The 72,089-nt window shown below is 37.9% G+C and overlaps 1 long non-coding RNA gene across 1 annotated transcript; it reads left to right on the forward strand.

The window, feature by feature from the left end:
* Positions 1-13,715: 13,715 nt before the first annotated feature.
* Positions 13,716-32,413, forward strand: LOC138990521 (uncharacterized). The gene is made up of 3 exons (XR_011466661.1): positions 13,716-14,094; positions 30,444-30,541; positions 30,968-32,413. It is a non-coding gene; the product is annotated as an uncharacterized lncRNA (long non-coding RNA).
* Positions 32,414-72,089: the final 39,676 nt, after the last annotated feature.

Genomic DNA, 72,089 nt, shown 5'->3' on the forward strand with positions numbered 1-72,089 from the left:
TTCCCCTGTAATTTCAAAGTCTCACAACCTGCTGTGTCACTTTTAGTCCTTCTCTCTAGTTGTCTTAACCATCAGAGGTTATTCTTCAATGAAAAACAATCACTTGATAGCAATTTCTGTGAACTGTTTTTCAGTATACTATAAATAGTCACAACTGACTCTGATTCTTTTGTTTTCCTACATTTTTTTATGGAGCTGTAAAAAAAACCTAGCACACCTAGAGATGTTACTGCTTACATTAAAAGGATATAAAATGTCTTTATGGAATCCCAGGAAATCCTGAAACTAAAATTATACTATTGTATTCATTCATTGACTCAACAAATGTTTACTGTATCTCTGACATGAGTCATGCACTGTGGTAAGTGATGATGCTTAAAGGTAGATGAGATGCAATCCACTCTATTACAAAGCAAACCATTGTCTTAATGTGGGTGGTGCTCTGTCCTAATTTTCCTTTTTTCCTGTAATGATGCAGTCAGAACAGGTTCAGAGACACAAGCCGACATTAAGTCTGCCCTTTCCTCTTTTTGAGAGCCCCTCAACAAAGAGCTTACATCTCTCATGTGGCCTTGCTGTAACTTTGGATTTTTTTCTTTTTTTTCCCCTGCCCATTACTCATATACACATTTTCAAAGCCCCCCAAGCCCTCATTTCAGCCATGTGTACTGAGTTGCACAAAGAAATCCAGTAACTCTTTCATGAGGTCTTGGCCAAAAATGATTGTGTTGGATGGCTTTGACCATTAGGACAGACTTGCTACAGTACCATGCTGAGCCCCACGTGGTCCATTTTCATACTGGAAAATTGGAGGCTTCTGGAAGACTATCAAATAAAATAATTTCATATGAGTAGAGCAAGCCCCATCTTAAACACAGTTTATTCCTCAGCTCCATAGTTGTAATCTTCCTTTATGAACCAAAGAATTATATTCTCATTGAAAACCTGAGATAAATGGAAGGTATTGTGTTCCCAATAGTTATTCTTAAAGATACTGTCTAACAACCAATGCCCACCCCCCAACCCTGTATCATATCCACAATAATGTCTTATCCTCTCTTCAAGTGAAAGTGAAGTCACTCAGTCGTGTCTGACTCTTTGCGACCCCATGAACTGTAGCCTACCAGGCTCCTCCGTCCATGGGATTTTCCAGGCAAGAATACTGGAGTGGGTTGCCATTTCCTTCTCCAGGAGATCTTCCTGACCCAGGGATTGAACCCGGGTGTTCCCTGGTGGCTCAGATGGCAAAGAGTCTGCCTGCAATGGAGAAGACTCAGGTTTGATCCCTGGATCGGGAAGATCTCCTGGAGAAGAAAATGGCAACCCACTCCAGTATTCTTTTTTTTTTTTTAATTGAAGCAGAAAAAGACTTTATTAAAATTGTTCAGAATGTGAAAGTAATGGGGGTTCTTCCTATTTCTATTCCCTTAGGGATGGAAGCTGTGTCCCCTGTGCTGTAAGCTCTGAGTCTTAACCACTTGGAAAAACCCATGGATGGAGGAGCCTGATAGGCTACAGTCCATGGGGTCGTAAAGAGTTGGACACAACTGAGCAACTTCACTAATGTCTTATCCTCTCTTCAAAGCATCATATAAAGTCTCTCTTCAGTTTCCAAAAGGGAGAAAGGTTATGAAACTGAAGTGCAATAATAATAATAAGCAAAAACACAAAAGTACATAAGCAGTTTCCCATGCTAAGGCCAAATCCACATGGGGTAAATAAGAGATTAGAGCTTTCGGAAAGAATATTCATGGTTTCTTATTTTCAAAAGAAAGGCTGAATAGAAAGCTTAGTCTACAGGCGAGTGTATAGCTAGACTCTTAGAATAAGTGGGATGATCAGTCAAGGGCTGGGGTGGGTGGGGACACTAGAAAGCCCCACTGTGTTTCATCTTTACCATGTCCTCTGGTTGAGACCAAAATGCTTTTCTATGCCCCAGGAAGGCACGATGATGTAAGTACCCTTCATGCTTCAGTGTGAATTAAAGAACTGATTAAAATTTTAACAAAAGGGAGATTAGGTATAAGGACACAGGTTATTGTAGTCTAGCAAATTCCTCATAAGAAAGGATTAAGACTATAATGATAAAGAAGGTTCAAGAAAAAACACTCTGGAAAGTTGCTTCAGATTCCTCTAGCATGTTTGAACAACAACTCAGTGAATATATTAAAACGGTGCATGATGCAATTCTAATGCCTTACTCAAATGGAAGCTAAGATGACCCACATTTATATTCTCATACTGCATTATCAAAGTCAAAAAAATATTCTCCTTGTGTTGTCAAGATTTTAGTTCTTAAACTCAAAATGGGCTAATGCACAATGATTACTACCTTAACATAGATGATATACATTTTAGCATACATTATTCAGCTACAATGATTTTTAATCCTCAGGCACTCTGATGATTATCTGATAAAAGTTTAATGGTACGTTAGAGTAGATAGGTTAGATTTATTCCTACAAATATCAAAGCAAGCCTTGGTTGAACCTGTCTGTCCATTATCTTTAGGGGACTTATAAAGTTTTCTATTACTTATGTTATTATTTTTGTGTTTTTGTGGTAATCAGAGAAAAACAGTTTCTACTGGAATTTATTATTTTTGTTGTTGGCTTAAAAATGTTTTATTTATGCAATAGGGTGTTGATGTTTAGTTGCTAAGTCTTGTCCAACGCTTCGTGCCCCCATGGTCTGTAGCCTGCCCAGCTCCTCTGTCCCTGGAGTTCTCCAGACAAGCATATTGGAGTGCATTGCTATTTCCTTCTCCAGGGGATCTTCCTGACCCAGGGATTGAACCCCTGTCTCCTGCATTGCGCTCAGATTATTTACCGCTGAGCCACCAGGGAAGCCTTCACGTAGGGGACAGACAGATAAATATTCGGCTGTTGAATAGTAATTGCTCACCAATTGTTCTAATGAAGGTTGACTGAAATGAAATGACATATAAAATGAAATATATGAAATGACATATAAAAATGTCATTTCACTCACCATTGTTTAAACGAACGTAAAACAAATAATACTGTATACTCAGACATTTTCTTTCAGAAATCAGTCCAAAGCTGTATCTTTCTCAATACCTCCTTATCCCCTTGACTGTTTTTACATCTTTCCTTTCCTAAAACAAATAATTTTAAATGTTTCCTAAAACAAATATTCTCAAATATTCATTACAACGATGATCTAAATAACTAAAATAATGAAATTATCCCCTAAACACTGTCTGACATTGAACAAGTCTAACTCACAGCAGCTATTACTTTATGACCTGCCCTGTGCTGACATGGGAATTCCAACAATGTCAACATGGCCTGGCAGTAGGAGAAATTGCAGTTCATCTGGCAATTATGTTGGTTTTTTTAGTTGGGTTGGTTTCTGTGGATACACATGACAACAGATTTTTCGAATCTTGAGTTTTTAAAAACATTAATTCAAATAACCTATAAACCTTTCAACAGAGAGAATTAAATTTCTAAAGGAAAACCATACAAAAACCTAAGAGTTTTGAAATAGCAGCATATATTCACTTCACTTTAAAAAATCCAACTTGAAGACAAAATAAGGAACTCCTAAATGTTTTAGATGGACATTTTAGGGGAGAGATAGTTTCATAAATTAAGTGAAAATTCACATAGTATTTTTGATGCCTTCATGTCCTCATAAAAAACACTCGGGAGAACCAATGTAGCTTAAGATATTTCTTCTTTTTCAAAGGTACAGTCTTTTTTACAGGTAAATGTAAAGCCCTTGAATCTGATTTTTACTTATACCTCTAGCATGTCCTTGAGACACAATGAGCAATACGCTTTGACCTAAGAAGCAGTGGTAGTAATGGAGTGGGTGTGGGAATAAGGGGTATTAGGAAGGAGGAGAGGGTGGGGGTATGTAATACTTAATGAGGGCATGTTTTCTCACAGTCCTTGTCATAGGTGCCAAGGATGTACTAGCTAATTTAATCCTCTCTACAGTTGTGGGAGACAGGTATTTTTATTCCCAGTTTACAGATGAGGACACAATTTCATCAGATCTTCTGCCTCATTCACTGTGGCCCAACCTGAACTCCAGTCTCCTAAAGGCTTTGTTTTCTTCTCTCTCTTTCTTAGCTGGTTGTTATATTGAAAAGATAAGGCAAATAATTTACCCTGAGGTAAACAACTGGTGGTGCTAGTGGTAAAGAATCCACCTGCCAATGCAGGAGACATCAGACATGTGGGTTTGATCCCTGGGTCAGGAAGATCCCCTGGAGGAGGAAATGGCAACCCACTCCAGATTCTTGCCTGGAGTATCCCATGGACAGAGGAGCCAAGCGGGCTCTAGTCCATGGGATTGCAGAGTCAGACACATCTGAGTGGCTAAGCACACACAAACTATCTAAATCAGGTATGAGTTAAATTTGCTATGCCTCATTCTGGGTCAAAATTTCTTTTCATCCAAAAAAGCTGTGAAACTAGAAAACAAATTATCTGTTTCCACAATACAATAATGGAACAGGCACAAGATCAACATTCCTATTTCTAAAGGGATAAAATAGAGTTAATAAAGGGGTCAGGTCATCAGTACAAGTTCCATTAGGTTATAAGACAATTCCCTGTGGCTTGGTGCTCAGTCCTCTGAGTTCTCCAGGATAGTAGCTCTGCCTTCTCTGGACTTTGGGTCCACAGTTCTGCCTTTGGAGTGGTTTCATCCTTCCTTTCATCTCATTTCTGTTCCTCTCAGTCCAGGCTGGCTGTGTTTCTGCTCTTATAAAGTTCTCAAAAACATTGTGAGTTTCCCATGGAAGGCAAAGGGATCTACAATGATAAACAAGGGCATTCTACACCAATTGTCCCTGGATCACCCATCTCTATTCCTGATGTCTGCTGAGAAGGTTGTTTGAATCCATGAGTCATGCATCTAGTCTCTTTAGCAAATGGTTTTCCAGTCACACCCTTGGCCCTAGTTCCAGAGCACATTATCTGCAAAGACCGAGAATTTTCCAGATCATCAAATGCTGGTTCCTTTTTGCCTAACAGTTCATTGCTCAGTTGATGTCATTCTTCTAGCATTTTACTACAAGCAGCAAGGAGAAACAAGTTCACATCTTCCAGCCTCACTTGGAAATCTCAGCTAAATATCCAAGTGTATTAATTACAAGTTCTTCTTTTTCACTCATTGGTAGAAAACAGTATGGCCAAGTTTTCTGCCACTTTTAAACAAGGTAGCCTTTCTTCCAGGGTCCAGTAATATATTCTCCATTTCCTCTGGAGACCTTTGTTTGTGTCTCTTGTTTCTATTTCCTCTTCCTTAGGGTGATTTGTTCCTATGTTGTAATTTTTTAAAATTCATCTTCAGTTGCTTTTGTTGTTCAATACATCCTGTGTTGTGGAATATCCAAACAATTTGATTTTTTAATTCTCATATGTGTTTAGTGCTTTATTTTATTATATTCCTCATTTTGCTTTTTTGCTCATTGTATACAATAGTACAATTGATGTGGTATCTTTTTAAATTAAATTTTGAGTTTTGAGATTAGTAGATTCCCTAGAATACTTTGTGTAAACATTCATGTCATTTTCCCACTGTCTTTCATTGCTCCCTGATGATTTAAATACTTCCCTTTTGTATCATTTTTCTTCAACCTGAGGAATTTACTTTAGCATTTTGTAAGTGCAAGTCACTAATGAATATTGTCCTTGTTTTCTTTTATCTGAGATTGTCTTTATTTCAGCTTCATTTTTGACAAATATGTTTGTTGGATTGTGGTTTGACAGTTTTTTTCTTTATCAGTTTGTTATGTTGTTCTATTTTCTTCTGACTTTCAAATTTTCTGATAAAAAATCAGAAGATATTTGAATCACTTTTGGCATATAGATAATGTGTCATATTCTCTGGCTTTAAAAAGATTTTTTCCCTTTGATTTTTAGCAGTTTGACTATGGCATGCTTACTCATTTTATGCACACCCACACTTGGGATTCACTGAGTCTTTTGATTCTGTAATTTATATCTTTCAGCAAATTGAGAATTTATTATTAATTCTTTCATGTCTAGTTTTCTCTTTTCTCTGCTTCTGGGACCCCAGCTATATATATGCTGAAAATTTAGATACTTTTTCACAAGTCCATAAGGCTTTGTTCACTTTAGTTTTTAAGTTTTTGTTGTTCTTCAGATTGAAAAAGTTCTATTGATCTGTCTCCTTATTTAATGATTCCTTCCTTTGTCAATTCCATTCCGCTGTTAAGTGCATATGTGTTTCATATACTGAATTTTTCCTTCTTGAGTTACCATTTGAGACTTTTCATAGTTTCTATTTTTTGATGAAACTTTTTATATTTTTATTTATTGAGAGCCTATTTTTCTTTATGGCATTGAAAATAGTAAATATAGTGAAAATAAAATCATGTCTGTTTATTCCTATATACGTTCATTTAGGAATTGGTTTCCATTGATTGATTTTTTCTTAAGAATGTATTAAATTATCATCTTTTTACCTGTTGGGTGACTTTGTATTGTTTCCTGAATATTCTGAAGGTACAGACTCTAAATTCTATTGTATTCCTAAATAAAATGGTGATTTTCTAAATTTTGGCAAGCATTATCTTGGACTCATAAAGACTGTCTCTTTGGCACAATTCAAAGTTTGCTTTAGTTTGCCCTGTTTGTGCATGGCTCAAAATCAGCCAGTAAGTTGGCAACTTCTTTACACAGGGATTCAAATCTGTACCTCTCTATCACTCTTTCTGAAATATATATGTATACATACACATATATATTTCATGCACAAGTCTTGATTTAGTGTGTAAAAACATTAAATTACACACACAATGATTTTTTTCTGTAAAGCTTAAATAGAATCTTAAAAAAAAAATCACTATTCAAGGGACTGGAAAACAAGCTTTTAATAAAATATGGTGGCAATATTTACTCCATACTATGTCCTCTGGTTTTTTAGGTCAGAGAAATAATGAATTTTCCACCAATGTTTTTACTTACAGTGCTGATTTCAGCCTGTTCTCAGGCTTAAGTCATTAAAAAATAGGAAAATCACCATCCACCATTTTGACTTCCAAATAGATTCTCTGCTATAATCTTCCTTTTTTTTGTCTTCTCTGTTCTAATTCCAGGCAGTTAAAGAAAATCATTCAAGTTTATGACTTTTTTTGTGTGTGTGGGAAAATTGGTTTAGCAGGAACTTCCCTGGCCACACCTAAAGTGGAACACACGCAAAGTGATTTTGCATTTTTCTTTTTTTGCTGGAGCCACCAATAATTCATCTTTCCCAAATATATTTTCTCTTAATTTATCAGCGTGGAATTTCCACAATGCTTTGATAATGTTAGTTTGATCTCTATAGTTGTGAAATTCAAACTAGGATTTAATTTCTCACAAAAAGTATTTTTACTTTAAGTAAATGAGAGTACCAAGCAGATGGCTTAGTTCCCTTGTAGTATTTCTGGTCATTTGGGGGCATGTTTCTAGCACTCTTATTATGAATAGTATTCTTTAAAGAGTCCCAACATTTGCAAGTATCTATTTGAAGTTTGCATAAAATAAGACATTGACTATACTATCCTCTCCTCATATGGATGCTAAAATACCAACCACAATATACACTTTTGTTTTCATATCAAAGAAACTATCTTACACACACTAGACATTCACAATCTTTAGAAACTGGAAGTACTAGAAAACTGTTAATATAGGTATCCAGTTACCTTACACAAGAGACATCTTGATAACAAACAGAAAAAGATAGCCCCTGCCTGATGAAACCACTTAGAAAGTGATACAATGACCTATTTTCTGAGTATATCAGAGCATACACGTTTCTGGATCCACTACAAAGACAAGCCTCAGTCACACAGAGTTTATGGATCTTACAAAAATAGCAGGTCACGTACACTGCCAGAGTCACGACCCTGTGTACAAGTCACTCTCTGAGATAAGAGAAAGGGCCAGCCGGAATCATGGGAAAGTGATAATGTTACTTGTTACCTATTTTGATGTTGTTTAAAAAGAACTTCAATATAATTTTTGTGTAAGAATGTAAAACATCAGTTGATATGAATTTGTTTGAAAAGTCAAAATCCCTATAAGAAAGTACTGCAACATTAAGAAGAAAGTTATCCTAGGACAATGACTCATTTGAGTGCCATGTGCTTAAATGCTGAGAGCATTCCAAGGAAATCTTAGTGGTTTGGAACATTAGTTTTATTACAGGTTTAGCGATATTTTTGAAAATCCAAATATGTAATTAAAATGGCTAAAAGAAATATATTAAAATAAGCAGTTTGGGCACTTGTTGTGAACAGGGTATATTTTGATAACAATGCCTAACAGTCTATTATCTGCCTACAAACTCTAGGCAATATTAACATTCATTTGTGATTCATGTTTTCCTGATAATAATGCATTCTTTATTGAGCTATACTCTGTGACCTGCAGAACAAAGATTTTACTCCTGGTTGTTATCTAAAAAAATCAAGTAGGAAAATAAAATCTGTATACTCTAACTTGGAAAAATCCCTTAAACTATTTTTTTAAAATTTTTTTTAAATTTTATTTTATTTTTAAACTTTACAATATTGTATTAGTTTTGCCAAATATCGAAATGAATCTCCCACAGGTATACCCACGTTCCCCATCCTGAACCCTCCTCCCTCCTCCCTCTCCTACCCTCCCTCTGGGTCGTCCCAGTGCACCAGCCCCAAGCATCCAGTACCGTGCATCGAACCTGGACTGGTGACTCATTTCATACATGATATTATACATGTTTCAATGCTATTCTCCCAAATCTCCCCACCCTCTCCCTCTCCCACAGAGTCCATAAGACTGATCTGTACATCCGTGTCTCTTTTGCTGTCTCGTATACAGGGTTATTGTTACCATCTTTCTAAATTCCATATATATGCGTTAGTATACTGTATTGGTGTTTTTCTTTCTCACTTACTTCACTCTGTATAATAGGTTCCAGATGATTTTAAATTTCATGGAAGTTCAAGAAATCAGAAGATGTATTTATCATTAAAGTTATTTTCAAAACCAAAGCCTAATAAAATGAAAAATGAACTTTTTTTTTTTTTTGACTGCACCGAGAGGCTTGTGGAGTTTTAGTTCCCCAACCAAGAACTGAACCCATGCCCTTGTTAGTGAAAGCATGGAGTCTTAACTACCTGGACCACCAGGGAATTCCCAACAGATTGATTTTTGAAGCCTGATTCTATTATTTGCTAGTTGTGTAACATTGGACATCTTATTTAAAGTCTTCATTTTGTAATTTGTAAAACAGGAATTTTTTCTATTCTTTGAAAGATTGTTGGAAGTAACAAATTTACATGACATGTGAAAATTAATCCTAGGCACAGTATCTAGAACATGGTAGTAGATGCTCTAGAGATGCTGCTGCTGCTGCTAAGTCACTTCAGTTGTGTCTGACTCTGTGCAACCCCATAGACGGCAGCCCACCAGGCTCCCCCGTCCCTGGGATTCTCCAGGCAAGAACACTGGAGTGGGTTGCCATTTCCTTCTCCAATGCATGAAAGTGAAAAGTGAAAGTGAAGTCGCTCAGTTGTGTCTGACTCTTCGAGTCCCCGTGGACTGTAGCCCACCAGGCTCCTCTGTCCTTTGGATTTTCCAGACAAGAGTACTGGATTGGGGTGCCATTGCCTTCTCCTCTAGAGATGCTAGCTTTTTTTTTTTTTTACCCTTTTCTTTTATATTCATAGTTTACAAATTTAAATTGCATTGTGCTTTCCAAAGTAGACCATGGAATTTTGTAATACATCTGATTCTGCTTTAAATGGATTTTAACCACAAGGTTGTTTGAACTATGTAGCTTCTTCAGATCAATAATCATAATGAAGGATAACAAAATATGAGTTTGAAATATCATAGTAAAAGGCACTAGCTAGGAATTCAAAGATACAAGGAGAATTCTATTGTGAGAAGTAACAAATTCGGCTCATTTGGTTTAAGCGATATCTGGAAGAGGAAGAGAATAGACTACACTTAGTTGCCCAGATTTATTCTGGAGGATAAATTATATGCTTACATTGAAACCAGGAGTGGTTTGCTCTGCCTGTAATCAATATAGAGATGACTTCCAAAAATGTAGCTTTCCCAAGGTTAAGAATGGAGCTTCTTATTTTATTTCTAGAATAATGCATATGCTACTTAGTCAAATTAAGAACTTAGCATTTTAAGGCTATTTTCTCTAGGTTCTGATGAACTCAAGTAAGGGAATTATTTATTAATTTGAAAAGATATGGCTGCACGATGTCAGGAGGAATGACAGAGTAAGAACTTCTGAAAATTTTCTATGTTATAAAATCAATGAGAATGTTGGCAGAAACGATCAGAATAGACTTTCTCAGATCTCAGGAAATTAATCAAAGACAACAATCCAGGGTGTGTTAATTCAAGAAAAGCTACCTAATCTTGGGAAGAAAAGCAAGTCTGTGGAGTCTTACTAGAACTTCTCTCATCTCTCTTCCTCCCCTCCCAGCTCCATGGTAACCTTGGAAACAACATACATTTTGGGGAAAACCAGCAGCCTGGCAGCCACTGATGGTCCAAGCCCAATTCCCAGGGAACTGTCATTATTTTAATTGTCTATGGTCCCCCTTCTCAGCCTTGTCTTTATTAGACTTGACTCAGAGTCCCTCAGAACAGCAGCCTTTTGGCAGGGTATTTGCTGAAAACAAATATTGCTGTAGCAATATTTTAATAATTCAGTGATGAGGAACAGGAGGGAAAACAACAGGCAAATCAAAAATGTGAAAAGGAAAAGTTGGGGCAAAAGATGCTTTGAGGGAGATTTATAAAGCTATGACATATCTGAGAGTCATGGAGCCGTGCACATGCCCAGGGCTGTGCTCATGCACAGAGGTAAGCCCTAAGCTGTAAGCCATAAGCTCTCTCTTCTGGCTGACCTTGAAACTCTGCTCAAATAAAAGTAAGGGATAAGGCAGAATTTCCAAATGCCAGCTGAGTCTTGAAGGGACACCTGCATACCAACACAAAACCCAACAATCAAGATGGGAACTCACTGCTTCTAGGCATTTAAGGAAATTTCTTTTGAATCACTAACTAACCAGTGAGCTAACAAAGAAGAGTCTTAAAGACATCTAGTCTCATGGACTGGAAGACTCAATATTAATAACAAGATGCTTGGCTACCCAAATTGTTCTACATATTCAATACAATCTCTATCAATATTCCTCTTGGCTTTCATTGCAAAAACTGACATGCCGATACCAAAGTTCCCACGGACATGTAAGAAATGAAGATAGCCAAAACAATCTTGAAAGGGAGAGCAAACTGCTTATCCTCAGTTTTAAAACTTTCCAAGCTATAGTAATCAAGAATGTGTGGTACAGGCATAAGAGTAGACATAGAGATTAATAACAGAATTGGGGCTTTAGAAATAAACCTTGACAAACACACACACACACACACACACACATATATATAATGCCTAATACCTAGACAGCGTATTAAAAAGCAGAGACACCGCTTCGCTGAAAAAGGTCTGTACAATCATATATGTATATATGAAGTGACAGTGAAAGCCACTCAGTTGTCCCCCTCTCTGTGACCCCATGGACTATACAGTCCACGGAATTCTCTGGGCCAGAATACTGGAGTGAGTAGCCTTTCCCTTCTCCAGGGGATCTTCCCAACCCAGGGATTGAACCAAGGTGTCCCGCTTTGCAGGCCGATTCTTTACCAGCTGAGCCACCAAAAGCATGAGTAGTAAAAGAAAAATTAGATAAATTGGAATTTATCACAATCCAAAATGATTGTGCACCAAAAGATACTATCAAGAGAGTGAAAGGACAGTCTACAGAATATGAGAAAATATTTGGAATATCCTAAAACATGGATGCACCTTGAAAACATTATGCTAAGAAAAAGAAGCCAGGAATGTTAATACGAAATATTCAGAAAAGGAAAATCCACAGAGATAAAAACTATCTTAGTGTTTGCCAGGGACTGAGGGGAAGGGGGAAGGAAAGTTAGGGCTAATGGGTGTGTGATTTTTTTTTCTTTTTTTGGTTTGAAAATATTTGGGAAATGCATAGTGGTGACTGTGTATATGCTGAAAACTCCTAGAGTATACACTTTAAAAATGTGAATTTCATGATATGTTTTAATCTCACTTTTTAAAATGTATAAGAGAAAACATAGCCATGACAGGGCATCTGGTCCCATCACTTCATGGAAAATAGATGGAGAAAAAGTGGAAAAACAGTGACAGATTTTATTTTCTTGGGCTCCAAAATCACTGCTGACATTGACCGAAGCCATGAAATTAAAAGACACTTGCTCCTTGGAAGGAAAGCTATGACAAACCTAGACAGCATATTAAAAAGCAGAGATATCACTTTGCCAACAGAGGTCTGTTGGCAGTCAAAGCTATAATTTTCCTGGTAGTTGTGTGTGGATGTGAGAGTTGGACCATAAGGAAGGCTGAGCACTGCAGAATCAACACTTTCAAACTGTGGTGGTAGAGAAGACTCTTAGTCCTTTGGACTGCAAAGAGATCGAACTAATCAATCCTAAAGGAAATCAACCCTGAATATTCATTATAAGGACTGATGCTGAAGCTCCAATATTTTGGCCACCTGATGCAAAGAGCCCACTCACTGGAAAAGACCCTGGTGCTGGGAAAGATTGAAGGCAAGAGGAGAAGAGGGCAGCAGAGGACAGATGGTTAGAGAGCATCACTGACTCCATGGACACGAGTTTGAGCAAACTCCAGGAGATAGTGAAGGACAGGGAAACCTGGCAGGCTGCTGTCCATGGGGTTACATAGAGTCGGACACAACTTAGTGACTGAAGAAGAGCAACAATACAAACTGTTTATGGCTGGAAATGAACATATCTGGACATAGACTTTTTTTTTTAATATACAGAAACACTACGAATACTCATTTTCTATATTCCAAGAAACCTTAATTTTGTTACAAAACTCACAGCGACATTTATTAAATAACCATTTAAAAGATACTGATTTAAATGAAGTCACTGTATCTTTAACACCCGTTTATTTATGTGTTAGTCATGAAATCTCACCACAAAACTCTAAGCCTTAATCATAACAGGATTTGACATATTTGGGCAGTTGTTGATATATGTTTCATATCACTTCATTTCAAACTTTTGGCAACCTTTTCACATGGGTTCAGGCTCTTTTGTTCTCCTCTTACATATAAGGAACTCAAAAGAACAGAGCAGTTAAGGGGCGTATTCAAGAATAAATAAATCATGGAGGCAGCACCAGTCTTCTGATTCCGATTCTTAAATTATTTCCAAAACACGTGGAAAGGAGAACTCACCCACAGAAAAGTCTCCACTAATTTAAACATTTGGTGAGAGCATTTTTCCTACAGACTTAAAAAACAAAACAAAACTAAACAAGCCACTATATAGTTTCCTCATTGTGAATGAGATATTCCTGCAGCTTTATTTTTAAAGCCATTCTTTTTTGAATGGCTTGAAGAACCTTTAGTAGTTATCAGTTCTACACCATGAAACAGAGTGTTCATAGCATCCTGTTACTCTTTAAAAAGACATTTCGAGTCTGGGAGGGTTCACAGATTGGAATACGTTAACATGCAGGACATGAATCTGTGTACACAAAATACCAGGGCAGATGGTGAAGTCATTGTGAATAAAAATAGGTCTATTTCTCACACAAATTCCTTCACAGAGGCATTCAGAAATCAACAAGGAAACTGAAAACACCCGGTGAAACCTGGCCGGGCGCAGTGACACCCTGCCCTTTGGGGACACACAGGATAGTGACAGGCAAATCTGTTTCAGCCTGCAGCTCTATCTGCCGAGGACTCTCAATAATTTCTATTATCGGTCGTTTTTGTGCCACCTAGCTTCCTTGGCTGTGTTGTTGGAATCTCTGAGTGGAGACTGAATGAAAGCAGCGTTTGTTTGCTGTGATTGGATCAGCTGTGATTGGATCAGTTACTCAGGGAGCCGAGCTGTGCGAAGGGCCCGAAACCCACTCCACCCTGAGTCAGAGGTGGAGCATCCCTGGAGACCTGTTCTCATGACTCACCAGCTGCTATCTGCAAACAGCCTCTGGGGGAAATGCCAAGTAAGTGTTTACTCTCCACGGTTACTTCACCCTGCCACTCTTGCCTTGTTTTGGTTTGAACTGAAGAAACAACAACTAAAGTGAGAACAAAATGTGACCAAGAATGTGTGCTTTCTCCCGATTATGAGGCTCTTTGGAGAGTCGCATGTGACTTCCCTGGGCTGGTATGGGGATTTGCTTTTAGAGGGAATATGACAATCCAGGAAACAAAGATAGAGGTCATCAATGTGAGGGAAGAGCTGGTTGGGATGGTGTGTGGGGTGGTTGATATACTTGTAGTATAAATCATGTTTATTGGTGCCATTCTTAAATAGAAGGCATTATAAATGAAGTCACATGATTTTATCTTTTTTTTTTTTTTAATACTGCTTTTAGGTTAACTGTTTTTTTAAGATTTTTTTTTTTTTCAGAGTAGTTTTAGATTTGCAGAAAAATTGAGAGGAAGGTATAGAGATTTCCCATATTCCCTCTGTACTCCCCAAAGCCTCCCCATCAATATCCCTACCAGATGGTCCCTGTGTTACAGCTAATGAACCTACATGGACACGTCATCATCACCCGGAGCCTATAGCTGACATGGGTCACTCTCGATGTTGTACGTTCCGTGGGTTTGGATAAACATATAATGACATGTATCCACCATTACAGTGTTAAAAAGTAGTTTCACTTCCCTAAGTATACTATGTCTTCTTCCTTGTCCCCCCCTTCCCCACTGTCTAAGCAATCCCTGATACTTTATATTCTCTACATAGTTCTGCCTTTTCCAGAATATCATAGGGTTGGAATCAAATGTTTGTATAGTTTCACTCTACACACTCTTAGAGGGATGGACAGGTTAAATACCAGGCAAGTGTTAAATGAAAAACAAAAATGCTTATGCTTGGAAATGACAAGTTCTTATTTATAAGTGTCACAAAACTTCATCCTATGTATTTCTGAATCATATGTTCTACATATATATGGATTCATTTTAAAGCAATTATCCCAGGTTTTAAAAGCAGATTTAAGAATATGATATGGTATAAAAAAGTCTAGACTAAGTTTTATTTTATTTTTTTTTTTATAACAGTAAAAGACATAATAGATACCTGCTCCAAAGCTTTGAGAGTTGGATCTCACTCTGGGAAGGTTGACTAATATTTGTCAAGAAAAAGTTCCTAATAGAAAAAGTTCATTAATGAACCTTAATCAAATCTAGAAAAAATTATGGTACCAAAATTCAGTTTGATTAGGGATAAAACCCAAAATGTAGCATTTAACTTTTTCTCTTTCATCTATTTTTATCCAAAAAATACATTCAAGGCAAATCACCATAAAATATAACTTCACTGGTAAATTCCAGATGTGAAGGATCAGTCTTAGTACGAGTACTAGCAACCATGGTGTAGCAACTGAAAGATGTCAGTATAGACTCACAGAATTATGTGCAGTCCTTGTTGGATCTTACAGGTTTTTGCCTTTCTTAACACCATTGGTTAGACTGACTCATAACTGGTTAAACAAAGGAACTCTGAGGCTCATTAGCCTATTAGAAAGATAGGAATACAGCAAGAATGCAGCATCCTTTTCGTTGGCGTTCTACTGAAAACCTTTCCTAGAATTCCTCTTCTGTATTATTTACTTTTTGTCTTTGGACCCCTTCAGGGCCATATCCTTTTCAGTCATTGTTCTGTCTGTTTGAATGATCAAGGACTCATATACTTGGTCTTGTGTCCATGAGAGTGTTCTATTTCTTAGTAAATTACCTCTTTTTGAGTGTACATAGCAGATTTATGGTCACGAATCTTTTTGCTAACCCATATCAGTGGGTCCTATTTTTTTTTTTTTTAAATATTTGATGATGAAATCTCGTAAAATAACACAACAACTGTTGAGGTTATTAATGCTTGGTTTTCATGCCTCACGGTTCAGAATCTGCCATCAGGAAATACTGTGTAAGCCTGTTTGCTTTCAAATTTAAATTTTTTCCCTGTTTTCTTTTCAGTCTATTTGGTTCCCTAACTACCACTGTTGAGGCAGATATTTTAATTTGGTTATGGCCAAGGCAAGGCTGTGTTTATCACATTGCCCACATTTTTCCTTCAGACCAGCACATGTAACTGCATTCTATGGGTGCTATTGAAAGCACGTCTAAGAAAGGCATTGGGCTTCAATGTCTTTTACTGACTGTAAATAGATTGGTTGTGAGACTGGAGATCTGAAGGCTTTATTATATCAAAGCTGGCTCTGAGGAAATGCTGAATTTCATAAATAATAACAGCCAAAAGAAACTCAGATGTGTCAACTTCTAAAGCAAATTGGGACTTCGAATAACTTCCCAAGGAAGAAATGCTTTTACCAGCTGTAGAATTAAAATGCAGATGTTAGTCACACTTTGGGCTCTTCATTAAAATAAAACACTGACAAATGCAAAATCGTTTGTAAAAGTATGTGTGTGTGTGAATGCTGTGTATATTCTACATAAGTGTTAGTCACTCAGCCGTGTCCAACTCTTTGTGACTGAATGGACTGTAGCCCGCCAGGCTCCTCTGTCCATGGGGCTCTCCAGGCAAGAACAGTGAAGTGGGTAGCCATTCCCTTCTCCAGGGGATTTTCCCAACCCAGGGCTTGAACCCCCTCCATCTCCTGCAGCTCCTGTATTGGCAGGTGGATTCTTTACAGTCTGAGCCACCACATACATACATACATACATACATATATATATATATATCATATATAGTATATATACATCATATATAGTATATATACATACTGTGTACTCTTCATATAGAAAACTACATCTATATAAATATATACACAAACATAGACATGCATTTAAAAAGCATAGTACTAGGAAAAGTACATATGTACAAAGCTTATGAAGTATATAAGATATATACAAGTACAGTAAAGTATATATGCAATATAAAAGTACACATGTAACATTAATATTATTAATACATATAGTGTTTTAACACATACAATGTAACATTGTTAATATTAATAGTGTATACTCAGTATATAGACTAATATATTTTAAAATATATTCTATATTAATGTATAATCTTCCAATGCACATCGTACTATATACTAGTATGTTTTTAAAAAATGGAAAGAAACTTAGGTTCTCTGCGTGTCCCTATGTGTGACATCCATATTTTGCCTGGTTTATCTATCTGTGGTCACGATATTCTTTATCTGAGAACACATTTCTCAGTGCAGTCCGAAGGTCCCCAGGCTGGGGATCACTGAGGAGAGGAGGAACCACAGGATTTTGTGATTTTGTAAACAACAATCTCCTTGGAGATTCCTACTAAGAACGGATGAAAGATCACCAGGTACTTACTGAAGGTGAACAGTAGGGGGCAGAGGTGTCCACAATTCTGTTTTGCCCGCTCTGCTTCTCTGAGGCCAGGAACTCTGACTTCAGACTACTTACCACACAAGAGTTTTCAGGTGAAGATTTCTTGTCTGTTCTCTTTCCAGCCTTGAAACAAATAACTTTTTATCTTGGTGAAGGTAAAACAAGTTCACCGAACAAAATTTGAAAAATATCTAAGGTACAAAAATAGAAACAAAACCAAAAATGACCACTGAAATTTCCATCGTCAAAGAATAAATATTTTGATAATATTGTTTTAGTTGGCCATATACTTGTGTGTGTATATGTACACATATGCAAAATTATAGTATGTACATAATGAAGTGAAAGAAAGTGAAATGAAAGTGTTAGTTGCTCAGTTGTGTCCAACTCTTTGCAACCCCGTGGACTGTATACCACCAGGCTCCTCTGTCCATGGAATTCTCCAGGCAAGAATGCTGGAGTGGGTTGCCATTTCCTTCTCCAGGGAATCTTCCTGACCCAGTGATTGAACCTGGGTCTCCTTCATTGCAGGCAGATTCTTTACCATCTAAGTCACCAGGGAAGCTTATGTACATAATACATACAATAACATATCAAATTACATTTTATATATCCTATTTATATCATATTATATATATCATATTCATTCACACACATACAGTTTTCAAAAATGCAGGTTGCTTTGAAATATTCAATTACATTTTGTTTCCTTTCTCACCTAAATTATACTTTTTCTGTGTCTGGGTGACCAACAGATAAGGTTCCTTACAAAATATACCAGGCTAAGCACTCAACAAAAGGAGTTCAATACTGTGGTGACCTCAGGTCACATGAAGGGAAAAGAAGATGTATTTCCCTTTTCTTTTTTTCAGAATGTGTGGGTCACCGAGACCCAGGCACCAGTTCATTATAAAGTCACATTCTATTATATTTGTTCCAGAAAGCCTCAAGTTGCTTGAGAATGTCAAAATCTTAGCACATCCTATTGTCTACGAGCTCTGGTGTGATGTTCACTACTCTTGTATGAATTTTGTGCCTTAGAAATGTCTGTCTTGGATATTTTACCCTCCTGAAGAGATGTTTCCTTCAGCTTTTACTTAAAATATTTTTTAATCTTTTTTGTTCCCTATTGAGTAACTAGGAAAGCTTGACTAATATAATTGTTTAGACTGCCAAGAGTCAACAGTCAGAAATTAGATCAGCTAAACTTACTCTTTCTCTTAATAAATATTTTGTGAAATCCTACTACCATCTGATTTGTGGACAAATATTAAACAAGGTGGACTCTGCCAATGTTCTAGCCTGTACCCGAAATGTCAGTCATGGCAACAAAGTGGTGTTTTCCCCATAACTTTTATGTACGCTTAGAAAAACTTTATTCTGAGTGTTACTGACTCAGGGACACAAGCCTTTGAGAATTTGTAGGCCTACAGGGAGGCTGGATATGTAGTTAGTCCCAGGGTTACACCTCAGAGCACCTGCCTTGTACTCTTGGGGCCCAGTGAAGAGTTGTAAGCCTTTCCCATAAACACCAAGCCAATTAATTTAATCAAAATTAACTTAATTCAGTTAACATCAGATTCTGTGAGAGAATTTATTAGATATTCTTGTGGATTAAAAAAAGATCTTCTTCTCATTCAAGAAATGTTACTGGAAATCAGATACCCATGTGCAAAAAGTAAATGATATTAGGAAATAAATCATACTTTATGTGAAACTGGATGTAAAAAAGCAAAACTTTAAAAATGTAGAAGAAAAATATAAAAGTCTCTTTATGTCCAGAAGGGAAAATACAATTACTTAAACCAACTGTAAAGGAAAAAAAAAAAAAGAATGCAGTCAATTTATCAATAAACAAAAGTTAATATATTAAATGGGCTTCCCTGGTGGCTCAGATGGTAAAGAACCCACCTGCCAATGCAGGAGATGGAAGAGATGCGGGTTCAATCCCTGGGTCAGGAAGATACCCTGGAGAAGGAAATGTCAACCCACTCCAGTATTCTTGCCTGGGAAGTCCCATATGGATAGAGGAGCCTGGCAGGCTATAGTCCACAAAGAGTCAGACACGACCGAGTGACTGAACAACAACAGCAATATATTAAATATTTGATTAAATGTCCCCAAATAACAAGCCACAAATGGGAAGAATCAATAGATTGACAGTGCATGTAATCTCTAAATAAAACTAGCAGTCAAACTATTTGAAGTTCTCTAACACAGTTCTTAGAAAAAGAACAGGAAAGAGGGGAAAAAGTGAAGAATAAGAAGAGCAATTCACAGAGGAAGAATTTTTATCAGTCAATAAAGTGATTCAGAAGTGTTAAAATAGTGAAAAAAAAAAGGAAATAAACTGAGTGTTGACTAGCAGAATATATGAGTATAGTTTTGTATTTGTAAACTATGTTATTCCCTGAATTTTTGTGTTCCTGAAATTGTTTATTAAAATAGTCTTGGTCGCCATAAAATTTTTTCATCTTGTTTTATGTCCCTGGATATGTTCTAGTGTTTCTGAGTTTATAGTCTATGGAAACTTGAATATAATTTGTATTCTACTGTGTTTAAAAATTGTATAAATCTTGATTATGTTGAATAGGTTCATAGTGCTTTTCAGGTCTACTATATCCTTCTCCTTTTCTGTATATTCATTCTAATAATTTTTGAGAGTTTGATATAGAAACTTCAACTAAAAATCTTAATTTATCTATTTAAAAAATAATTGTAGTAGAATTAAGTGGAACTATTTGTAACCTTGTTCTATATTTTCCAAGTCTCCTGTAAATGTGTTATCATACTTTCATAGTTTAAAAAATAAAAAAAAAAATATAAAAAATTAGTCTTGGTCCTTCTTCCAACAATTTATAAACAGAGCCGCTAAAAGGTTCTGGCGCTAGCCACTTAGGTTAAAATGTATGTGCCAATGGGGAGAAGTGGATTTAGTATAACTTTGTTTACAATTTCTCAGGGAATATGATTTTAAGAACAAAAGAATTGAACTAAATTTATACAAAAGAAAATGTGTGCTTTTGATCAACAGCCTGATGGCCCTGAAATCTTAGGTATCTTCTGCCCAAGGAGGAGAGATCTAAATGGAAAGTTGCTTTCTAATCATGCATTTGTGTTTGAGTGAACTCTAATCTCAGCGAAGAGTGGAGAGTTCATGGAATATTAAGATCTGAAGAAAGGTAATTCCCAGGAAAAAAAATATGAACCAGAAAGAAGGGACAAGATGATATTAATGTACTTGTTTGGAAGATAGGCAAGGTGGCAAGCCCTTTAGTTTAAGGGCTGTGAGGAAGGTGATTAGGGAAAAAAGTCCAGACCACTGAGTGCAGAAGAAAAAAAAAAAATCCAGTTACCATCTTCCAAAAATACAGATCTGATCTTACTCGCCTTCAATAGCTTTGCCCAATTGCTTATATTTTTGGTTTCATACTCTTTCCAGAGCAAGTTTGGTAAGACTGAAAAGTTATTACTGTGACTCCAAAGCTTTGGCATAGATCATTTGTATGACTCTGCCCTTTGCCTCCTCTCTGGACACTTCATGTGCTATTCTAGCATTCACTGAATATAGTGGGCAAAAAGATGATGTTGCTAATGGCTCTGAGATTCCATCTAAATTTAAAATAGCTCCTTACAATTAACTCATAGGTAAATCTTTTTAATACCTTAAAATTCATATAGGAGGTTCCAGTCCTGGATCCTGTGTATGACTCAGTGTTGTGCAGAGCCTAAAACCTCAGGGTGGGACCTGGGACATGCCAGACCAGTGACGACAGATGGAATTTCCTCATCTTTTAATTATTGCTTGTGAAGCAGATCAGTGGCCGAAGGGAATCGCGTGTGATTTCACAATGCCATTGTGTCCTCGAGCTACCATGCTGCACAGAATTTCAGGTGGTGGTAGTGATAGTGCTGAGATTGCTTTTCAGGATTATTTTATTAAATTTATCTAGTCTTCAGATTAAATAACATTAACTTCACAAAAGGATTATTTGGTGCCATTTAGCAATAGGCTCGGAGAAGGCAATGACACCCCACTCCAGTACTCTTGCCTGGAGAATCCCAGGGACGGGGGAGCCTGATGGGCTGCTGTCTATGGGGTCGCACAGAGTCGGACACAACTGAAGTGACTTAGCAGCAGCAGCAGCAATAGGCTGTGTTGCATTGAAATGTTTTTATATTACAGGCAAAACAATGTAAAAATTGGACATCTTATCAATCTATGAACCTCTATTGAGTGAGGTACAACCTTAACACTTTACAGAATTCAGAAGCAAAATCTATCGAATCTGTTTGAAAACATATATGCATATATTAAGCAAGATGTGAGTTTATTTCTCCACTATGTAGCTGCAAATTTCTTTTTCATTTTCTGTATTTAATTTTTATTAATGAAGAACCCTTCACTTTAAATTTTAACTCCACATTTTTACATAGTTCCTAAGAGAAAATTGGTAAATAAAAACTGATGAGAGCAATAGGTGCTTTTCTCCCCAGCAACCTCCGCTACATGGGGGATAGCCAGCCTCCCTTATGTCACAAAAACTGAGCTGAGAGCTTCACGCTTTACTGGCTTGAGAGACCCTTAGTCTGTCAATCCCCAGAGACTGCTTTGTTTCCTAATTTGTATCATTATGGAAACAGAAGACTATTGGATGAAAGTTTGGAGGATAGATTCTAGCTGTATAAGGTAGTGAAAGCTGGCTGACTATGGAGAGCAATATGGAGTTTCTTTGAAAACTAAAAATAGAACTTCCATATGACCTGGTGATTCCACCCCTGAGTATATATCAAAACAAAACAACCAAAACTGCTAACTTGGAAAGATACATGCACCCTAATGTTCATTGCAGAACCATTTACAACGGCAAAGACATGGAATCAACCAAAGTGTCTATCAACAGAGGAACGGATAAAGAAGTTGTGGTACATATACACAATGGCATACTACTCAGCCATAAAAAGAATGAAGTAATACCATTTGCATCAACATGGATGGACCTAGAGATTGCAGACTAAGTGAAGTAAGTCAGATAAAGACAAATATCATATGATATCACTTACCTGTGGAATCTAAAAAAAATTGTTTAAATGAGCTTATATACAAATCAGAAATAAACTCACAGACATGGAAAGCAAACTTAGGGTAACCAAAAGGGAAGAGGGAGGAGGGATAAATTAGAAGTTTGGAATGGACAGATACATACTGTTGCTGCTACTGCTAAGTCGATTCAGTCGTGTCTGACTCTGTGCGACCCCATAGACGGCAGCCCACCAGGCTCCCCCGTCCCTGGGATTCTCCAGGCAAGAACACTGGAGTGGGTTGTCATTTCCTTCTCCAATGCATGAAAATGAAAAGTGAAAGTGAAGTCACTCAGTCATGCCCGACTCTTAGCAACCTCATGGACTGCAGCCTACCAGGCTCCTCCGTCCATGGGATTTTCCAGGCATGAGTACTGGAGTGGGGTGCCATTGCTTTCTCTGATACATACTACTATGTATAAAATAGATAACCAGCAAGGACCTACTGTAGAGCACAGGGAACTATATTCACTATATTGTAATAAACTATAATGGAAAAGAATCTGAAAAAGAAATATTTGTATAACTGAATCACTTTGCTTTTTGCTTGAAATTAACACGAAAATTATACTGCAATTAAAGGAAGAAAAAAAAACACCTCTCTGTCTAGAGGAAGCAGGTAAGCAAGGGAATATTCAGCAGAGGTACACATCTCAGTGGCCTGGGCGATGGGCATTGATAAAAGGTGAAGTCAGACAGTCAAGATGCTGCGTTTAGGGAACACTAGTCATGCCCAAGTATTGCTCAGGTGGAAATACCTTCCTGCTCATAAACAAGCCCTGCCTTCCTGAGGAAGGAGGAGGTCCTGGGAAATCAGTGTCGGGAAAATAAAATGAAAACATAAGCTGAAATGGAGCTTTTGGATGGTGTAGTATATTGAGAACATTAGAAAGCAGAAGAGAGTGGTGATCCAGGGAGCTGCTTACCCACGAATAAATGAATATTTATTGAGCAGGTTAATCGTCCCCTGTCTATTGAGGCAGAATCCGGATTAGTCATACACTTCAGGTGACAGTCTTGCCAAAATACCCTCTAGATTAGCCAAGGGGGTGCACAGCCTTGCAAAGCAAATTCAAATATTACAGCAAACATCTTTCCAGAAGGCACTGTCTTTCCCCTGACAAGCCTGCTGCCTTCTGTTTTCACTTGAAGCATTATGCTTGAGATGGAAAGCGACAGTGTGCACAGCCCTGCTACGTTCACGTCAGGGGACTGATTACAGTGACAGACAGGTTTAGAATGTGTCATGCTTCCCAACATAAAAGTCACATTTCTCCTAAAATCATTTAATATTTCATTCCTAGAATACTCAGTGATGTCAACAATCTGAGCCCTTTTACTTTGTGTTGTATAAAAAAAGAAAAAGAAAACATCAATATCCATCAAAATCCCACAGCTGTCACTTAAAATCAAGTAGCAGATAATAGCGCCTGGCAGCCACCAGAATGCTCAGTATTTTTATGATTCAGAAAACATCACAATAAGGTTAAACAAATAGTATTTTTTATTAAATGTCACTCAATCCTAGGGCTGCTTATTCATCTATTCATCTGTGTTCCACTCAAGTGACTCAAAGATGGTAGTTGCAATCAAAAGGCATCTTGAGCAGATACCTGAGAATTCTATCTGTCAGTCTTACTTGGGAAGTAAAAGAATAATAATAAAAAAATCCCAGGGGCAGGTGCAAAAAATGGCCTGATGAGATAGAAGGTGAAAACTTTGAGTCGTGCATTGAAGTAAAGCAAATACTTTTTAAAGGTTAAAATTAGTTGGCAAAGAAACTTAGGAGTCCTACATGGCTCTTTCCTTTCTGAATCCATGCATTTTCTAACTATTATATATAGAATAAATAAACAACAAGGTCCTACCGTATAGCATGGGGAACTATATTCAATATTTTGTGAAAAACCATAATGGAAAAGGATATGAAAAAAAATATATATGTATTTATAACTGAATCACTTTGCTGTACAGCAGAAATAGCGCAACATTGTAAATCAACTCTGCATCAATAATATTTAAAAAAAGAATCCATGCATTTTCTGCATAAAGAAAAACACAGGCAGTGTTTCTTTGACTGTACTTTGCAGATATTGCCTTTTTTTTTTTTTCACAAATTGAGGGTTGGTGACAACTCTGCATCCAGCAAGTAATCAGCACCATTCTCTCAAGAGCATCTGTTCCCTTCGTGTCTCTGTTGCATTTGTGAGAGTCATTCATTCGTGTCTGTCTCTTTGCTACCACATGGACTATACAGTCCTTGGAATTCTCCAGGCCAGAATACTGGAGTGGTAGCTGTTTCCTTCTCCAGTGGATCTTCCCCACCCAGGAATCAAACCAGGGTCTCTTGCATTGCAGGCAGATTCTTTACCAGCTGAGCTACTAGCGAAGCCTGGTATTTTGTAATTCCAGATATACTTCAAACTTTTTCATCATTATCATATTTGCTATGATGACCTATGATCAGTGATCTTTGCTCTTTTATGATTGTTTGAGGGGCCATGAAGTGAAGTGAAAGTCAGTCATGTCTGACTCTTTGTGACCCCATGGACTATACAGTCCATGGAATTCTCCAGGCCAGAATATTGGAGTGGGTAGCCTATCCTTTCTCCAGGGGATCTTCCCAACTCAAGAATCGAACTGGGGTCTCCTGCATTGCAGGCAGATTCTTTACCAACTGAGCTATCAGGGAAGTCCAAGGGGCCATGAACTACATCCTTAAATGATGGTTAACTTGCTGATTGCTGAAATGATCACAAGTGACTTAGATTACCACATGAACTTTGTTGATAAAGCAGCAGTCCTCTGACAGTCCTTGAGTAAGCTGTACCTTTCCAGTCTGGTGATCTACATTTTAAGCTTAGACATTATGCCCTTTGTGAAATCTTCCTTGATTCACAGACATGCCTCCTCCATCAACCATCAGGATCCAGTATTATAAGGATCAATTCACTGGTTTCCACTGCTAGACTTCCCAGGTGGCTCCTAAAGAATCCGCCTGCAGTGCAGGAGACACGAAGTCTCAATCCCTGGGTCAGGAAGATCTGCTGGAGGAGAAGATGGCAACCCATTCCAGTACTCTTGGGAAAATCCCACAGATAGAGGACCCTGGCGGGCTACAATCCGTGGGGTCACAAAAGAGTCAGATACAACTTAGTGGCTAAACAACAACAACAATAACAACAACTCTTAGACTGCACTCCTGGTTTGGGATTCAATGGTGTTTGATAAATAGCCTTTCAGTGAGGGAATATGTCTACATGGTACCTTGAAAGGAATTTGATTTTGTTGTTTTTAATCCTGGGGGCATAGTTGGTACAGTGAGAACTACAGACAGCTCCCTGTAAACCACGACTCATGAGTCAGCATTACCATTCTTAAACATCCATTTGTGTTCCTAATTCCAAATTAAATAAAGACCAGACTCTGGGGAAACCCCGTTCCTTAAAACAATAGCACAAGGATACATGTACATATCCATGTAAAGCTAGAGACTTCCAGGAGTAGAAATAAGTTGTGTATGTTTGGTTACAAAATCTGGGAAAAAGTCTGTGTACTAGGGTCTGAACTATAGTTTAAAAGTGTTTAATGGCAATCCACTCAAGTATTCTTGCCTGAAAAATTCCATGGGCAGAGGAGCCCCCCGTCCATGGAGTCATGAAGAGTGGGACACGACAGAGCACAACACAGCAGAACATTTATGGTTGGGATAGGTATCTCTAATTTGAATTTCTATATTTGAAACACAGGCAGTACCTCTACCACATTTCTTGTAAAGCATCCAGATTTGGAAAGTTCGTGTCGAGAGTTTCCAGATCCTCCGTGGAGCTGGCTTCTAGCTGACCCAGGGAGGGGCTGACTGTCCTTCTTAGGCCTCAGAGAGGAGGCGGGATGCCGGTGTCACTTAGAATCCCCACCACCATCTGTCCACTCATGTTCTCGCTTCCAGAACAGCAGCCATGGTCAGTTCTTTAGACTAAGATATATTGGAATTGGAATGTTTGGAAATGGGCAGAAAATAACTATTCTACCAAATCTTAAGTGGTCATGACCCTACCCCTGAAGAAATTCCAGGAAACCAACTTTGGGTGAAACAAAATACCACAAGGTGTGTGATGATATGTTGGGATGCTGTTCCATTTTCAAATGTTCTCACTTTCAAGTAGCTTTTCACCTCTGCTGTGCTGCATTCAAACATGTCGGCCAGTTCTTTGATCGTCTTTCCATCAAGAGTTGGGATCTGATTCCCTTTTTCTTGAATATGATCTGGGCTTTGGATGAAAACGATGAAGCTGGGATGGTACTGAGTGATTTCTGACACCAGCTCCTAGAGGGCAGTCATCTCTCTCTCCCTTTCTCTTTCTGTCTCTCTTTCTCTGTCTCTCTCTGTGTCTCTCTGTCTCGCCCTCTCTCCCAGAATGCTTACTCTTAGAGACTGGCCACTATTCATTGAGGGAGCCCCGGCCAATGTGGAATGGACGAGGGCAATGTTAATAATAATGTTAATTTTTACATGATTTGTCCCAACAATAAAATATAAATGGGGGAGGGGGATGTTTCTTTTTTGAGTAAAACAATGAAACCCCTTCCTCTCCCTTTTCCTCCAGCGAACAGGGGGTGCAGCTGGGGAGCTCCCAGATGGTGGAGTTCCCACCTGTCTGGGTTCTTGAAAAGAAAGAAGCCAACACATGTTCAAGACCTTGACCCTTTAATCCTTTCTAAAGGAAACGCAAGAAAAGGCAGAGGAATGCATAAAATAAGAAATGCAGTCAGAATAAAAGTCTAGAGATTTTCTTCCTGCTCGAGTCATCTGGCCACTCCCTTCTCACAGACAACAATCTTGTACGTTTGCTGGGAAAAAAAAAATGCTGGCACCAAAAGCCATCGAAGAAATTGATTTTTCTTCATGAGCAAATTTTTCTTTTTATATCTTATTTTCATTTTTAAGCCTCTACAGAAGATCCATTCTATGTTAGACAGGTTTTCCATCTTTTGGTTCATCTAAGTGGAGGATAAAAAAAATTGAACAACTGGAATGACTTTCCATTGCCAGGAATGGAATGCATTAACATTTAAAATTCACTAATTCCATTGATCCGCTGCTGGAGGACATTGTTTAAATTGTTCTGATTCTATCTCAGACTTGTGGGCAAGTGGGAAGCAAACCAGACCTGCAGGGGAATGAAACACTCTCTGTGTTTAGGATGGAAGGAAAGGGCAGCGGGGAGAGCCAGTGTTGCCTTATTCCTTTCATTTCAAGTTCTTCTTTTTCTTTGTTTTTGCCTTTTTGTCTTTGCTAAGGAAGGGGTTATTCTGAATTCACCCTCTGCCCATCTTGCCTGTAGCGTAGATCAGCGGCAGAGACGGTTCGTTTGCCCTAAACTATGTTCCTGCCAGGAGAATCCAGACAGGCTTTGCGTTGCTTCTCATTTCTATGGGGACTCGCTTTTTAGCTCCAGGAAGACTGATGACAAAGGAACTATTTTTGGCACCTCTAGGAAAGAAACACGCTGCAGCCTGTTATTTTCTATAATCCTGCTGTTTGGAGAGAAAAGTGCCCACAAAGCCACACTTTATCAGATAGCACTAAACTCTCTCTGCGGGTTTGTTCACTCTTCTATCCACTTGGCCGCAGTGCATCACATCAAGGGTGAACCAGTCCCACTGGTCCTCTGGCCCCACAGAGGGACCCAGGGTACACTGTTCCTTTTCTCACATCCCAGATTATACATCCTTCAGATATTGAAAAAAGAAGTTTTCAAGTGTTGAACAAGGATGTCTTTTTTTCTTTTTCCTTCTGTAGTTTTAAAACTACATTTAAACTTTTAAAAATACTTTATTTAGGGCTTCCCAGGTGGTACAGGGGAAAAGAATTCTCCTGCCAATGCAGGAGACCCAGGAGACGCGGATTTGATCCCTGGGTCGGGAAGATCCCCTGCAGAAGGAAACGGCAACCCACGGCAGTATTCTTGCCTGGAAAATTCCATGAACAGAGGAGCCTGGTGGGCTAGTCTGTGAGGTTGCAGAGTCGGACACGACTGAGTGACAGCACACAGACACAAATATTTTATTTACATTTTAATATATCCCATGTTTCCACATGAATTCAATTTCTTTTTCTTAAACTCTATTTAAATTTATTTTTTAGTTGGAGGATAATTGCTTTACAATGTTGTGTTGGTTTCTGTCATGTAACCACCCAAATCAGGCATGGCTCAGTTCAGTTCAGTTCAGTTGCTCAGTCGTGTCCGACTCTTTGCAATCCCATGAATCGAAGCACGCCAGGCCTCCCTGTCCATCACCAACTCCCGGAGTTCACTCAGACTCACGTCCTTCGAGTCAGTGATGCCATCCAGCCATTGAATCCTCTGTCGTCCCCTTTTCCTCCTGCCCCCAATCCCTCCCAGCATCAGAGTCAGGCTATAACCACCCAAGTCAGTCATGGCTATATATATATATATATATATATATATATATATATATATATATATCCTCCTCCTCAGCCTCACTCCCACCCAAGCTCCTGCCATCCCTCCCTACTAGGTCATCACAGAGCACCAGACTGGGCTCCTGTGTTATACAGCAGCTTCCCACTAGCTATCTGGTTTATACATGGTGGTGTATATATGTCGATGCTGCCTTCTCAGCTCATCTCACCCTCTCCTTCCCCTGCTGTGTCCGCAAGTTTATTCTCTACATCTGCCTTTCCATTCCTTCCTCACAAATAGGTTCATCAGCACCTTTTTCCTAGATCCCCCATATATGTGTTACTATACAGCATTTGTTTTTCTCTTTGGATGTCATTTTTGTATCTTATCATGGGAAGTCATTTGGGAATGTTATCCCTGTAGTCTTTTCAACCTCTGCTCCCACAAATATAACGCACCCTTGCATAGCCAAATTCAGGTTCGGCTAACGTCACCAAGTGGGGAAATCCCCCTGTGATTCCAGAGTGGTACGGTTGTCATAATCTCTCCCTGCATGGCCATAATTCAGCCACGTGTACCTGGTAATAGTCGTGGGCACCACTCATGTCAGCTATTAATGAAGACTATTCAAGAAAGAGGATGCTTGGGCATAGTAACCTGCCAAGAAAAAATAAACTTGATGAGAACAGCCAGTGAGAACAGAGTGGATTTACATGAAATCTCAAGCCCTGTACTACAGGATGAGAGCATGAGAGGCACGTGGGGACATAATTAAGACAATTTGGAGAATAATTTATGTCCATGCTGAGAACAGAAATTAAAATAACTGCAAGGCTTTAAACTTAGATGACTAATAGAATGTGGTGCCTTCAAATTAAAAAAAAAAAAACTAATGGAAAGAGATTTAGAAAGATACAGTATACGTAAAGAAAACTGGGGTGTGTTAGATTCAGTTCAGTTCAGTCTCTCAGTCGTATCCGACTCTTTGCGACCCCATGGATTTGTAGCAAGCCAAGCCTCCCTGTCCATCACCAACACCCTGCAGCCTACTCAAACTCACGTCCATCAAGTTGGTGATGCCATCCAACCATCTCATCCTCTGTCGTCCCCTTCTCCTCCCACCTTCAATCTTTCCCAGCATTGGGGTCTTTTCCAGTGAGTCAGTTCTTTTTCTTAAGAAGAAAAAACTGGTGATAAAGGATAATTAGCTTTCAAAATATTGAACGCTAATGGAAGAGAAGGCTTCCCTGGTGGCTCAGTGGTAAAGAGTCTACCTGGCAATGCAGGAGACATGGGTTGGATCCCTGGGTTGGAAAGATCTCCGGGAGAGGGAATGGCAACCCACTCTGGTATTTTTGCCTGGAAAATACCAAGAATAGAGGAGACTGCAAGGCTACATATAGTCCATAAAGTTGCAAAAATCAAACATGACTGGGCACACATACACAGGAAGGAGGAGAGGGTGAAAGCAGATATTTTGGTGTCTGTTTCTACAGGAGAATTGTTTAAGAAGAATCATAACAATGAGAGACGATGGATCAAAAACTTTAAGGAACATATCTGTTCTAGCCCAACGATGAATTAGGAAGCCTCGGTGAGTAGTGAGCACTTGTGATTTTCCAGTTTGAGGTTTGAGGTCCCTGAAGGTGTGGGGAGAATTCTTGCTTAGGATGGGAAGCTTGTGTCATTCTCAAATCCTCCCAGCCCCTCCTTCCTGCCACTTGATGCCCACATCCAATCTATGACTATTTACCATTGATTCTACATTGTTGTCTATTAAGCTGGTATTTATTATGTGCTGCATACAAAGTTAAGATACTTGGATGAGGTTGGTGAGAAGCACAGAGATGCTTCCTGTTCATAGGGGCTTATGCTTGAGTGGTAATGAGAGAGTGACTTCTTGGTCCATATTAGATGTTACAGACCTGGGCAAAACTTTGTTTATTTGTCCCTCCGGAAATTAACTTAATAATTATGACAGCTTGTGTACTTATTTGTTCTATCCACACTTTGAAAGCAGGATTGTATGTTATTTGCTCCTGAACATCCAAAGGTTAACTGCTGCTGCTGCTGCTAAGTTGCTTCAGTCGTGTCGGACTCTGTGCGACCCCATAGACGGCAGCCCACCAGGCTCCTCTGTCCCTGGGATTCTCCAGGCAAGAACACTGGAGTGGGTTGCCATTTCCTCCTCCAATGCATGAAAGTGAAAAGACAAAGTGAAGTCACTCAGTCGTGTCTGACTCTTTGCGACCCCATGGACTGCAGCCTACCAGGTTACTCCGTCCATGGAATTTTCCAGGCAAGAGTACTGGAGTGGGGTGCCATTGCCTTCTCCTAGGTTTCCCCAAATGGTAGGTTCTCCTTTCTAATTCAGAGCCAATGTTTACTAAAATTAGAACACACTGATAAATTCTAAAAGTATAATGTGATGTGTGTGAGTTTCTGTGGAGTTCTACTTAAATTGAACTTATTTGTGTTAGCTAAATAATTTGTCTTGCTTTAATGAAGATTCAATTTGTCAATTTTGTCAAGGGGGCTCTATCACAAACTGGAATGCTCCTTCTGTAGCCATATTCTGTTTGTCGTTTTAAGTAGGGCTTCCTTAATATCGTATAAATAATTACATTCCTCCAATATGGGTCTGGTCAGACTGTCTCATTCACTGTAAGAGAATCAGATTACATGTGGTGGGACAAAAAAAAAAAAAATGGCGTAACATTTTGAGTATTAGTTTTACAAAGCATGCAAAGTGTCTATTTTTGTGGTTTTAAAAAAATATTATTGAGCCAAATTTGATCTCAGAAATGTAAATGATACTAACAGCAATGCCCATAAACTTTAGGTAAATTTGCGTTTCACTGCATTACCAATTCTACTCTCATAACCATTTCAGCAACAATTGGTAAAAATATCTAGAAATAGACTGTACAAAAAATGAAAGCAAATTCATTTTTGTCGTGTGGTGAACTCATAATCCAAAGTTCCTATCTATAATTTCCTGTGCTGTTTGCACATTGATCTCAACAGGATTATTGTCAGTGAAACGATAGCAATGTTAAAAAATAGAATTTCTCACTGAGACAAAGAAATACCATTGAATAACTGAAAGGTGATACCTACTCTGAGGTTTATTATAAATATGTATGTCAGTTGGATTTTTTTCTCCCTTGCTCTGTGGCCCTGCTTTTCATGGGGTCATATATGTGAAGCCTGTAGACTTTCAGTATTACCAGCACAGGTTCAAGTGCAGTAGAAACTTGGAAACTGCCGCAGTGGTGCACACAGCAGGGACTTAACAAATAGGTACACACACGTCCCAATCTATATTTATGCTCACATTGTTCCTCTGTGTCCCAATCGAATGATTTCATTCCTTTATAAACTGGTTTACCCAAGAAGAATCTGTGTTTGTTCTTTCAATTATTCTCTCCTTAGCATTTACATTTATGTTTATTTAAAAAAATACTTCAGCTTTTTCTACAGCAGTTTTAGACTCACAGTAAAAATTAAGAGGAAGGTATGGAGATTTCCCATTTACCCTACCCCTATCACAACATGCACACCCTCCCCCATCATCAACATCCCCACCAGGTGGTTCATTTGTTACAACTGATGACCTTATACAGACACGTCATCATCACCTAAAGTTCACAGCTTATATCAGAGGTCACTCTTGGTGTTGTAGAGTCTATGAAGTGAAATTAAGTGAAGTGAAAGTCGTTTATTCGTGTCCCTCTCTTTGCGACGCCATGGACTGTCATGGAATTCTTCAGGCCAGAATATTGGAGTGGGTAGCTTTTCCCTTCTCCAGGGGATCTTCCCAACCCAGGAATCAAACCTAGGTCTCCCGCATTGCAGGCAGATTCTTTACCAGTTGAGCCACAAGGGAAGCCCATACATTCTATGGGTTGGACAAATGAATAATGACATATAGTCACCACAATGATATTTTCTTTCATTTTTTTAAATGATTTTTTTAATGTGGACCATTTTTAAAGTCTCTATTAAATTTGTTGTGCTATAGCTTCTGTTGTATATTTTGATTTTTTTGGCCACAAGACATGTGGGATCTTAGCTCCCGACCAGGGATCAAATCCATATCCCCTGCATTGGAAAATAAAGTCTTAACCTCTGCATAGCCAGGGAAGTTCCTATGGTATTTACAGAGTATTTTCATTGTCCTAAAAATCCTCTGTGCTCTGCCTGGACATCCTTTACTGCTTTAACCTTTGGCAACCACTAATCTTTTTGCTGTCTCCATAATTTTGCCTTTTCCAGAATGGCATAGAATTGGAATCATGCAGTACGTAGACTTTTCAAACTGGCTTCTTTCACTTAGTAACATGCATTTAAGTTTCCTCCATGTTTTTTCATGGCTTGATGGCTCATTTCTTTTTAGCACAAAGTAATTATCCATTGTCTAGATGGACCACGGTTTATTTATGCATTACCTACTAAAGGACATCTTGGTTGCTTTTAAGTTTTGGATATTTTGAATAAAACTGCTATAAATATTAGTGTGCAGATTTTTGTGTGGACATTAGTGCTCAAGGCCCTTGAGTCTAACAGTTGAAGAGTTGTCCCCCTTCCTTTCTGAAGTCAGTTTTGACTTTCTCATTTATTTAAGGTACACTAAGTGCTTCCAAAGCATTCCATGTTTTCTTGCTAGCCAAGTTTCTTCTTGTTTCCTGCCATCAGAGAACTCTAATAGGACAGGCCCTATAGTTGGGCCAGAGCCAGTCAGCATGATTTATAGAGAGTTTTGTAAACAAACTGATTTCAATTGTGCAATTCCAAGCTCAGAGCTTTGCTTGGACTGCATGCAGTATCAGCCTGGGAGGTGAGCATGATACATGAGAAAAGTCAGTTCTTACCTGCTCGTACATTATCAATTCTGTGTGCTACCTTTCTGCTGGAGCCATTCTCATGTTGTGTGAGTGTATATCGATGACTCTCAACTGGCCTTGGTATTGTGCTCCCTGGCATGTGCCCATGCTACACACTTACATGAAGAACCAATGGCCTCAGACTGTATGTGTATATATATATATCATCATGTATAGATCTGAAGGGAGAAAGTTGATTTTCCATAAGATGCCATGTGTTATTTGTTTACTCAGACATGGTCATTATGGTACATGCATAACTGTAATTTCTGGTGGTGATTTGGGGGTCTGGAAGCTTGAACCTCTGTTCTTTGGTAAGTACTGGTTATTCTACCTGCTGTTGCTGCCAGCTGCTGACTTCTGTATGATTTCCGTAGCTGGGTTGTAGTCAGTCTAGGCCAACTGGTAACTTATCAATCCAGTAGTTGAGAATTCATAAACTTGATGTTTATGTTGCTGTTCAGTCACTAAGTTGTGTCTGACTCTTTGCGACCCCATGGACTGCAGCACACCAGGCCTCCCTGTCCTTCCCTATCTCCCAGACTTTGCTCAAACTCATGTCCATTGAGTCGATGATGTCATCCAAACATCTCATCCTCTGTCGCCCAGTGTAATTCTAAGTAATCTTCTCATAATTTTCTGTTATGCAGTATTTCCTACATTTGAACATAATTGTCTTGGAACAAGTAATCCAAGTGTTTAAATGTGAAAGATGTGAAAAAGAAAATGCTCTTCTCATGTTTGTTATTATTGTTAATTTGATTATTTTTGTTTTCTAATAGAGTTGGTTTCCTAGAAGAACTGAATTTTAAATATAGCCTTTCCCATGACCTTGTGTCCCTTAATATTCAAACTCAGATAGTTATTGTTTAAATAGATACCAAAGAAAATTTGTTGTGTTAACTTTATGAGTTGTTTTAGAAATTGAATGATACAGAACCTATGACTTCTGTGCATAGAAGCAAATTTAGACTAGCATAGTTCAAATCTTTTCACTATGTAAAGTGATGTAAAATGGAGGTCCAGAAAGTGTGAGTAAATTACCAGGATTGTGTGCATGTTAGGTTGCTTCAGTCGTGTCTGACTCTTTGTGACCCTATGGACTGTAGCTTGCCAAGGTCCTCTGTCCATGGAATTCTTCAGGCAAGAATACTGGAGTAGGGTGCAATGCCCTCCTCTAGGGGATCTTCCTGACCCAGGAATCAAAACTGGGTCTCCTGCATTACAGGCAGATTCTTCACTATCTGAGCCACAGTAGCCCTAATGGAAAACCTAACTAAAAACTTTGCAAAGAACATAACATATTTTCTAAATGTAATGTGCAAAATGAGCAAGCAAAAAAAACCCCTAGAAACTGTTATGTGATGTAAAAAGGAGGATAATATTTTTATTTCCTGGAACTGTTTGTTCCCAATATAATGTACAGAGCAATTGAAGACTGAAAGCAAAATGGAAGATTGTCTCTGTTTGAGGTAAGATGACCAAACTGTGAATCCACTCTTACAGAACTATACAAATGGGAAGAAAATCTTTCTGAATGCTGTTTACATTTGCCATCATTTATTTTTCTTCTCTATAAAATAATAAAATCTTTTGAAGTCAAAATAGTGATAAAGAAAAAGGGACTTCTTGGTAAACTCAGGAGTTTTTGCATTTGTTTTTATCTTCATTCCCTCCCAGGAGGAAAAATATAGATAGATTGTCTAATGTGTTTGACCTTATTAAGGGGTGTTTTGCATTTATATTGAAGAGTTTGAAAAGAATTAGAGATCAATGCTTAGGAAAGTAAGAACATTTATTCATATTTTAGTTCTTCCCTTCAGCAGATATTGATCAAGCTTATGCCCAGGGCACTGTTCTCGATGCTGGAAATACAGTAGTGACCAAAGGACAAAGGTGAAGTGGGGACAAGGATGTGGCTGGTATTCTGGGGAACTGCAAGGAAGCCAGAGGCTGGGGCAGAAGGCCCAGAGGGGAAGCGTGCCGGATGAGGTGGAAGGAGGTCAGGAGGGTAACAGATGGGCAGGTGGGACTCAGACTTCAGTCACTGAAGGGCTTGGTGTTTATGCTACTGGAGAAGGGAAGCCTTTTTAAGGCTTTGGACAGACACTTGTATGCCAACAGACTCCACTGGGGTTGTTCTGAGAATGGACTCTAGGGGACAAGAACAGATGCAGTGTGATTGCTTAGGAAGATTATTTGTGAAGTGCAGGCATGGACTATCATGTCTTGAGTAAGGTGAGAGCATGGGGTGGAGTGAGATGAACCTGCAGGGGCCACATCTTGGTGTTGCACCTGGTAGGCTTTGAACTTGGCTTGGGTACTGGATAATGGGTGAGTTGAAGGAGAATCCAAAGGTTTGGACCTGAGCAACAGGAAGGATGGAGTTCCCATTTACAAATATGGAAAATTTTGTGCAAAGAGGCATTTTAGGGCTTGAGCTGGGTCTATGGAAGTGGTGTGTTGATATACCCCCATTCTAAGTAAAGGATTCTAAGTATTATTTCTTGAATTGCTGATAATTAGCTATGTTTAAAAATGAATCATTAAACATCTAACAATTTATTTAAATTAAGTTTATTATTAGAGTGAGTTTTCTGGAATAGAAGGGGCAAGTGTTTTTCACTTTTGCTTTATAAAACAAGCACGGCTTACAATCACGTTTGTTGAACTGTTGGATTCTGTTTGCTTACATTTTATTTAAGATTATTTCCCATCAATATTCACAAGTGTAATTATCATGAGATTTTCTTCAATGCAATTTTTGTGAAGTTTTTGGATCAATGTTTAACTTGATTTATAAAACAATTTGGGCATTTTCTTTCCTTTTCCATGATCTGGCATAGGTCCGCATTGGGGACATTAACTACGTCCAAAAATGCAATGTGACTTTTAGGGGTCTGGGACTCAAACCACTGGGCAGGTCAATGTCAACTCCCTTTTCCATCATCTTCCAGTTTAGAAGCCATAACCCGTAAAGTTGCTGTGGCCCACTTACAGATCCCACGTACAGAGGAACATGGCTGCAGGTAAAAGATAAGACTTAAGACTTATTAGTACTTACAGCAGACTGTCCCTCCTGGAGGAGGCAGGTGGGGGTGGCCCTGAAGTCTTTGGAGATGACAGCAGGCAATATGAGGATGACAAATCCTTTTGTAGGAACTGCCTCCAGTGATGGGACTTGAGATTTGCTCTTTCAGTTGGTGATCACATTACCAGACTGTTTACCCATATGAATAATTAATTCTCATGAAATTGCTTCCATTATTAACAAAAATATTTGCTACCCCGCACCCCACCCCCCCAAAAAAAAGCAAACAGGTGGCACAGTGGTAAAGAATTCACCTGCTATAGCAGGAGATGCAGGAGACACAGGTTCAATCTCTGGGTCAAGAAGATCCCCTGGAGGAGAGCATGACAATCCACTCCAGTATACTTGCCTGAAAAATACCATTTTGGGGATCTTTCTTCTATAGGGATCCTTTAAAAATCTCTGTAGCCCACCAGACGAGCCTGGTAAACTATAGTCCATGGGGTCTCAGAGTAGGGTTACAACTGAACAGAGCAGACACACACACCTCAAAACATTAAAATTTAAAACAATTTATGTTCTTTACCTCAACTTCATTTATCATTTAAGTCAAGGCATATTTGGGATGGGTTGGGAGGTGAAAGAGGAAGAAAAATAACAGGTTTAACAATAAACCATGATGGTGACATAGCATGAAGTATATTATCTGTGAGTACATTTTTGTTAAGTTGTCACAATTATACAAAACACATTTTCAATGTCTAGGTTTATTGGACATTCCTGGATACGTACAGCGCCACTATGGGGCAAGTGAAATCTTAAATTCTATTTACTTACAAACCACATTTTTTTCTACATTTTTAAATGCAATTTACAAAACAATAGAAACTTGTTTACTGAGCCTCTGTCTGTAGTCACTGGGAAGTAAACTGTGCATGGGAAGGGGGTGGTTTAAATAATGAAGACAGAGTGGACTTCCACTTTTCTACTAATTTGCATTTTCACAAGGAAGATTAGACAGAGCACAAATTACAGGCAAACGTTTGCCTAGACAGTTACTTTAGGTTTATAATTAGCATGTATTTGAAGTTTCCAGAAAACATGTTCTCTATGGCTTAAGGCTTTTTTTTTTTTTAATTACAGACTTAAGAAATTGCAAAAGAGACATGAATAAGAATTAAAAATTTAATTTATCAGATATACTAAGAATTTGTTTATTCATCTGATAAAGCCCTTGAATCATGAGGGTCAATTCTTGTATTGCTTTTCACATGAGATGGTGTTAAAACAACTTGATACCACAGCGTTCAAAAGGCCTTAACCATGCATTCAGCATTAGAGTGGAACTGTTCATAAACTCAAAACCATTGAAGAAGAGGAAGCTGTCTGTTGAATATAAACTGCCCTAAAGTCACACAGAACACACACAGAAGTTGCTCAGTCGTGTCCGACTCTTTGCGACCCCATGGATTGTAGCCCACCAGGGCCCTCGGTCCATGGGATTTTCCAGGCATGAATACTGGAGTGGGTTGCCGAAGTCACAGTATCCGGGAAACATGATTGCAGAATGAGGAGTGTCGCTCTGTAAGACTGTCCTCTGACAGTGAGACACCACTGCCAGGCTCAGGGCCAGCGCTGAGCCTCCCGCAGCCCACGCCTCACTCCCAGCAGGTGAGCATCTTTAGCAAATGTGCAGGAAGCTCCTCCTTTACAGTGACCTCAGACATGGGCTGTTAGAAACAGCGTGATGCTTTGGACAGATCCCTAGCCAGAGTTTAAAAATGTCCAGTTGTCTTAGTGCTAAGATGGCCTGCTGCCTGGTTCGTAGAGTAACCTCATTGACTTAAAGCTAAAGGTACAATTGCCAAATGCCAGGCTTGATGCTAGGTGCACAGTCGTGCATTTATCCATTGAGGAATAGCGATCACAGGAACTTTATATTTCACTGACATTATCTACATTTTACAGACAGGAAAGCTGAGGCTCAGAGAGGTTACAGACAGAAATGTGGAGATCTCAACTAGGAAGTGAGGGAACTGGCCAGCAGAGTCTTTTCAGTACATCTGCTGGTTTCACGAAAAAACTGTGTAATACCTACATGAGAATTTCAAGAATTTGCTCCATTGGATAAGGAATCTGTAAAAATCTTTAACTGTCTCTTTGCTACCATGTACCCAAAGACACATAGCACTGTCCTCTGAGCTAGCCACATCCTCTAAGTGACCTGGAGCCAACATTAGTTCTCAAAACCACGTGCGTTTCCGCTATCTCTGTCTATCCATCTTTTTCAAAGCGCTCTGTGGTACTCCTGTTCCATATATTATCAGCAGGCAGACCAGAATCACATTCAGCAGGAGCTCAGCTTGGATTACAGATGTGCTGACTCAATCAAAACTCTCAAACTCAACAGCTTCCCTTTAAAAGAAAGTGTATAACACTTCAAGGAAAGTGCAATTTCAGTCATCGCTTCATCTAGTACAATATGAAGCTGTAGTAATGTCCAGTTGGATTAAGAAAAGGGAATACTCTGTTTAATTTTCCAAGCAAGTGACCTGTGATCCTGCTTTATATTAAAGTTTCTAGAAGGTATTTTCTTGTTTATAAGTGCTTAAGACTCACTTTTTTTCCCCCTTTGGGAAATCTTCTACCAAACATAATTACTAACATTGTATGCTAGACTGAAATGATGAAATAAAAATCAATTATGCAATTCAAAATGAATGTTCTGCTACTTTTACAAGAGGAATTTTTTGTAGCAATGTTCCCTATTCAGTGAGGAGGAGAGAGAGAACAAATAAAGACCCATCCTTCAATTTACCAATTAGAAGGGCACAGTCTTGACTATTTCCAACAGTAAAGCTCATTGCCTAGAAAACTATACTGTGCAAATAAGAGGAGCTAAGAAAGTCATTGGGAGGTACCTCTAAAGCTTATTTCAGTTCAGTTCAGTTCATTTCAGTCGCTCAGTCGTGTCCAACTCTTTGTGACCCCTTGAATCACAGCACTCCAGGCCTCCCTGTCCATCACCAACTCCCGGAGTTCACTCAAACTCACGTCCATCGAGTCAGTGATGCCATCCAGCCATCTCATCCTCTGTCGTCCCCTTCTCCTCCTGCCCCCAATCCCTCCCAGCATCAGAGTCTTTTCCAATGAGTCAACTCTTTGCATGAGGTGGCCAAAATATTGGAGTTTAAGCTTTAGCATCAGTCCTTCCAAAGAACACCCAGGACTGATCTCCTTTATAATGGACCGGTTGGATCTCCTTGCAGTCCAAGGGACTCTCAAGAGTCTTCTCCAACACCACAGTTCAAAAGCATCAATTCTTTGGCACTCAGCCTTCTTCATAGTCCAACTCTCATATCCATACATGACCACTGGAAAAAATATAGCTTTGACTAGACAGATCCTTGTTAACAAAGTAATGTCTCTGCTTTCTAACATGCTATCTAGGTTGGTCATAACTTTCCTTCCAAGGAGTAAGTGTCTTTTAATTTCATGGCTGCAATCACCATCTGCAGTGATTTTGGAGCCCAGAAAAATAAAGTCTGACACTGTTTCCACTGTTTCCCCATCTATTTCCCATGAAGTGATGGGACCAGACGCTATGATCTTCGTTTTCTGAATGTTGAGCTTTAAGCCAACTTTTTCACTCTCCTCTTTCACTTTCATCAAGAGGCTTTTTAGTTCCTCTTCACTTTCTGCCATAAGGGTGGTGTCATCTGCATATCTGAGGTTATTGATATTTCTCTGGGAAATCTTGATTCCAGCTTGTGTTTCTTCTAGTCCAACATTTCTCATGATGTGCTCTGCATATAAGTTAGATAAGCAGGGTGACAATATACAGCCTTGACATACTCCTTTTCCTATTTGGAACCAGTCTGTTGTTCCATGTCCAGTTCTAACTGTTGCTTCTTGATCTGCATACAGGTTTCTCAAGAGGCAGGTCAGGTGGTCTGGTATTCCCATCTCTTTCAGAATTTTCCACAGTTTATTGTGATCCACACAGTCAAAGTCTTTGGCATAGTCCATAAAGCAGAGATAGATGTTTTTCTGGAACTCTCTTGCTTTTTCCATGATACAGCGGACGTTGGCAATTTGATCTCTGGTTCCTTTGCCTTTTCTAAAACCAGCTTGAACATCAGGAAGTTCACGGTTCACATATTGCTGAAACCTGGCTTGGAGAATTTTGAGCATTACTTTATTAGCATGTGAGAAAGCTTATTTAGAATATGCTATTGTTATTTTTGGGTTTCCCTAGTGGCTCAGTGGTAAAGAATTCACTTGCAGTGCAGGATATGAGGGTTTGATCAATGGGTAGGAAAGATCCCCTGGAAAAGGAAATGGCAACTCACTCCAATATTCTTGCCTGGGGAATCCCATGGTCAGAGGAGCCTGGCATGCTACAGTCCATGGGGTTGCAAAAGAGTTGGACATGACTTAGTGACTAAACAACAACATTGTTATTTTTATTACTCTATCGCCACCACCATCCCTAGTGAAACCTACAGACAGCTGTTACCGAGTGCAAGCTTGTACTGCTTGCCACACAGCAGGTCAGTAAGTCAAGAGAATAGTGACTATATTCAGAAAGCCTCCTGAGAAGATGATGGCCTGGTGTCCCAGAGAACCAGCTCACCTGTGCTACAATATAAGCTTCTTTTATACTAAAAGGAGAGGGGGTGTGGTTGGTTGCTGGTGCAGGAATCCTTTGTTTTTACAACCATCCAGGGAGGTATGATCACAATATTCCTATAAACCTCCAAAACAAGTGAGTCTCCCTTCTGTAACTTTTTATATATGTATGCATGGAAAGCTCTTATACCTTTAAAGGTCAGAGCCTTGAGAATGGGCTACCCTGTATATTTCAAGCTATAGGCAACATTCTTAACTTGTAGCAAAAACAATAAAGTACAAAGCTTTAAGTAAAAGAAACAGATCCAATATGGAGTCAGACTTGTTCCTCTCTATTACACAACCAGTCACAAGCTCCAACTAAGCTTTTCCAAATGAGGCAACAGCTTAAGCTACAATAATTGTTTTGCTTTGCTTCAGTATCTTCTGTATAAAAACCTCCCCCCAAGTCTTTCCTATGGAGTTCTCCTAAACACCTTTGGTTTGGTGCTGCACAATTTGAACTGATACAAGCTCAAACTCTTGAAAAAAATTGTAATATGCCTTATCGCTTAATGCTATTAATCGACCACTTTCCAAAACAGTGATTTCACACTTTCTGAATGGCAGCCCACTAACAAGGAGCAAAACTTTCCATATTGCAAAATCCAGATTCTCTAATTTTCCCTAGAAAAAGACGTCAGTGAAGCACAAGAAAATATCAAGTCAAAGACATTTTGGGTAGATAATGCTAAAATGTTTATTTTATAACAAGATAAGGAGGATGAATAATTTTTGCCTTACATGTGCACGTTAATTGGGCAGTTAATTAAAACTGATAAAACATGATGAAAAAATGCAAGATGACACCCCACAATACGGATTAACCAAGTCACAACAATTAACTTGAAAATGATGAATGTACATTATTTAGCGCAAAAAGAGAGCCATCATTTCAAACTCTCACTCAAGACATTATTGATACAAACACAACCACAGTGTATTTTCTGTTGATATCCTGCAGATGCATCTGTAGGTATTCCTCCATGCTCTTGACAAAGAAACACTGAATTCTCTCCCAATTGGTGAAGTAGCCAGATTTTCCAGTAGACCAGTTCATTGAAATCCTCTAAAATTCCAGAAATGTGCTAATTTTGGTTCAATAATAATACATTTTAACAAACTTTAATAACTTGGTGATTAAGTTCTGAATGAAAAGACCTCATTCTATTTGTTTAGAATAGGAACACCCTTTAGAAAGATCATGAGTCGAATTAGGTTATTTGCTGACAATCATACAAGATGGGAGTGTTTGGCACAGCTATTTCACCATATGTTTTATAATTCTTAAAATGTCATCCAAGGAAGAAAGAAATTGTGTAGACTGCCATGAGATGATAATTGCCTTTTTGGAGGAGAATGCATAGTCAAGAACCAGATCCATATCAAAAAATGAAACATGCTTTATATTACCCCCCTACATTGATCACATCTACCAAATTATTTTGTGAAGTCACAATCAGGAAATAAGTTTTTAATACAAAAGTCATAGCCATCCAATTGCTTTAAAAAAATCATGTGTTTTTTTTTTTTTTTTTCTGGACAGAGAAGGGAAGTGGGTGACAGGCTTTCCCTTGCTTCTACATTACCTATTGGGACCCCTGGTGACTGGGCTTTTCTCTTGTCTTAGGTATTCTCTGCTTGTTCAAAGGCCTTGGAAAAGTTTGATTTACAGGAAGAGCTGTGCAGCAATCAGAAAAGAGGACAAAACAAGTTACGTCTCAGTGTTAGAGTAAGCCAGCAAAAGGCACAGGAAGAAAAGCCTAGGAGATTGGGAGTTGGAGAAGGTGTTTGCTCCCAGAACAATTACAGAATAGCAACCTCCAGGAGCACTCAAAGAAATGTTGACTCAGGTCAGTCATTCCCTAGGATTTCAGTAGCTTAGTGCCCAGGTTATAGGAAATGGAAAAGAAAAGGGCACAGAATTGACAGAATAGTCCCAATGATCACAAGTAACATTGTCTTTTTTCGGTGCAAAAATTTTCAGCACAGATGTGCCCATGAGAAAATTCATCTAAGTAAGAAAATTAGACAGTTCCCAGACACTAGTGAGATAAGGTGTCACTTGTCAGAGCAGGAGCCCTTTGTGAGTGGTGTGGGGGCAGGGGTGTCAAGAAAGAACAAGAAAACATAAGCATTTTTAAAGCAAAGAAACCAGAAGTAGGGGAAGAAAATTTAACAGCTGCTGTTAAATTTCACACTTAAGTGTGAAACGTGGGGGAGAGTGAGAGATGTCTGAAGAATAATTTTGGAAATTTTGGATGTGTGAATGACTATGTCACCCCCTGATTCACCACTTCAGGAAGATCTACAGTAAATAGATGATTTTTCAAGGATATTGGTCTTAGAATATGATTTCTTTTGAATGTGATGTTGGGCTGAGGCTGATTTTGTCTGGGTTACATATATGTTTATTGGGAAAGTGTCTGTAAAGAAACATTTCCAGGTACGGTAAGGACCACAGTCACCTAAACATAAACTCATCAAATCCTTGCCCCAGGTCAACCAATCATTTCACGTGCCCTTATTTTGTTAATGGTGACACTAATTTCCCAGCAACAGAACAGTGTCAATAGCCTCCTTGTATTCTCCTGAGATTGCTAGTTTATTAGTATTATTATGAGCAGTGAATGGAGAACTGCTGATGGTTTAGCACTGAATAAGTATGACATTTGAGTCCAAGTTCTATCATAACCAACATTAGCTGGTCAGCAATGACGTGCAGTATGCAAGTTCTTCCAGTAACTGCTTTCATGGAACACTGCTATGGCATCATTTTCATACCCTTAGTATATAGCAATATTAGTGAATTTAATTCGTATTGAAGATCACTTATTAATTATTATATAATAAGTGAAATGTTAAATAAATGCTTCAAACCTTTTATGCCAAGGCTAAACAGATTGGTTCAAAATTGGGAAAGGAGTACATCAAGGCTGTATATTGTCACCCTGTTCAGAAATATGTTGTTAGATATTTCTAGAATGCACGGTTCCTAATCAATGAATTACTGCTTCATAATCTTGGTTATTGGTTCCTGTTGGAACTTACCTGATGTAAAAGTAGAGAAGCCAGAAGTGATACAGGAGCTGCAAAGAGGAAATTAACTCAATATATATTTGGCAGATTGGTCACAAACGTCATGTTCAATAAAATTTAAAAAAAAATAAATAAATCTTCATGACTGCTTAAAAAAAAAGTCATGTTCAGACATAAAAGCAATATATATAAAACATGAAAAAAAGAAGAAAGGTTAAAATCAATGGGTAGATAAGAGATACACACTTTCCTACATGAGGATAAATAAAACTGTTTTAGTTAGAAAAGTTCATGATTGTAATAAAAGTGATGTAAATTGGTAGCCATTTCCTTCTCCATGGGATCTTCCTGACCCAGGGATTGAATCTGTGTCTCCCAGGTTGCAGGCAAATTCTTTACAGTCTGAGTCACCAGAGAAGTCAACTTTTATTAAAAAATATACAAGCAAGAAAATCAGTTGGTCTTCATATAAATAAGGATCCAAAGACTTCTTGCGTTTTTAAAAGACTAGTTTGATTCCTAAAGCACGTGTGTGTGTGTGTGTGTGTGTGTGTGTTAGTTGCTCAGTTGTGTCTGATCTTTGCGACCTCATCGACTGTAGCCCACCAGGCTCCACTGTCCATGGACTCCTCCAGACAAGAATAGTAAGGTAGGTTTCCATTTCCTTCTCCGGGGCATCTTACCCACCAGGGATCAAACTTGGGTCTCTCGCATTGCAGACAGATTCTTTACTATCTGAGCCACCAAAATATCCTAAAGCATATTCTACTTCAAAGCATATTTGCTTTTTTTCCAGCCTATAAACTCACTGATCCAATGTAATCATTCTTACAGAATAATGATGTGAAAATAGTTTTTATAAAAGAACAGGTATAAAATTATCAGGAATGGCAATTTCTTTTGAGGGATTAATACATTGATTTCATAATGGCATGTTATGGAGAAAGAAAGAGGGAAAGATAGAGTTAGATAGGTTGAAGGATAGATAGACAAAGAGAGACAGACAGAAAGATGCGTGGTGGAGAGAGAGAGAAAAAAAGAGAGAGAGAGACAGAGGCAGAGTCTTAATGGTTCTCATTAAATCCAAAATCAGAACAAAGACTGAAAAATTGACAATAATGCACGTTGGTTGATTTCTGCTCTGAAATTAGCAGAACTGGCAGCTGACATGTCATCTATTTCAAAGTCATTGCAGGCAGAGAGGTTCCTAACTTCAGTGAAGGTAAGGCTTTTAGCAAATCTCTTGCATATGATCAATGATTGTTTAAGAATTACAGGCTGAAGATAATCACCCTGTACGATCCATTAGAGTTGGGGCCTTTTTTCCCTAAATGCTTTTAGAAATAGGAAGGGCATCATATTAATTCTCCTTGATATTTCATTAGTTTCATGTCACTTGTTTCATTAGTTATATGCTATTTCACATTGGTGTCAATGACACAATGCTAATTTCTTGACATGTACTTTTTTATGGTCTTCATGAATTGTGCTCATTATGGAAAATGGGCTGAATTTTTTATCGGTTTATCCTGAATGAATGATTATAGTGAAATAATTCACTTTGGAATTGTTGCCAAGAAGATACTTTTGCAAAAGCGTGTATATTGCTGTAGAAATTGTTTGTTGAGTATAAAAATTTACAGTATTTGACAGACAATAAATACTAATGACATAGTCACCATCTTCACTGAAATTCACTTCCCTGACTACTGTCTTAGAAAATAAAAGCAATTTTTACAATCTGATCTAATTCGAAAGACTCTTACTTTTAAAAATTGCTAACATCAGTGACATTTTAGAAGGTGGAAGAAAGGCTTTGAAGAATTTAGTATGATAACTTTGCTTATAAAATATATGAACAAAATTTGGCATCAGTATTTAGAAGGATATAAAATTGTTACAGTGCATTAAAACCTTGGAATAGTAACTATACTGGAAAACATTTTGGCTGTTTAATAAAATATTAAAGAGTTGTTATATGACTTAATCCATAGAATTGAAACTATAAGCCCATACAAAAGCTAATAATGCATGTGAATTGCATTATGCTTAATCACCAAAGAGTAAAAACAACACTAGCAGTTATCAGTGAGTGAATGGAAAATCAGAAAATGGTGTGTCAATATGATGAAATATTATGCAGCTATAAAAAGGAATGAAGTACTCATACATGGGACAACATGGACAGACCTTGAAAATGTTATGCTAAGTGAACACAGTCAAGCACTGATAGCTATACATTGTTTTATTCCATTTTTATGAAATATCCAGAGCAGGCAAATCTATGAAGGTAGAAAGTATACTGGTGACTTCCAGCTACTGGGAAGGGAGGTGAACAGGGCTTGACTAACTGCCAGTGGGCATGTAGTTTTTGTTTTGGGCAATAAAAATAATCTTACATTTGGCAGTGGTGTTGACTGCAAAATCCACAGAATTTAATGCCTAAAAGGGTGAATTTTACAGTATATAAATTTGGCCTTAAAAGTATACGAACAAGTGAAAATGACTGAAGATTGATTAATGTAAAATAGCTAGAGTTAGGATTCCACTGATATCTTGGTCTGGCATGTTTCCCATTAGATTGTGTTAAAACAAAACTAAGATTGGGATAGGAGGAAGATTTTTCTTAGGTCCGTACTTGGGCATGCCTCTGTCCTTCTGAGTTTGTAGAAGTCTGGGAGACACAGAATGTGCAGAAACAGAGGGAGTGAAAATGAAGCAGAACTAGATATTTAGCAGAATGAAATAGATTTTGTTCTTTAATGTTTGAAAAACACCCCAGATTCCTATTTCTATTTTCCTTTTCTAGACTTCATACCTTTCTGGTAATTAATTAGAAAAGACACATTTCTCCATTTGAAAGAAAATACCCCCAAATCCCAGAGTCATTTCTATATTAAGGGTAAGTACATAGATTGTCAAAGAATAGCCATTATATTGTTATGAGTTGCCAACTGAACTTAAAAGCTATTGGGTTTTGAATTTTGTTTGTGCTTGGCAGAAGCCAGCTTCTTTCTTCAAAGAAAAAAACATCTATAAGGGGTTTATGAGGTTGTCTGAACATCAAACAGCTCTCATAAAAATATCTTTGGATGATTTAAATATAAACAAATAAAAAAGATTTTAGTTTTCTTCTAATTATTCATGAATTTAACATTTCAAAAGCAAGGCTGGTGGAGAGGGTAAAGAGGAAAACTACTACATGAAGATTTATTTAGAATATTTTGCAAACCTTTGATGGGATAATGAAGAAAAACAATTTTCTTTAAAAGATAAGCATTGCAATGATCAATATGGCTACAATTTCTTTACAGATAAGGACCACTGGAAAGATAATTTTCAATTTGACAGCTGAATAAATTTCAACTTGTTGAATTTGAGTTTGAATACTTGTTTTCTTGCTTTTATTTGGAACAGACATAATTAAACTTGAATCCATGCAGCGGTCAAAGTTTTCATGCACGAAGTAAAAATATGACACATCACTTTCCTCATCCTAAATTTTCCTAATAGTTTAGGTAGGAAAATGTGATTTTTTTTCTGAATACATTTGGAAAGCTCTATATGGAATTAGAATTTTGTAAACAATATAGTGAACTTTAGTTTGCATTATTGCTGTTGTGTAGTCACTAAGTCGTGCCCAACTCTTTTGTGACTCCATGGAATGTAGTTCTCCAGGCTCCTCTGTCCATGGGATTTCCTAGGAAAGAATACTGGAGTGGGTTGCCATTTCCTTTGCCAGGGGATCTTCCTGACCCAGGGATCGAACCCTGGTCTCTTGCATTGGTAGGTGGATTCTTTACCATTGAGCCACCAGGGAAGCTCAGTTTGTAATATTATGCTACACCGAAAGAACACACTTATTAGATAAACCATATGTTTGATTCAAATACATGCTACTCAATATGACTTTTTTTTATTAAGTGTGAAAGGAGGGAAAAGAATATATTAGTCCATTTAGAAAAAGAAAAACAAATGCCATATATTAATGAATATATATGGAATCTTGGAAAAGGGGACCAATGAGCCTATTTGCAGGGCTGGAATAGAGACACAGAAGCAGAGAACAGACTTGTAAACACAGCAGAGAAAGGAGAGGGTGGGACAAGCTGAGAGTGTAGCACTCATATATATACACTGCCATGCGTAACACAGATAGCCAACATGAAGTTCCTTATAGCACAGGGAGCTCAGCTGGGTGCCCTGTGACTACCTAGAAGGGTGGGATGGAGCGGGGGTGGGAGGGAGGTTCAAGGGGAAGGGGATATATGTATACTTATGGCTGATTCATGTTGTCATACAGCAGAAACTAACACAACCTTGTAAAAGCAATTATCCTCCAATTAAAAATGAAAATAAAATAAAAACAAGTGTATCAGTTAGTTTAATGAATCGGCACATTATTCGAATTCTACATGTCGGCCTCAGAGGTCCTTCTGCTTCTGAACCAGCAGCTATCTGGCACAGTCTGCATCTGCTGAATGCATCAAGCAAATAACAGATACATAATTAGTCATTAAAAGTGTGCTTGCATCAGATTGTAATTGCATTTGTTTTGAGTCAAATGTCCTAAGTGAGAAAATGTTTATGTGGAAAAATCACTGAAAATGATAAGGGTTGCAGGTAGCAGGAATCTAAGTTGTCTACCATTTGGATAATTCATGGATACAAGCAGGATCAAAACCAATAGCAAAAATGTATCTTTGTTGAATATTGGTAAAAAACAGAGATTAGATGCAAAATCGCTGGAGTGCACTCTCTCTGTAATCTGAGGGTCTGTGATTAGCCTTGTGTATTTGCTGAGTGTCCTGCAGAACATTTAATGTATACAATGCATTCTTGCCTCAACCAGAAAGCACATGTGTCAGACTTCGCTCCTCCTCAATATTCCCAAATCATCTCCTGCACCGAATCAATGAGGGTAACAAAATTACACAATACATGTAAAGGAATGCACATGTCCAGGCTATTTCTGTTGACTTTACAGGACAGTACAGTACTTCCTTAGAATTATTTTTGCTCAATTTTTCATTCTCACCAAATTCATAGGGAAAGAACATGTGGTTGATTAGAATATGTCCCTTAACATATACACAACACTATATATAAAATAACCAACAAGTACCTACTGTATAGCACAGGGAACTACTCTACTCAATATTTTGTAATAACCTATCATGGAAAGTAATATGAAAAAAATATATATGTCTGAATCACTTTGCTGTACACTTGAAACTAGCACAACTTTGTAAATCAACTAAACTTGAATAAAAATTAAAAAATATATATGCCCCTTGCCTCCACCTCCTCCAGCATTTTTGTCAAGCTTCTGGGGATTTAGAACAATAGGAAACTAATTGCAATTGTCAATAACATATAAAATATGTCTTTTGATATGATGTGGAATTATATTTTTTATTTGTTTTTGGCTGTGTCTTAGTTGCCCCACACCATGTGGGATTTTAGCTCCCAGACCAGAGATCAAACCTGTGTCCCCTGCATTTAAGGCAGAGTCTTAACCACTGGACCACTGGGGAAGTGCCAGGAATTGCATTTTTATGAAGAAAGGAAACATTGTGATTTTAAAATTTTATTGTTGTAATGACTATCTAAGTACATTTTTAACTTAGTGTACATAAATCCCAAATTATCAGTTCTCAAGAAAAGAAAAAAATATATATATGTGTGTGTGTGTTTAGTTTCCTTAATAATAAATGAAAGTGGTGCAACGAATTTTAAGCCAGATAGAAATAAAGGGTGATTTTGCAACTGGGGAGCTTATGACCTTAATATGTCACTGTTAATTAACCAAAAAAAAGTCTTATAAGTTTTAGTTAAGTGGTTTCTGCTTATTCTTTTCGAATTTTATCATGGAGCTAACAGTGTCATTAATCATGTAATTTTAAGTGAGCATAAACTCAGAAACTTTGAGAATGAAAAATGAAGAGAAAATACCCCCAAATCCAATGGCAACAATGACTTCTACAAAAAAAATTTACTAGAAAGGAAGCCTTTACACATGCGTATTGAAATTGACAATATGAGGCAATTTAGGGAGCTAAATTAAATCAACTTCATCAGTCTGTGAGAGTGAACCAACAGCCTTCTTTGACAAATCCAGCTATTATTAAACCAGGCAGTGTACTCAGCCAGTTACCAGCTCAACTCTCAGAATGCTGGTGCCATGAAGATAGAGAGAAAATGTATTCTGTGAGCATCAGAAATTCAAATTTAAATTCTTATGTATAATCGGGTAGCAACTCAAATATTCCAGTTACTTGATTATCAAAGGTGAAGGCAGTTCAAATGCCTTTTGGTATGTTTTATCAATTCACATAAAGCTAGTACCTGCTTCCATCAATAAAAAAGGTGAAATCTTGAACCTAAACTATTGTCTTATCCTTCCTGGTACTGTCATTAAAGGCATCAATTCAATAATGGGGAAAAACAGTAGGCTTGGACTTTGGTTAAATGTAAATTTTGGGGATTATTTGATTTATTCATTGTATTTGTTTCATTCAAAGGGGAAAGAGTTGAAGATGGTAAATCTTAATTTCATGCTGCTGCTGCTGCTAAGTCACTTCAGTCGTGTCCCACTCTGTGACCCCAGAGATAGCAGCTCACCAGGCTCCCCTGTCCCTGGGATTCTCCAGGCAAGAACACTGGAGTGCCAGCACCCCACTCCAGTACTCTTGCCTGGAAAATCCCATGGACGGAGGAGCCTGGTAGGCTGCAATCCATGGGGTTGCTAAGAGTCAGACACGACTGAGCGACTTCACTTTCACTTTTCACTTTCATGCATTGGAGAAGGAAATGGTAACCCACTCCAGTGTTCTTGCCTGGAGAATCCCAGGGACAGCGGGGCCTGGTGGGCTGCCATCTATGGAGTCGCACAGAGTCGGACACTACTGAAGCAGCTTAGCAGCAGCAGCAACAATGGTAATAGAGGTAACTGATTACAAAGATGTCTTTTTGGCTGTGACCGAAAGGAACATTTCAATTCTAATTGTAGACAAATTAAATACACCAGGGATTTGGCACCTGACATTTCAGCCTGAAGAAGAAACAATGTATAATTTTCTCTTGGCAGACTAATTCTGAAGAGGCCTCTGTGTGTGTGTGTGTGTGTGTGCATGTCTGTTAAACAGGAGGTAAATGCCTTTAGAGCACGAGATAAACATCTTTAGAGCATGAGATAAACACATAGCACAGCACCTTCCACTAAAAAAAAAAAGCGAACTGCAAAGGAAAGCCACATATTTAATCTTAGATTTTCTATTAGGCACATGAATGAAAGGGAAAAAGATAAATGGGTGATATGAATTGTAATTATAACGTTTACTTATCCCAATATATCCAAAATAGAGCATTTCAAGAAACAACCAAAAAACCTTATGAGAAAATCCAGTGTGTGTTTTACACTTATTATTCAGTTTGGTCCAGCCCGTGTTTCTAGATTTCAACAGGTAGTGATGCCTAATTAGATGGCACAGGGACACAGGTGAGCAACTCTAGGTTTATTTGTGGCTTTGACACCATCTCAACCTACACTCATCCCTGAACAAATCACCCAAACATTATCCCTTCTTTATTCCACCTGTCAAAAGCGGGATTACATTTCCAACTATATAAAGTAGATTATGACCTAGAGCAATAGTAACAATAAACCTTTGCAAGGTTTTCAGACCTGACCTATGGTTATAATAGTTCTCCCAAGACCTGATGATCATTACTCATTACTAAATGTCTTTAATATTGTGATTAAAATTTGTTTTTTTAGGGCTGTGGGGTATAACTTTGTCAGGAATAAACCCAATTAGCTTTTACTGTTTGTTTTCTTTGTGACTATGCCATGTGGCATGTGGGATCTTAGTTCCTTGACCGAGGATCAAACTAGTGACCCCTGGAGTCTTAACCACTGGACCGCCAGCAAGTCCTATCGATTAGCTTTTAGAAAAATGTCAGATATTTGTTGTTTACCTCCAATTCATTTTTGCATTGTTCTTTACTGACAGAACACTGCTTAAGAATCTGTCTGCTGTGGAAGTGACTTAATCCCCTTCTTAGGGGTAAATCCTGTGATCCCCTGTGAGGTTGGGGTTCCCCAGTGAAGAGGCTGAGAGGGGGAGCCCTGTCTCTGCAGGATTTATTGGGAAGGTCACTCTTGGTGAACCTCTCTCAGGCACTGATAAAACAGGTGTGAGTCCCACAGGTGTAATTTGCTGAATGAGAGTGACAGACAGGCAGACAGAAACACACACACACACACAGGACAGAAGGCAAACAAACTAGGGTACATAGTACTGATAGCATGTTCTAAAGCCCTGAGAATATCTAATTACAGTGTGTTTTCAAAACTGCCAGGTCTGTAAGAGACTAAAAAGTGATGAACAGTCAAGGTGCTGGTATAGCAATGGCTTTTATTGTCATTTCTTTTGCTGTTATTAAAGTTGAACAATGGTCTTTAGCAGCATGCCTGTAAGGTTGAGAATTTTAATCCCCTTTTAAGATGAGAAGAATGAATGAGAGGGAAATAGTTCAATCCTTTCAACAGATTAGTAGAATAGATTAGAGAGCAGGTAAGTGAAATGGCTCAAATTGCCTTGTAAGTCAGTGGCAGGACTTAAACTTTAGAGCCTGAGCAGGTATTTTTTATCACTTGGGTACCAACCTCTGAGCTGTGAGCATCTACATTAATTGATAGAGACTCTAGCGCAGGGATCAGACCAGGCTTTGGGAGTCAAACACATCATATTTGTTTCCCCGCTATTCCAAAAAGTTTAACTTTTATATTTCAGTAAGGGACAAAATGGGGAAATAAGGTAAAATGCTATAAACCTTTGTTTTTGTTTGTTTTGTCACTTTTTTTTTAAAAAAAGGTAAATACGTGCTCTATTTTGTTGCCATGATGCTGGTCTTGGGTTTAACTCCTACTTGTTTCAGCAAAGATGGATTCTCCTCTCCAGGTTTATTACTTAAATAGTTATTCACTTGAGTAGCTGTGTTTCTGAAGCAATTTTGGTCATGTCACTGGACATGGTTCAAGTCAGACAGGCTGACAGGGGCCTTTCCATGTTCCTTACTACGGGTAATTGCTATTTCTACAAATGTCAAAAAGCACCATGTTTTCACAGAGCTGTGAACACTGTTGTCAATTCAAGGACAGAAAATGTGCAAACTATTTCAACGCTTTATGGGTATTGATTTAGGAATAAACAATAGGAATCCATAGTTAATACTCAGGCCTCTCGCTTATAAATCCAGTGGCTATAAGCTGTAGACATCCATTAATCGGAAGGATCTAGAAAATGGCTAGGAGAGCATTGCCACCCTTCTTCCAGAGAAGAGTCATGATTTCTTTTAATCGTTCATTATCAAGCCTGCCAAATCGTAAGCAAACAAGAAAATATCCTAAACGGAAGCCATATTTCTAGTGGGCTCCTGTGTTATCATTTTTTGCTCAGAATGTGCTAATGTAATAAAGAAAGCTTGAGTGGCAGTTATGTCCACAAGAGAATTATAATACAGGCCAGAAGCTGAGACTCAGTGGCTGTTGGTGGAGACGTGGATTTCTTCCTGTGGTTTAATGCTCCAACCAGCCACTATTCAACCAGCAAAGACTTAAAGCAAAATACTGCTATGTGCTCACAAGGGATAGATTTCATTTCCCCCACTACTCAGGGGAAGATAAGAAACCCATCTTCCAGGCTAGAAGGGGAGGTGACCATTTCTGTGCACAGGCGTGGAGGGAGCTGCTTTGGAAATTTTCACTCCTGGAAGGCAGGTGCTGGGCAGGCTCCATCATGGGCCACACTGGTTCCTGCTTCCTGAAGGCAGGCACTGAGGCCTCTGCGATCTCCGAGGACCACTGATGACACCTGGAGCAAGGGGATGCTGCCCAGGTCAGGGCCAAGCCTGCCCAAGGCCTCATATCACAGAGGGAAACACATCATGCTCAAAACAGAACACTTCCAATTACAGTGAGCAGACCTTTTGGTCTGGAGGTGACTGCTGCCCAGACCTCTCCATTTAAAGGGGAGCAAAGCCAGGATCCACCTTCCCTGAGCCTGCAGGTTCCTCCTGTGAGGCTCATAATTTGGGATGTGCATCCTGAGGAGGTAGAAAAGCCCTGGAGAGCTGAATCCATTTACCTCAGACTCTGATTGGTGTGTGTGCTTTGGGCCCCTACTGGTTTTGACAACTGAAGTGCAAACAAAATGATACAGAACCTGGATCATTATTTTCATCAATCATAAAACCTATACTGGATTCTATAGCCTGGTCTGGTTCAGACTTTGCAGTAAAAATGAAGTAGGAGGAAATGAACTCTGCAAGGAGAATCCACAAACCCCACTGTGTCTCTGGCTGTGGTAGGGAATGATTAAAAAAAAAAAAGGTAGACAAAACTTCATACTTTCTTCTATTGCTTGAAAGTCTTCACTGTCTTGCCCTATTGTTTCAAGCATAATGTACAGTGTAAATTTCATGATTTTCTGTAAAAGTAAATTTTACAGATTTTTTGTGACATCTTGATCAACTCCATGGCCCATTTTTATACTGGTTTAATCTTTTCTTTATTAATTTTAAATAAGAGCATTAGCTCTTTGCCTAAGAATTATATTGCATTTATTACAATTTTTGTTTCTCTTATGACTTTGAGATATTTTAAAGTTAAAATGTTTCTATAATTTAAGTTATATATTTTGTCTATGGCATGTGTATTAATGTCAAGCTGAGAAAGTGCTTCACTCCATCTTTTTATTTAGAGATAAAATGATACCACATTTTCTTCTAAAACCTTTGTGGTTTTATTTTTAAAACTGTGCTACTTAATTCTCCTGAAATCTATTTTCATATAAAAAATGAACTATAAATCCAATTATGTGTTTTTTTAAAGAAAAGGTGAGACTGTTTCTCAACTGCATTTATTGAATATGGGATTCAATATAAGATAAATATGCACCTAAATAAATCCAATTGCTTGCACTAAACAAAACAAAAACATATTGTCAAGCAAGACCATGCAATGGGGAAGGAGGAAAAATGATATAATTATGGGAACTTAAAGTTTTGCACTCAGAGAATATTATCATTACTATTATATATTATTAATTAATATTGAATGTTAATTTTTTAAATGGGGAGCTGATAAATAGGAGGAGGATGAAGAGGTCAAAAAAGGAGGTGAGAAGTCAGCCTTAAACCTCTAACAATAATTTGGGATTAAAAGCTGTATGTAAAAAATCCATTAAATCTATTGAATAAAAATATACAGGATCCTAGGGCTTCCCAGGTGACACTAGTGGTAAAGAACCCACCTGCCAATGCAGGACATGTAGAGCCATGGGTTAGATCCCTGGGTCAGGAAGATCTTCTGGAAAAAGAATGGCAACCCACTCCAGTATTTTTGCATGGACAATCCCATGGACAGAGGAGCCTGGTGGCCTAGAGTCCATAGGGTCACAAAGAGTCAGACACGACTGAAGCAACTCAGCACATATGTATACAGGATCCTGATAGTTTTGGGGTAGAAAAGAATGAAAATAATTTATTTCAAAAGAGTGAAAATAGAAAATTCAAATGGTTTTTAAAAGTTAAAACAACAGATAAGAAGATACATTGTATATCAGAGGAAAGTTTATTATCTATTGGAAATATGCTGAGTTTTTAATGCAATGCCTGACTTGGATAAGTGTGCAAGAGGTAATTGACAGTGTCATGGTTGCTGTTGTTACTGTTCAAAGTGTACACTTTTAGCTTTATTTTTTAAATAAAATATTCACATTTACTTTATTAATTTATCACTTGATAGACACTTTAACTGTACTATTTTGCTATAATGAATAACGCTGTTTTGAATATTCATGTACAAATTTTCACGTAGACATGTTTTTAGTTCTGTTGGATGTGTACCTAGGGGTGGAACTACTGGGCCATATGGTGACTCTATGTTTAACTATCTGAAGAACTGAAAAACTGTCTTTCCAAAATGACAGGACCATTTTATGTTCCCATCAGCAATGTATGAAGTTTCAATTTTCTCACGTCCCTGCTAACATTTGTTACTGTCTTTTTTACTTATTATCGACTGATTGTAAAGCTTCCCTGGTGGCTCAGTGATAAAGAATATGCCCGACAATGCAGGAAATGCGGGTTCAATACCTGGGTTGGGAAGATCCTCTGGAGAAGGTCATGGCAGCCCACTCCAGTATTCTTGCTGGAGAATCCCATGGTCAGAGGAGCCTGGCAGGTTACAGACTACAGGGTTGCAAAGAGTCAGACATGACTGAGCAAGTAAGCACAGTGAGTGTAAAGTAGTAGCTCACTGTGGTTTTGGTTTTCATTTCTCCAACAAATAATAATACTAAATGTTTTTTTTTCAGATGTTTATTGGTCATTTATATATTGACTTTTAAAAATGTATTTTCAAATCCTTTGTCCATTTAAAAAATTGGGTTATTTGTCTTTTTTACTGATAAATTATAATAGTTGCAAATTCTAAGATTTATTAGTATTTCATCCCATTCTGTGAGTTGTCTTTTTGCTCTCTTGACAGTATTTTTGGTGCACAAGCATTGTTAATTATTATGAAATCTAATTAATCTATTTTCCTTTTGTTGCTTGTGCTGTTGGTGTTGTATCTAAGAAACCCTTGATTAATACAAAGTCACAAAAATTAACATCTGTGCTTTCTTTTAAGAATTTTATAGTTTCAGCTCTTACATTTATGTCCTTGATTCATTTAAGGATTTTTTTTAATATGGTATAAGGCAAGGGTCCAATTTCATTATTTTATATGCAGATATCCGTTTATTCCAGCACTGTTTGCCGGAGAGGCTCTTGTTTCCCTATTGAATTGTCTTGGCTCCCTTGTTGAAATTAACCATGAATGTAAAGATTTATTCATAGACTTGTGAGTCCATTCCATTTATGTGTATGGATATCCTTTTGCCAGCTCCAACCTTCTTAATTGCTATAGTTTGTTTGAAATCAAGAAATGAGTTCTTCAACTTAGTTCTCCTTTTCCACCATGGTTTTAGTTATTTGGAGTTCCTTGTGTTTTCTTCACTTCATATTAATAAATGTTTATTTGGATTATCTTAATTTACCACCAAACGTATACATGTTCTCCAGCTGGAGGGATGTATGTAAGTATCTCACATTGCTTGAGAATGGAATGTGAAGTCAAGTGGACCTTAGGAAGAATCACTACAAACAAAGCTAGTGGAGGTGATGGAATTTCAGTTGAGCTGTTTCAAATTCTAAGAGATGATGCTGTGAAAGTGCTGCACTCAATATGCCAGCAAATTGAAGACTCAGCAGTGGCCATAGGACTCGAAAAGGTCAGTTTTCATTCTAATCCCAAAGAAAGGCAATGCCAAAGAATGCTCAAACTACCGCACAATTACACTCATCTCACAAGCTAGTAAAGTAATGCTCAAAATTCTCAAAGCCAGGCTTCAGCAATACGTGAAGCATGAACTTACAGATGTTCAAGCTGGATTTAGAAAAGGTAGAGGAACAAGAAGTCAAATTGCTAACATCTGTTGGAACATCAAAAAAAGCAAAAGTGTTCCAGAAAAATATCTACTTCTGCTTTATTGATTATGCCAAATCCTTTGACTGTGTGGATCACAATAAACTGGAAAATTCTGAAAGAGATGGGAATACCAGACTACCTGACCTGCCTCTTGAGAAATCTGCATGCAGATTAGGAAGCAACAGTTAGAACTGGACATGGAACAACAGACTGGTTCCAAATAGGAAAAGGAGTACATCAAGGCTGTATATCATCACTCTGGTTATTTAACTTATATGCAAAGTACATCATGCGAAATACTGGGATGGATGAGGCACAAGCTGACATCAAGATTGCCGGGAGAAATATCAATAACCTCAGATATGCAGATGATACCACCCTTATGGCAGAAAGTGAAGAGGAACTAAAGAGAAGAACAAATAAACAGCCTCTTGATGAAAGTGAAAGAGAAGAGTGAAAAGTTGGCTTAAAACTCAACATTCAGAAAACTAAGATCATGGCATCTGGTCCCATCACTTCATGGCAAATAGATGGGGAAACAGTGATAGACTTTACTTTTTTGGGCTCCCAAATCACTGTATATGGTGACTGTAGCCATGAAATCAAAAGACACTTGCTCCTTGGAAGAAAAGTTATGACTAACCTAGACAATATATTAAAAAGCAGAGACATTACTTTGCCAACAAGGGTCAGTCTAGTCAAAGCTATGGTTTTTCCAGTAGTCATGTATGGATGTGAGAGTTGGACTATAAAGAAAGCTGAGCTCCAAAGAATTGATGCTTTTGAACTGTGGTGTTGAAGAAGACTCTTGAGAGTCCCTTGGACTGCAAGGAGATCCAACCAGTCCATCCTAAAGGAGATCAGGCCTTGGTGTTCATTGGAAGGACTGATTCTGAAGCTGAAACTCCAATCCTTTGACCGCCTGATGTGAATAACTGACTCATCTGAAAAGACCCTGATGCTGAGAAAGATTGAAAGCAGGAGGAAAAGGGGATGACAGAGGATGAGATGGTTGGATGGCATCACCAACTCAATGGACATGAGTTTGAGTAATCTCTGGGAGTTGCTGATGAACAGGGAGGCCTGGCATACCACAGTCCATGGGATCACAAAGAGTTGGACATGACTGAGCAACTGAACGGACTGACTGACTGATCTCACATTGTCTGAGACAATCTGCACTGATGCTCAGTATCTTAGTATAATTAGGTGTCTTCCTTTTTATCCCCAAGGAGTCCTATTTTGAAAAGCAAATACTTGGGCAACCTCATTTTAGGTCACATCGGAGCTGCAGTTCTTTCAATATCCAAGTAGGGAATTGAGTATGTTAGAGAAGTCGGCACAATCCATTATCCACTCCAATTCCATGGCTTTTGAACTTATCCTTACTTCAGCTTTTTGAGATAAACTTATCAATCATTTATAATGTCAAGTCATCGCTCATAGGATATCCTCTGAGTTAAAGTAAAAATCGATCTTTTAACTGACTCTCTCCCTTAGAACAAAGCATGGAGAAAATGTTTATTTAATTTCTCATTTTTATCTCCCTAAGATTATTACATTTGGAAATGCTTTAGAATGTGTGTTAGTTGCTTAGTCGTGTCTATTTGCAACCCCATAGACTGCAGTCCATGGGATTCTCCAGGCAAGAACACTCGAGTGGGTTGCCATTTCCTCCTCCAAAAGAAACTATAGAAAGAAAGAATGTGAAGTCACTCAGTCGTGTCTGACTCTTTGTGACCCCATGGACTGCAGCCCACCAGGCTCCTCCATCCATGGAGTTTTCCAGGCAAGAGTACTGGAGTGAGTTGCCATTTCCTTCCCTGTGCTTTAGAATAGTATTAATATTTAAATATTTTCTTATTATGGCCATAAGAATTTACATAAAATATTTACACTTAGCAAATAAGCTTTTTAAAATCATACTCAACAATGTGCTATGCTGTGCTTGCTTGCTTGGTCGTGTCTGACTCTTTGCTACCCCATGGACTGTAGCCCGCCAGGCACCTCCTCCAGGGGATTCTCCAGGCAAGAATATTGGAGTAAGATTTCATGCCCTCCTCCAGGGGATCTTCCCAACCCGGGGATCAAACCCAGGTTTCCCGCTTTGCTGGTGGATTCTTTACCAACTGAGCCACCAGGGAGGCCCATACTCAACAATACCCAGCAATAAATAACACTCAATTAAATTTTAGCATTGCATTCATCAAGTATGATACAGTAACACAGACAATAAAGATAAATTTGGCAAAGACTTTAACCATGTAATCGACCTTTTAAAGTGAGTAAAGGGTGGAAAAACACCCAAGGCGAAGTATAAGAAGAGCAGTTTAATACTGTAGAGCAAATAAGATGAGGAATTTATAGCTACAGGAATTTGTGTATAGGTTGTTTGGTTTTACTTTTTACTTGGAAAATTAAAAATTATGGAGGCCTGGAAAAATACATGAATACATAGTTTTCTAATCCAATAATTATGAGAAGAATGTTTGTGAAATAGAAATCAAGGAAGAAATATTTGAAATTTCTATTAAATATTTTAATTGTATTGGGTTTTGGTTTCCTATCTGTCTTTGGACATTGACTTAGAGAAGCGTCCTTCAACATAAAAAAAAAGTAGCTAAATAACAAGACATTATACAGCAACTTACAAGGGGCACTGGCATGTCCTGTGATATGAAGAAATAAAAAAGTGAAAATGAAAGTTGGTCAGTTGTGTTGGACTCTCTGCAACCCCATGGACTATATATTCTTTACCAACTGAGCTATGAGGGAAGCCCTTAGGTTAAATAATATTGAACCTGTTTTCCTGTGTGTGGGGGGAGAGAATTTATGAAATAAACAACCACCAATGTTGAGTACCTGAGGCACATTCAACAAGATTTTGGATCACTGTGTTATTTTAAAACTCTAAAACTTATTTGCTTATTGCAAAAGTCTTGTTTTATTTAAGGGGACAAGTGTTTTTATATGAAAGAGAAAAGATGAAGAAGGAGAAGAGAGAACGAGGATGCATGGCTCTTTTGTGTCTTTTCTTTTCTGTTGGGAATATTTTGCTTCTGTATTTCAGACAATTCACCAGTGGATTCTCAACAAGGTCAAGAATGAAAGGAACGTAGGTGCCCACTGTTAGAGAAACCCGGAAGAAGCCTCAGGATCAAGTCATGAACTTAGTAAACACTTACGTTTGCTTTTGAAGACTGTGTTAGTGGAAGTGTGAATTGAATATGTATTGAGTTCCACAGTTTTTCAAGTTAAAGGTCACTTCTAAAGCAAAAGATTTCTCCCTGACTCTCCCCACTCTACACACATTCTCTCTCTCTCTCCCTCCTGTAAGGTGACATTTGTAGATAGACAAAAAGATTTAGTTTCCAGAATTTATGTCATGTACTGAATGTCTTAAAGAAATGCATTGCAGGCCATCTAATTTCACATCAGTGATGATATTAGGAAGAAATGGCAAAGACTGATAAGGATTGAAGGATGGTGTATAAATAACCTGACCTGAATTACCAAAGAGATATTCCGAGGTCATTTATACAGTAGAATAAAAACTAGTGTATTATACTGGGTTGGATAGAGTGTCTTGCTCACAAAGAATTAAAATTCACTTTATTACTCTATGTATTTTGAGAAGTATGACATTTCTCTTAAGTAAAATCTACCTTGCTCTAAAATATATCATTGAAAAATTATTATTATATAGCTAATATATTTAGAATAAATGCCTATCTTGATCAAACTATAGAAACAACTCAACTAAAACAAAAATATTCTATTCAAGCAACCAAATGATCATTTATCCTATATAAGCCAACGCATAGAGACACAGTCATGTTAAAAGTGTAGCCCTTATCCACCTGCAATTAGCTTTGTGGTAAAAATGACACCCTACTCAGTTATTCACTCATGATGGAAAATGCACACAAGAGAAATTTGGGAGCTAGAGATAGCTATTTCTTTTTATTATGGCACTTGAGTCTACTGGTTAATTGTTAGATATAATACCATTCACTGCCCCTGGAAACAATGACAACTTTCTTTTCCACCTCTGCAATTGCCTCATGAATCAAAGAGCTCTGGTAGGCTGCAAAAGTAATAATAATAAAAATGCACCATAAATCTCTCTAAGCAATTATCATATTTCATGCCTTATTATTAAATGGAACTTTGAATTTTTCAACTTAGGTAGAATGATGATTTTATGTTGCGTAAAATGTCTTTCATGCAAATGTATTGCAATATGATATTTGGGGGGAGGGCACAGGAATTCGTAAGGGGACTCACCTCATTTGTGATAAAGAAGGCTGAAGGCAGGTGTGTATACTCGTCCTTCAGTATACATTCCACCTACATTCCATCATGCCTGGGCAAGCAGTATTATCCCAAAGGAGGCAAGTCCTTGACTTCCCCATCAGCTCGTCTAAACCATTGTCTTGGAGAAACGGATTCAGGACTATTTTACTATTCTGCATCAAGACTGAAAACAATATGAAAATATACTGCTCATTTCCTTTTTTATAGCAACCCTAAGGTAATCCTTAAGAATCACAACTTGTAGAGAGGGAAAATTACCCTTTCATGAAGCAAAATAAAACTTTTGACAGTTGATTTTGAAACACATCTTTCTTATGGGAAATTAGAGTGGGGACATTGTGAGATACAATAGACAGTGCTCTTAATAACATCATGAAGCAGCAGCAAGATGGGCATCTACAGTAGTAGATTGGTTCTTGTATTTTGAATAATTTCCCCTTGTATATATAATGCTTGCCAAAGTCTGAAAAGCGCTGCAACAGATGTTAATAAATGCTTTTGGGTTGACTAAATTTTAAAAATTTTTGCATGATTATTCACACATGACAAATTAGAAACTATATGAGATAACACTATATATATGGTCCCTTTTCTCTTAAGCATTCAAATCTAAGACCAAATTCTGAAAACAAAATAACCAGCGGAGGTCATATTTCAGTCTAGAGTAGATACATTTGAAGAATTCTAGACAAAGCTTTATACAAATAAAGATTCATACTGTGTGAATCATGGTGTCTGCCAATATGCTACTTCATATGGATAACAACAGTAATATCACAAAGGCTTTGGAAAATCTTGAAGGGTGTGGTGGGTATTACTGCCCACTGAAATAGTGTGTGTGCTTGTGTGTGTGAGAGACACAGAGAGAACTAGAGACAGAGAGACGGAGAGGAAGAGAGAGACCTCCACCCTTAATAAATATATACAGTCAATGTTATTTAGTTTATGGAAATCCATTCTTCTACTAGCGTGGTAGAACTGAGACTCAAATTTTGCATGAGGATAATTCTCATTATATTTAATGGGCAATTTTAAAGATTGGAAAGTATCATTTAACGTTATAAAATTCCAATTAAATGACTTCAAAAGAGTTGTTATTCTTGTAAATTTGGTTGAAGGATATTGTGCTATAACAGCTTTACATGAATGTGATTGTATTTAATTCCTACCACTGCTTTGTAATATATGCACAATCATCCTTACATAAGGAAATTAAGAGGTAATGAATTCTAATACCTATTACTTGCCAAAGAAAACACTGTCTGATTTTGTAAAGGTACACAATTTTCTTAAAAACATCAATAATACTTTGAATAGGCAACTTACATATTATATCTGTATATGTGACTTATAAATATATATGAAGTACTCAAATCACCCGTAAATGCATGTTTGTTATTATTGGTCTCCTCTTTTATGTTCTTAATGATATTTCATGAAATTCAGTACCAAAGCAGAATAATACAAACTGTGACACACAGGAATACAGTTCTTTATCAGATTCTCGATGCCAGGAGGTTAATTTGGAGGGCACTGAAACTTTTAAAAGAACTAGACTGAACCGTTACCTTATGAAGTGAATGCACACTGGTTTGTCTTTTGAACAGATGCTGTTTGTCTCTGAGTCTCTGCCTGACCAGTAGAAGCTGTTGGTCAAATTAATGAACCAGGCTTCTCTGGTGACTCAGATGGTAAAGAATCTGCCTGCTATGCGGGACACCTGGGTTTGATCCCTGGGTTGGGAAGATCCCCTGGAGAAGGGAATGGCTACCCACCCCGGCATTCTTGCCTGGAGAATCCCATGGATAGAGGAGCCTTGTGGGCTACAGTCCAGGAGGTTGCAAAGAGTTGGACACGACTAATGATGCTAAAGCTAAAACTCCAGTACTTTGGCCACCTCATGTGAAGAGTTGACTCATTGGAAAAGACTCTGATGCTGGGAGGGATTGGGGGCAGAAGGAGAAGGGGACAACAGAGGATGAGATGGCTGGATGGCATCACTGACTCCATGGACGTGAGTCTGAGTGAACTCCAGGAGTTGGTGATGGACAGGGAGGTCTGGCGTGCTGCAATTCATGGGGTTGCAAAGAGTCGGACATGACTGAACAACTGAACTGAACTGAACTGAAGCTGCTAACACACAATTAATGAATCACTCCTGCAGGCTAGCAAAGCACCTTCCGTGTTTATTTTATATAATGCTCGTCACTATAGGGAAACTACTTACTCACCCCAATTAGACATTAGCTACAGGTATTGGTCTTCTTAAACATCTTCCCTAATAAGGATTTATTGCAAGATGAATACTATAGAAATTAAAATAATTGTTATGCTTGAGACAGACTCCCTAAGCCTGCAAAATTCTTACTATACTAACCCACTTCTTGAAAGAAATTTGTGTGTATATTCTACTCAGTTATTAAGATAATGTATGTTTATTATGAAATGCTAAACATGTGAGGAGAAAGGAAAGCAACCTGTAATTTCCCCACCCAGAGATAACATTAATAGAATGAACACCTATGTACAGACTTTAAAACTAGGATTCTACATTCCATTCTGTTATTGCTTGAACATTTGTCCTTGCTAATACATGTTGTATGTCCTCTAAATTCTCATTTTTCTGACTTTATCATCATTTATATGGCAGTTTTCAGCTGTTAGAATTTAGCTTATTGTTTATTTTCCACTCATATTATAAAATGTGATAAACATATTTTGATGTAAATCATTACATTTATTTCTTATTTCTTTAGGGCATATTCCTAATGGTATTGCTGGGTCCAAAGATATAAATATTTACTGTTTCGATCTATATTGACAATTGCCTTCCATAATGTTTGCAAAACTTTGCAGCTTTGTCATCAGTATAAAGATGCCCATTTTCCAACATTCTTACTAACAAGGAATATTGCCCTTTTCAATCACGTTGGTTTGGAAGCAAAACTCATGTTTTGCTGCTTTTAAAATTAGAATCTTTTATTGTTAAAATGATACAATATTTTCATGTGTTTGCTTTTCCCTGTATGTATCATCTGTTCATACTTTGCCCCTTTTTCTATTGTAGTGTTGACACTTTTCTCATTGACTTACATGGAAGTTAAATAAAGGAAGAATAAGGACAATGGTATTGTGTGCATTTTAGACTTTGTATTGTGAGCATTCACTCAGGGGCAAGCTACACATACTAAAGATCAGGAAGTAGCCGATTGGTAGAGTCTGTGCACAAGTAACTGAGATAAAAATTTAGATTCTTTTATTTAGGAAAAAATCCCAATCCTTGAAATACACTTGAGAAGTAAAGGCACAGCCTGTTTTAAACCATCTTGTCCAGGGTATTTTAAAGGATAAAATAGCTTCATAATAATAATGATAATGTAAATAATAGCTAACATTTACTCTGAGTGTATGTATGAGGTTCTTACCAAGTTCTTCACATTCTCAGAACCATCCAATAAGCAGGCAGTCTTTCTATTTAAATTTTATAAACAAAAAAGCTGACCCTTGTAAGGTTACATGAATCTTGTATTAAATTTAACTCGTGTACTTTGGAGAAGGCAATGGCACCCCACTCCAGTACTCTTGCCTGGAAAATCCCATGGACGGAGGAGCCTGGTGGGCTACAGTCCATGGGATTGCTAAGAGTCAGACATGACTGAGTGACTTCACTTTCACTTTTCACTTTCATGCATTGGAGAAGGAAATGGCAACCCACTCCAGTGTTCTTGCCTGGAGAATCCCAGGGACGGGGAAGCCTGGTGGGCTGCCGTCTATGGGATTGCACAGAGTTGGGCACGACTGAAGCGACTTAGCAGCAGCAGCAGCAGTATGTACTTTACGATTTTTATGCTACCCTAAGTCACACTTTTTAAAAATCCCTCTGTATCTGCATTCATTTTTCCACATTTTTGATGCTATAGTACAGAAACTCAATTGCTTTGTCTTTTGATCAGGCATCATACTATTATGATTTATTAGTTCTCATAGCCATTTTGTAGGTTTCTAAGGATTGTGTTTATTAATGTAAAGAGTAATGATTACTGAGAATAAGCACAGTTTTACCTCCATGTCTGGAACCCATTTCTCTCCTGTGGCCTGTGGATGAGTTCTGAAGTAGAGGTCAGGTCTGCATGTTGATTCATTCAGTTTGACTGGAAAGAAAAGCATTGTGCCCAGCTCTTTATTTAGGACAAAAGTTGGAGTTAGTCCTCCATCCCAACAAGGTATTACTAAGTACTGCAGATTTTCATGGGAGTTTTAGACTCTCTAAGGACATGCCTGAAATTCTCAGGTGACAGACATTTGTGGTGAGGTTGCTTGAGGTGTTTGGGGGTGATAACCCACCCAAGTAAGGTTTTCTTGGGTTCACATTTTATGTTTTGGGCAACTCCATCAAACACACAAGGGTAGTACACTGTTGACTGTGCAAGTTTTCCATAAAGGAACCGTTAATTAAGAATTACAAAATGAAAAATAACAGACTGTTTCACTTCTTTTTTTTTCCTTGCTTCTTTTTCTATTTTGGAAACAGTACTCCAAAACTCTCTCAGCAGTTGAGTTAAACAACGGCAGAATTGCATTAGAAGTGAAGCTTGCCTAAATTGGCATTCTGGAAGCCTCCCAAGAACAGAGTAAAGCATGCTTGGCACTTCAGGTCCATTAAGGGGTGAACTGTGACCAGCTCCAAATGTTTTCTGCTCTTTCAACACCAGGTCTCTCTATGAAGTGGCAGTTGACTATAAAACAGGCTTTAGCCTGAAATGGAATCTTACTATTTCTCCACCTCTTTTCATGCAAATATCGTTTTAAAAATAACATCAGTGGATGAATATAATTCTTTAACTATTTTACTTGACTAGTATACATGTTATGGTAAAATTGTAAGTTATGCAATACAATTCATACTGTCATATAGAATTTTTTCTATTATTTGAAAGCAGAATAGTAATAAAGACCTGTGAAAAGATGGAAATACATTAATCTCATTTTCTCCATGTTATAGAATTAATTAGTTTTGAATTTATTATATTTCTTTCCAATTTGGATAAGTATTATTTTTCAATCTATTTGCCTATGTGTGGATACACATATAGGTACTTATATTTATTTTACATCTAAGCATAAATATTTACATCTTTAGGTTTTACATATTTTACTTTTTATGCTACATATTTTAGATTTTAATATTTATATATATATGAGCATAAATATTTATATGCTTATTTTTATGTTACATCTAAGCATAAATATTTATATGCCTATATCTGTGAATATCTGGATTAAAAAATAAGAATCACCTACTGTGTTTATATTTCCTCATCTAGGGCTTTTATGCATCCCAGATATAATAAAGGTTTATTGAGCATCTACTCTATCAAATCACTCCTCTAGATTTTGGGGATCTTTCAGTGAAAATTTAGACCAAAGTTCTTCCCTCATGAATTTTATGTTCTGTTAGTTGCAGCATTCTTGACTTATGATTTAGGGTAAAGAGAGTGCATTTGTGGTTTTATGCAGTATCAAAAATATTATTGTATAGGAAGAAGAAATAATTGAGACTATTTTTCCTGAGTTCTTGCACATTTGTTCTTGCTTCAGTTACTAAGTGTAAGATATTTTATCCTGATCAACTCCATTTTAGTACATTATATAAGTGCAATCTTTATTAAGAAGTACCTGATGGCATTTTGTATTCTTATTTTAGATTTTAATAAATACTATGCAGCACAAAAAATGACAACATAAAACTGAAATAAATATGCAATTATTTATTTTCTACATTAATTTACTGACAGATAAGGTAGCATAGAGATTTTTGTGTTGTGTATTCCAAGTTCAAGATCCAAAGCTGAGTTTCTTCTTAAGCATAATCTTCTCTGTTCAAATTGATCATGCAGTGTTGTTTATTTGATTATGAAAATTATGTAAGAGCTTATAAGAATGTATGGGCTTCCCTGGTGGCTTAGCTGGTAAAGAATCCACCTACAATGCAAGATACTCGGGTTCAATCCCTGGGTTGAAAAGATCCCCTGGAGAAGGGAACGTCTACCCACTCCAGCATTCTGGCCTGAAGAATTCCATGGACTGTATAGTTCCTGGGGTCGCAAAGAGTCTGACATGATTGAGCGACTTTCACATGGTAAGAATGTATAAACTACGGCAAGATAGCATGTGAAAATTGATGATAAAATTGCAGATTTGACACTGGTTTTTTAAACCCTGCTGAATTGAGGTTTTCTTTTGCTTTTAATGTCATTTATTATTTTCTTCCTAATTTTACAAGTAATGCATGTTCATTGTAGATAGGTAAAAATACATGAAAGCACAAAGTAAAATTTAATAATAATCACCCAGAATGCTCACCCTACCCCTAAAAAATCAGTATTAGCATTTTAATGCATTTCCTCCCAGTATCTACTTTAAAAAAAAAAAAAGATGTAATTGGTCTACATCACTGTATTAGTTCTGATGGTACAATACAGTAAACTCACTACAGTTCTTACTGGTGACACCACATTTGTGTCATTGTTATTATTCAATATATTTTCTCAGTTAATTTATATATACTTTGTACAATATTCTGTATAAAATAGAAGCAAAAGAAAATTTAGAAAAAATGCAGGCCTGTGGCAATGTATTGCACTAGAATTTACAGCAATATTACTTCTAGCTTATTTCTAGTAGACATTGGTTAGATAGAGACTAACTCTCACTGCATTGACTCATCTGTATTAAACAAAAAGACTTCCTGCATTAAATTAACAAGGGAAGCAACCTATATAAGTAATTAGGTAGGAAAGAATGGTAAAATTAATCCCAATAAATGGTAAGAGAAGGGTTTATTTTAGTAAGACTTGGACATTTTGCAATAGTGAGCATAATGTTTTGTAAGTATCATTAATCTTAGTAAAAGGCTAATACCAGTAGAAATGGAAAACAGTGAAACACCAAACCCTGATCTATGTTTTAGCTATAGTCTTAGAATTAGGGTTTGTGAATCTAAAGAGGAACTTTCTAGTTTTTTCTGCATCTTTTGATATGTCAGAGAAAGGATTCTCAACAAAATTGATAAAAAAGCAGGCATTCTTTGGAAGCATGAAATGCTTAATGTTAAAATCACATACATGCACAAAATACAGATTGTAAAAGTTTAATATTGTGACCTTCAAAAGAGCTTATTATACAAAACAGAAATCAACATCCTTTTTCAACGATGACCAGGGGATCAATTATCAGTGGCATTAAGCCTGAAGGCAGGTCATTGATCATTTCTATTGCCATGGCTATGATGGCTGTTGCTGCAGTTAGTGAATGCTATTGAACCTGCAACTCAACCCTAATCATGAACAGTAGCTACCCTCTGCTCCCCAGTTCCCAATATTTCAGGAGAACAGGGTTAGAAACGCAGGCTTGAAAGGTCACCAAACCCTCATGGATTTTTTTTTTTTTTTGATGTAATGTTTACTGTAAAAGATACTGGGAAACAGTTCAATAAATATCTTCATGTTTATTAAGGTGCCTCAAATTCTAGGCTAAACATTATTTTTATTTCATGTATAGCAAAAGTCTGCTGCAAAATCCTGTTGGTCCATCCTAAAACTTTTGGACAATCAGAGATGGCCACTGCATATTTACGTAGTCAGCATCTTTAGTCTCTTGAGAGAAATGGTGAGTGGAACTCTTGATCCTGCTACTAAGGACTGACAGTATCAGTACTGAAATTTTCAGGAGGAAGAGACAAGCCTGCTCTACTCTCTATGGTGAAGACATAAGTTGTGAGGGACACTTCCTGAAAATTGAAAAGTAGAAACAAATAAACAAAAAAATCCAATTTCTTTTGGGCTATCATGTTTACTTCACTTTTACATTAAGTAATATAGAATGGTTTTATGTGTGAGAGTGTCTAGGGACACTAATAAGCTTGAGCCCAGTTTTGCATGAGGGGTCAGAAGAATTGAAAGATCCAGACTATTTATTGGCAACCTGATGACGAACTATATGTATAACAATAAAACAAAAACCAGTGCAGGGCAAGGAGCAGCACCTGGAAACATATAAGTCATGAGTAAAGACAGATACAGAAAGCAAGAGGGACCTATGTGATGGCAAAAAAATATGACCTAGGACCTTAATTACTGTAGCAAAAATGAAGCCCAGGGAAAATGGCATGAAAATTTTAAAAATCAATTAAAATGTGCTCTTTCCCTTTTTCAGGAAAGATAAGGGGGTCTTAGATACTTGATGCTACAGTGTTGATGTTTAGGTCTCAGATTTCAAAAGACCTCCCTGGCTATCAGCTCTCATGGCCCTGGTCCTTCCTTGGTGTGGATTCTGGCTCATCTGATGGAGAATTATGTCATATAGGATATGATCAAGCATCAGCTGTAGCTGTGGTATCATCTGAGGCTGCTGGGGGAAGATCTGCTTCCATACTTGGTCTTTGTTATCACATTCAGTTCCTTGAAGGTGTCAGGGTGAGGCCTTCCCTTACTCTTGCACCTCTGCCATGACTGAGAGAACATACCCAAAGTGAAGACCACGGGCACAGACACCCCCCTACCCCAGAGCCTGCCAACTCCCCAACACATATATAGTGAGCCCAGCTAAGAAAACAGGTCCCCCAAAGCCAGTATAAACCACAAAGCCACAAAGCCCTGAGCTAAATAAAAGCTTATATATTCAGCCACTGGTTTTGAGGTGATAATGCAACATCATTCTGTAGCAGTTAACTGATGCACTTACTATTAATCTATCTCAAAATTTTACCTCAGAGGAATTCTCATTTATTTTGAGAAGTTATTAGTGTTATCAAAGGCTGTGTGTATGTGTGTGTTTACTGGGTTGCAAAGCTTAGTAATTCATCTTATCAGTTTTAATTTTTTGCTTTTGGTAGCTCAGCAATTAATTTTTCTAGTAATAAAGTCAATGCTGCTTTAAGACCCCAAATGTCAGATGTGACTTCCAGAGGATATTATATATAAATGGTTGGATCCCAGAAAAATTTCCTAGATGTTAGTATGATTTTTTCCCCACCAAATTTCAGATTTTAAAAATTAAGTTGTCTCTAACTTGTACTTCTTATTTAACTTATATGCAGAGTACATCATGAGAAACGCTGGGCTGGAAGAAGCACAAGCTGGAATCAAGATTGCTGGAGAACTATCAATAACCTCAGATATGCAGATGACACCACCCTTATGGCAGAAAGTGAAGAGGAACTCAAAAGCCTCTTGATGAAAGTGAAAGTGGAGAGTGAAAAAGTTGGCTTAAAGCTCAACATTCAGAAAACGAAGATCATGGCATCTGGTCCCATCTCTTCATGGGAAATAGATGGGGAAACAGTGGAAACAGTGGCAGACTTTATTTTGGGGGGCTCCAAAATCACTGCAGATGGTGACTGTAGCCATGAAATTAAAAGACGCTTACTCCTTGGAAGGAAAGTTATGACCAACCTAGATAGTATATTGAAAAGCAGAGATATTATTTTGCCAACAAAGGTCCGTCTAGTCAAGGCTATGGTTTTTCCTGTGGTCATGAATGGATGTGAGAGTTGGACTGTGAAGAAAGCTGAGCGCTGAAGAATTTATGCTTTTGAACTGTGGTGTTGGAGAAGACTCTTGAGAGTCCCTTGGACTGCAAGGAGATCCAACCAGTGCAT

This window comes from Bos mutus, chromosome 13 (assembly GCF_027580195.1).
Source record: "Bos mutus isolate GX-2022 chromosome 13, NWIPB_WYAK_1.1, whole genome shotgun sequence".
In the NCBI taxonomy this organism is placed as follows: Eukaryota; Metazoa; Chordata; class Mammalia; order Artiodactyla; family Bovidae; genus Bos; species Bos mutus.